Below are 72,089 nucleotides of genomic sequence, written 5' to 3'. Positions count from 1 at the left end.
GATCCTTTACCTCTTTGGTGAGGTCTATTCCGAGGTATCTTATGGTTCTTGGTGCTATAGTAAATGGAATCAGTTCTTTAATTTCCCTTTCTATATTTTCATTGTCAGTGTATAAGAAATAAACTAATTTTGTAGATTGATTTTGTATCCTGCTACATTACTGAATTGCTGTATAAGTTCTAGTAGTTTGGGGATGAAGTCTTTTGGGTTTTCCTTATAAGATATCATGCCATCCAGAAAGAGAGAGAGTATTTGACTTCTTCTTTGCCAATTTGATTACCTTTTATTTCTTTTTGTTGTCTGATTGCTGTTGCTAGGTGTCCTAAAGGTAGAAAGAACAGTCCCCCCACCCCACCACCAAGATCAATGAATCTAGAAATACCTCGAGGCACTTGATTGTAAGACTGAAGAATCATAATTTTAGACAAGAGCCTTTGAGAGCAGCTAGGGGGAAGAGATTCCTTATATATAGAGGAAGATCCATCAGAATAACATCAGACCTGTCCACAGAAACCTGGCAAGCCAGAAAGGGCTGGCAAGACATAATCAGGGCACTAAATGAGAAAAACGGGCAGCCAAGAATACTTTATCCAACAGGGTTGACATTTAAAATGGATGGAGAGATAAAGAGCTTCCATGACTGGCAAGATTTAAAAGAGTGTGTGATCACCAAGGTGGCACTACAAGAAATATTAAGGGGGTTTCTATAAAAGAAGAAAGAACCCAAGAGTGTCATAGAACAGAAATGTATAGAGACAATCTATAGAAACAAAGACTACACAGCCAACATGATGTCAATAAAAATGTATCTTTCAATAATCACTCTCAATGTGAATGGCCTAAATGTTCCCACAAAATGGCACAGGGTTGTAGATTGGATAAAATGACAGGACCCGTCCATATGTTGTCTACAACAGATCCTTTTGGAACCCAAGGATACATCCAGACTGAAAGTGAGAGGATAGAGAAGCATCTTTTATGTCAACAAACCTCAAAAGAAAGCTGGAGTAGCGAGTCTCATATCAGAAAAATTGGATTTTAAGCTAAAGACTATAGTCAGAGATGTAGGAGGTAACTACATCATTCTTAAAGGATCTATCCACCAAGAAGGTCTGACAATTTTAAATATTTATGCCCCCAATGTGAGAGCAGCCAACTACATTAGATAACTGTTAATCACGATAAAGAGTCATATTGATATGAAAACATTAATAGTAGGCACGCCACTCCCAGTAATAAGCGGATCATCCAAACTGAAAATCAGTAAAGAAATGAGAGCATTGAATGACACATTGGATCAGATGGACCTCATAGATATATAGAGAACATTCCATCCTAAAACAACAGAATACTCATTGTTCTCAAGTGCCATGGATTTTTCTCCAGAATAGACCATGTACTGCATCAGAAATCTGGGCTCAATGGATACCAAAAGATTGAGATTATTCCCTGCATATTCTCAGACCACAGTGCTTTGAAACTGGAACTCAACCACAAGAAAAAGATTGGAAGGAATTAAAACACCTGGAAGCTAAAGTTCACCTTGCTTAGACTAGATTTTTCTATTATTTGATTCTTAGCAGTCAATGTACGCTTTTCTGTGGAATGCTATCTCATAGTTAAGAGCAAAGATTACAAAATTCCAGTGGACTACAATTTAAGGGTATTGTACCCCAAGGCAGTAGAAACATTGCTAGATGAACAGATCTACAGATTACACTGTCTGTGCCTAAAACCTCTCTCCACCATATAGTAATCATGTGACCTTAAATAAAAAGTGCACTATATAATGTTTCTGTTTCCTCATCTGTACTATAGGCTTAATCATAGTACCTAACACATTTTTATGAAGACAAAATGAGTTAATATATGTAGAGCAGTTAGAACCGTGCCTGATAGATTGCACTATGCATGTGTTAGCTGTTTTTCCTAGAGGTGGTAGTTGTGAAGCTGTTGTTGGCATTTTTCACAGGTGATCCCTATTCATGCCCCACATCAACATTGATGAAGCAGAAATAGGCTTTCAGCTTTGCAATGGAAAGATACTTGTTATGCACTGAATGTTTGTATGTCCCTCAAATTCATGTGTTGAAATTCTAACCCATAATGAGGTGGGATTTGGAGGTGGGGTTTTGGGAGGTGATTGGGTCATGAAAGTGGAAGCCCTCATGAATGGGATTAGTGACCTTATATAAAGAGAGCTCTGTTACCCCTTCTGCCATGTGAGGACACAGTGAGAAGTCAGCTGTCTGTGAATGAGGAAGCAGGTTCTCACCAGACACTGAAACTGCTGATGATTTGATCTTGGACTTCTGAGCTGCCAGACTGTGAGAAATAAATGTTTGTTAATTAAACCACCCTGTCTGTGATATTTTTGCTATAGCAGCCCAAATGAACTAAGACAAGATGTTCAAGAGGTTTGAAATTATAAAGAAGAGAGTGTTTTTGGAAAAAGATGTGTACTGGGGTGAGACAAGGCATCCACACAAGGCTACACTGAAATTTGTGAATGATTCTGAATATAGAAGAAAAGCCTTTCTTTCTTATTCATGCATACATTCAAATTTGTTTTCTGTATCCCATATATAACAGGTACTATTCTGGATAGTGAGGATAGAGCAGTTAACAAAATAAAATCCTTGTCCCCACCAACTTTATATTCTAGAGAAGAAATCCACATTAAACAAATAAGAAAAACATTAGAAAGTCTGTGAGAATATGATAAATGTTAAGTACCATGGAAAAAAATAAAGCAGGGTATAGTGGACATGGTGAGCTAATGATAGAGTGGGCTGCTATTTTATAGAGTGTTGGAGCAAATTTAATTTATTTTATTTCTTAGCAGGACTTTGTATACAATTAATGAAAGAGCTATAATCACTATCTGGGAAAGGGCATTTTAGGTCGAGAGAAAATAAGAGCAGCAGTCCTAATGTTGGATTAAGTTCCATGACTACAGATGAGACTGGGCCAAAGCAGAGTGAGGGAAATGGGAAGAGACAGAGGAGTTGGTGCAGGGGTGAGGAGGGGCGGGGGGGAACTTGAGAAGTTCAGGTTTAGTACAGTTTAGTACATACAAGTTTAGTAGAGGAGATGGTAGGTTTCTGTCTTTTCCTTTGAGTAGGAAGCTGTTGGAGCCTTTTAAGAAGAGGAATGTCATGGGCAGATTTATATGTATAAACAGAGGTAGGGAATCAAAGGTAGAAGAAGGAAAGGCATTTAGAAATGTCTTGCAGTAATGCAGCTAACCTTAGCAGGAGGTTCCTAAAAAACAAAAATTGCAGAGTCTTCTGGTATTGTGAAATCATGGAAGAAGGACCATGGAGAGATTATGCAGTGGCAAGTGAGGATTTGTAAAGGGAATGAATTGCAGCATAATATTAAAGAGAACTGTGTTTTTGCCCTTATCTGATCTATTATATTCTTCCCTACAGTGAATCTTGACAGTCTACCTGACTTTCTGTAATCTATACATCTGTTTGAGAGACTATCACTAGGAGAGTATAGAAGATATAAGCCAAAACTTAGATCCTTCCCTCAAGGAGTTCACAGTACAGTGAGGGGAAAGTGAAACATCCACAGGTTATCACAATACAGAACGGTAGCCGCCACAAGAGTGTTATGGATGAAATGCTTCCTTGAGTTATTTATAGACTTCTTAATATAACCTTGGCACAGTCTCCTAGTAGAATTTTTGTAATTCCTCTCAACTATCACATGTTTGTCATCTCCATGAGTTCCTAAATATACAACTATAAAAAGAAGCCACAAGCAAAATTCTACTTAATGTATATTATTAAATATATTTAATAGAATTTGCTAGAAATCTTCTTAGAGTCTTTATTTAAGTGGTCAATTAACTATTTCTTAGTTGTACACACCATTTGTTCTGAGGTAGGTTGTTTTTCCCAGATACGTGTCTAAGAAAATCTCAGTTTGTGCATATATATGTTATGTAAGTGTATATATATAATTTATTTTGTATTAGTTTTTTTAATTATGTGTTTCTTTAATAAAAATAGTTTTTGTAGTGATTTTTCTTTTAATATTTCTTCTAGAAAAGTTTACTTTTAATTCATCATTATACTTGTTTATAGTTACAGTTTCTTCTCCAAAATTATACCTATAAATTCCTGTCTCCAAAATATTTCCATTTGCTTCTGCACAGATTGTTGTATGCAAACTAACAACTGCACAAAATAATTTGTCTGTGGTTGTGTTTTCCCCCAGAACTTAAGCTTTTCCTTTTTTCCTTTTGTCTCTTTTTTTCAAATATAGTTGAAACACAATATTACATTAGTTCAAGGTGTACAACAAAGCAATTCCACAAGTTGTAGGTATGCTATGTTCAACACAAGTGTAGTCAGTAGTACAGTACTACTACAATACCACTGACTATATTCCCTATGCTATGCTATACCTTTTATCCTCAGGACTTATTCATTTCATCTCTGGAAGCCTGATGTCCCACTCCCTTTTATCTATTTGTTCATCCTCCTACTTCCCTTCTTTCTGGCAACTATAACTTTGCTCTCCATATTTGTGGGTCTATTTCTTTTTTTTTTTCCAATTTATTTATTTTCAGAAAAACAGTATTCATTATTTTTTCACCACACCCAGTGCTCCATGCAAGCCGTGCCCTCTATAATACCCACCACCTGGTATCCCAACCTCCCACCCCCCCGCCACTTCAAACCCCTCAGACTGTTTCTGTTTTTTGTTTGTTTATTTTTTTGTTTGCTCTGTTTTTTATAGTCCACATATAAGTGAAACTGTATGGTATTTGTCTTTCTCTGATTTATTTCACTTAACATAATATTCTCTCTGTTTGTCCATGTTGTCACAAATGGCCAGATCTCCTTCTTTCATGACTATTACTCTGGGATTCTTGAAGGAAGGAAAAATAACTCTGGGACTTTTGGATGCCTGATTTAATCATGAATTTATAATTTTGCTGAATTAAATGATCAAATTATCAAATACTATAAAATTTTAATAAATTAATATTACTAACCACTTCACCTTTTTCTATTATGTGATATATTTATAACTTTTCATTTTATTTATAAAATGAATTTTATAAATAATTTTTTAAATAATTTAAATAATTTTATAAATAAATTTTTCATTTTATTTTTAGTCTTTAATTAATAGAATGGTGCCGTATATGAATAGATCCACAAAATTTTAATGTTTACTATATCCAGAGGAATTACAATACAGACATAACCTTAATTGGCATATGCTACCCTATTAAAAAATTATCATTTGCTCTAATGTTTAATTATTCTGTTCCATGAAAATATAAATTTTGTATTTATAAAAGAGATTCTAGCCTTTCTAAGTCACTTGACTTTTTGGAGCACATTTTTAGTATAGAGGGGCTTTTTTTTTTTTTTAACATTTTTCCAATAATATGTATCTTTTAATATGGAGATAATCTAGTCTTCTTTAAAGGAATCATGGTAAAATACTAAACCCCCCAAATTACAGGAAGATAAAAAAAGTTGTGAGCAGATAATCCACAAATCAAGAAATACAAAATTTTATAAATATGGAAAAGTCATAATAGCTAGTGAATGAAATTAAAACACAATTTACTTCACAATGATTGTTTTAAAATGTTAATACTGGCAAGAACATATTGAAAGAAAGACTTGTGAATTGTTGCTACAATACAAATTGATACAACCCTTTGTGGGAAACACTTTGATACTATAACTCAAAAATCTCAAAATATTCTTATACTTGCTGGCCCTAGTAAACCTATGAGCTAGGTATTTTAAGCAATATCTTGATTATAGAAAATAATTTTATCAGTTTAGGTTGTATGATTATTTCATCTAAAAGGAATAAATAGACTAAATTATTAGAAATTAGAGAAGACCAAAAAAAACACAAGTCCTCCCAAAAATGCGTACACAGTGCTTTTTAATAAAAGCTGCTTCTCTCTTTAGTGTTCTCTTAAGTTCTTGGTAACTGCAACCATGTAAGTGTATGATTACTAAATAGAGTTATACCAAATCCACAGGATTAAGTAATTTTTAGGTATTAAAATGATATTCATAAAATAATTGCAAAAAAGTATTTTGAATTATTTAAAGCTATGTATATTCACCATTAAAATAAAATACAAATGTTCCTAAAATACTCTAAATAATGATTGAACTCTACATATGGAACTAATAATGTACCATATGTTGTCTAATTGAACTTAATTAAAAAAGTAAACTGTTGGGGCACCTGGGTGGCTCAGTGGGTTAAAGCCTCTGCCTTCAGCTCAGGTCATGATCAGCGGGGAGCCTGTTTCCCTTCCTCTCTCTGCCTGTCTCTCTGCCTACTTGTGATCTCTGTCTGTCAAATAAATAAATACAAATCTTTAAAAATATAAAAAAATTAAACTGTTAAATGCCAATAAATAAATAAATAAATAAATAAAATACACAAGTAATTATATGTCAATATCTTAATAATGTTGTATACTCAGATGTGGAATTATACATGATCTTTTCTTCTTTTGCATTTTTTATTTCCAAATGAATAAAAAGGAAATAATGCCAGTAGGACAGGGAAACATGTCTAAGATGTTAAGTATTAAAAAAAAAAAAAGATTAATAGCTAGTGTTGGTTCCATCTGACTCTGCAGTATAGCTTCCCAGTGAGAGAGGGGACCCTTCCTAGTTTTTATTTTGACACAAAGTACTAAGCAATTAATGTAAGCATGCACCTGAAATATCTTTTACCAGTTTTGAAATTGCTGATATTTTATTGTATTTTTGAGTGTTCAATATTCATTATTGTTTTAATAAATCTGTTTTGATTTATTTACATATTAATTATAATATTACTTACTCACTTATTCATGGAAGAGGAAGGGGAACTTTTTGTTGTACTCCTTGAGAAAGTGGTGTATATTTTGCAGTACACTTCAAATTCCTTCAGAATCAACAGCCTGAGATAAACTGCCAAAACAGGGGCACCTGGGTGACTCAGTTGTTTGTCTGCCTACAGCTCAGGTTCTGATCTTGGGGTCCTGGGTTCTAGTTCCTTCTTGGGCTCCTTGCTCAGCAGGGAGTCTGTTTCTCCCTCTATTCCTCCCCACCCATGCTCAGGCTTTCTCTCTCTCTCAAATAAATAAATAAAATCTTTTTAAAAAGCTTGCCTTAATAGCTGTTTTTTTTTTTTTTCTTCTGATTCATTGGTGATGCCTTCAAGAGTCATTTCTCCTTTTTCCTTTGTTACTCACTTGTATTAGCATTTCAACCTAAATCCTGTGCAGAACTACAATTCCCTTTTGTAATAAATATTTTATCCAATACTTTACATTATATTCAGTATTTCTATTGTATTCATTTCCTTTAACACTTGGAAAGATCATGTTAATGTTAATCCATCAATGACCCATGACTGACCTGATGAAGTAGGGCTTTGGTCAAACAATCCTTTGCAATGATGTGAAAGAAGCCATGGGAGATGATGTTTGTACTAAAACTTGACTCCTCTGGGACAAGCTTCCAGAATCTCCGCAGGTGTTTTCTACCCAACATTATTCACTCCATGGACAATGTTAGCAGAATTTTTGCATAAAAAATCTTAGTATACCTATATCTGTAGTGGATGTGTGAAACTAAAGCTCTTAATAACAATTCAGAAGTAGAATGTTGATGAGGTACAAACATCAGGGTTCTGAAATTTTGTTTCTGACTTGGTTCTCTCCCTTCCTTAGAAAGTCATGAGTTATAAAAATCATTTCCCAGAAGCACTGAGCAGAAGAGGAAAAAAAAAAAAAGAGAGAGATCTTAATAGTAAGAAGTAAAATGAGAAGTCGAATACCAGTTTGTGGCTTCCTGGGTATACAGTCATCTCTTCAACTCTGACTGTCTGTCTCCCATAAAAATCTAAAGCTGAATTAAGCGCTTTCTCATAGAACCCCAGTGGCCCCCACATTCTTACCCCCATATTTTCTAATGTTAATTTCTAACCTGGACACAAGAATTGACTGTTCTAGCCATAGCTGTCACAGGAATAAGGCTTGTGTTCAATGACCATTCTAACTTCTTCCTGCAGCACTGTGAACCTCAGGAGCAGACAGTTTATGATGCATTCTTGATCCCAACATGATTCAGTGTTAACACATTTTGTGGTGGCTATGTACAGGCCAAGAATCTGGGAAGGATCTGAGACAAATATGTAAAACGATCAAGCAAAACAAAACAACAAAAAACAGGATATTGGTATGATAGTATCCCAGCACACACAAAATTTTGTGTGAACCAGGGGAAAGAGAGAGCTTTACAAGGAGTCACTGACAGTTTATTTCTACAGAGTTAGTCTTGAGGCAGAAGACACAGTAAAAAGTGAACCTGAGGGACACTTGCATTGCTCAGTTAGCCATCTGTGTTTGGCTCAACTCATGATCCCAGGGTCCTGGGATGGAGGCTCATGTCAGGTTCTCTGCTCAGCGAGGAGTCTGCTTCTCCCTCTCCCACTGCCACTCCCTCTGCTCTCTCTCTAAAATAAAGGAATAAAATCTTAAAAAAAAAAAAAAAAGTGAGCCTTATCTCTCCTCTTACCAAAGACTTAGGGAAGATCCAAAAGAGGTTGGGTGGCAGGGGGAGTAGGCTTTTGCAAATGTGCACAGTCTCAATAGGTATTCACAAAAGATTGTACCAGTTGGGAATGGAATTTAGTCGTGCTTGATAGTTAACACATCAGTGAATGAAGTGAAGAGTCATCTGGATATCAATAGAGCAGAAAGAAAGAAAAAAAGATTATAGATTTCATGTTGAAGCAGAGTTATCATTTCATCTGGTTTGCATAAGTAATTACTCTATTCCTATTCCCAGCCAAGTCTCTTATTAATTTGTATTAGAATGAGTTAGAGTTACTTGTTAGAAGTTCTTTGATATATTTAGAATGCTAACATTTGTGGCAATTGGAGAATAATTTAATTCCTCTGTTTCATCAGTACATTTTTAGTGACTCCTTAGACTTAGGATCCCTGAGCTATCATAGCAGAGATTTTTACTCTTTTTTATTTTACAGCTGAAGAAACTGTGTAGGGAATATAGCATACCTTTGGGTAATAAATCAAAGAACAAGAATAGTACCCAGTTTTCTTTTGAGGTCAGGTTTCTTCTCATAGCACTGTGACTTTTGCAATTATAAAGCCATTATCAACTTCATAGGGGAGTTAGTTATTTCTTAGCCAGTTTGGGGAATAAACTTAGAAGATATAAAAGCTATAAATCTGTTTTAAAAAATAAACCTACTAGGGACGCCTGGGTGGCTCAGTTGGTTAAGCAGCTGCCTTCAGCTCAGGTCATGATCCCAGCGTCCTGGGATCGAGTCCCACATCAGACTACTTGCTTGGTGGGGAGCCTGTTTCTCCCTTTGCCTCTGCTGCCAGTCTGCCTGCCTGTGCTCGCTCTCTCTCTCTCTCCGACAAATAAATAAATAAAATATTAAAAAAAAATAAACCTACTATATTTCTCTGCATTATATGATGTGCAGACAGATAATGTATGTCTATACATGGCTTTCCATCATCTTTCAAAAGCAGCCTGGAATTAGAACAGCAGGATCTGGTGTTAGACTCCATCATCTGGTTTCATCATTAATCTTACTCTCTTCACCCATCACAGTACCCCGTTCTTCCATTTCTTCCCACTTTTTCAGTCAATTCTATACCTCCATTCTTCCCCCACCTCTAAATTCTACTTATTCATGAAGCATTGCCGGATAGCTTAGCCAGAAGGACTCTTCCTGTCCTTTGAATTTCCATAGGAATTTAGTCTTTTATGGTATATCTTTTCTATTTTGTTTGGCATGAAAATATATATGTGTAAAGTATTAAGTGTTAATACTAATCTTATGCCTTACCCCTGAGAATGGTAGAAAATTCATGAAAAATTGGGTCCACAAATCCTGGATATCTAAAATGTATCCATTTATTTAAAACATGTTTTTAATTTTCCTTGCCCACTCTTAATAATTAACTTAGCTGAGTATATCATTCTGTATTAATATTTATTTATACTTAACACTTTGAAAATAGTCTTATATCATTTAGTCTCTAATTTTGACTCCAAGATTTTGGTTTTTAGGCTAGAGATTCTAGTTTTTCACCTCTGAGATTGGCTAACTGCTTTTGATACCCTAAGCACACTGATATTTCTATTTGTGGTTTTATTTTTATTTTATTACTCAGAATGTGCCATCCTTCTTGATTTCAAGAATATTATTTTTGCTTAATTACTCTTATTTTTTCATTTATTTATTTCCCTGGATTTCCTTATAAAATAGTTTCCAATATCCATCTTGCAGTATATAGACACTTTTTTCAAGGTATGATTAATCTTTTTATGTTTTTATTGCTAACTTTTTAAAATTTAAATTGTAGAAATTCTGCACTATTAATTTGCCAATATGCTTGTTCTTTTTATAAATGTATTTTTTTCATTTCTTATAAGTGATTTTAATACCTTCTTTTATTTATATACTTATTATAGATATAATTTTTTTATAATCTACTCACATATGAGTTATTTTAATTAATTTCTAATACTACTTTTATTTTATCTGCTGATTCTCAGGGATAGTATACTGATTCTTTCTGTTTTAAAATGTTTTGTTATAAGCTTATCTTTGGAATTATTTTTATTTATTTTTCTAATTGAGAAGCCCTTGTGTTGGGATTGTAGAAGTATTCTTTAGAATGTTTTCATATTTGATTCATTGGAAAGCCAAGACCAAATAAAATAATAATAACTTTATGGATTGAGACTCAAGAATATGAGGAGGATCTAAACTTCAAATGAAAAACTATATTTTTAAAAACTAGCTTAGAATTTATCAATAATGCATATTGTGCAACTGTGGGATATGAATGGCAACATCAATGGTAGAATGAAATAAGGATAGTGCTAAACACTTCATACACTGCATATTTAAATTAGACACTGAGTCCTTATTAATGAGATGGGTATACATGCATGTGTATGGTTTCATTCTGTGTGTAAGTGCAGGTACATAATGGGATTTGCAAAATTTAAAAGGCTAGAGGGAGTTGATACTTCTATAATAGTGTGTATACAACAAGTTAGAGACTTGGACTTTTTTCCTTTATAAAAATAGAAACTCAGGAATAACTCTAATGCATAGAGAAGCACATTGAAAAGTGGCAAGCATTTACAATGAAGTGGATGGAACTAGAGGATATGGAGCCAAAAGAAATAAGTCAATCAGAGAAAGACAATTATCATATGATCTCTCTGATATGAGGAATTTGAGAGGCAGAACTGGGGGTCGTCGGGGGAAGGGAGGGAAAAAAAATGAAACAAGATGGGGCCAGGGAAGGAGACAAACCTTAAATTGTAGAAATTCTGCACTATTAATTCACTATTAATCCTGAGACTCTAAATCTCAGGAAACAAAACTGAGGGTTACTGGGAAGATGGTAGGGGGAGGGATAGGGTGCCTGGGTTATGGACAGTAGTGAGGGTATGTGCTATGGTGAGTGCTGTGAATTGTGTTAAGACTAATGATTAACAGACCTGACCCCTGAAGCAATCAATATATTATATGTTAAAAGAAAAGTGGCATGTACATATTAGTTATTTGATACCTGACTGCATTTTTAGCATGGGGAAAGCAAGAGGAATTTTTTTTAATATTTAAACTATTTTTAAGTGTTAAAGATTAAGTCAAAAAATGTACAAAAGGAAAAGTTAAACTATGACTATAATTTTCCAGGCAAAAGATTCACTAAGCTGCTAGTAGTGGGGATAAATATTCAGTTATATCATCAGGAAATTTTACAGAGGGAGAACTAAGAAGATGACATAAACCTTGGATATGAGATTATAGAAAGAAAAAGAGCTTAAAGTACTGATTTTGTTTGCCGACTGTGACAAGATGGGATATAAAAGATATTTTAGGGGAGAAAATTAGAGTTCAGCTGGGAGTTTAGAAATTCAAAGTTTGTCCAAGAATTTAATCGCATGGGGGACCATAACTTGATGGAAATGTATATGAGGGAATCTTCATCATTCAGCAAATGTTAATTCTTTATAAATGGGTCACACTTCCAGGATAGTATATGAGTGGGAGATGGAAATATGAAGACTTAGGAATCAAGTGCAATTTTGCATGATTTAAAGAAGAGTAGTCAACTAAGGAGAAACTGTCAAAAATAGAAGAGTTTAGAAAGTGTTATATAACAAAAAATAAGATAGAGTTTTAAGATACAGGGATATTGCTGAAAGTGATGCAACATTTAGGTAGATTGAGTAGGAAAAGGAAAGTTAACACAAATCTTTGCTTTAAGTAAAAAGATGTTTTTTCATATTAACAGGAAGAGTTTCTTTGTGGGTAGAGGGGATGGTGCTCACTCAACTAATCTGAAGCAGAGAAGCTCCAGAATTTCTAGGAATAATAACTCTCTTGCTGCAATGCCTCTGGAGCAATTGGCAGCTTGGGATTTCATTTCCACAGCACCTTAAATAAGATTGGAAATAAAACATCAATGTCCTTATCTAATGAATGTGTGAGAGGTGTGTATAGGATATACTACTGGCAGGGTGGTAAAGTCAACCTTCTTATTTACAAGCTGTAGACATGGAGGCAGTATGTAACGTCAGAAGTTATGGTTAAGATAAAAGAAAAGGTTAATGAGGACATAAGTTAGAAATAGCAAAGTGAAACTTACTTGCAGTCTTCAGGAAAGGAGGCAGAACATCAGGTTCTAAGACCTGCAAGGTACCACATTACATTAACTCCACAAAATGCACAAACCAACTACAGGAAGTCATTTTGGAGAACTGACTCAACTTTAAAAAGAGGATTAAAAATAAAACTACCAGATATATCTAAAATTTTTCACTTAATATGCACTACAGGCATGCACAGCCACATATGCTTCTTTGGGGTAGAGGTAGGTCATGGTACTGAAACTTCTAGGTGAATTATCAGTGATGGTCCATTGGTCATCTGAAATGCTTACCTTGATCTTTTTGGCACCTGACTCAGCTGTCAGTGTGCAGCTGTCACCGTTCATAAGGTCTCCTCAAAGTGAGATGCAGACCTTCTGGACAGATACCTAACCTTGCAGTATTAAGAGAGTGGAGGCACAGCATGATCCTGATAGTCTAGAGCTCTGCCCTGATCTGGGAAGACTCCTGGGCTTTTATATTACATGAACTAAAATATAGTGGTGCTAGATATGAGTGTATATACTGCCTCAGCTACTTCCACGAATTTCTGTAGGTTTTATACATATGTAAATTAGATTAAAAATGTGTTGGTCAGTGTAAGATGATTCTTCATTGGGTGCAAGCTGCTTACTGAGGTATAATTCATACACACTGTACCAACTACAGTATCCATACACACAATCATATACACACCACCAAACAGAGAAAAATTAATATTAGAACTAAAGGAAAGAGAGGGGATAACTGGAGAAACAAATTTCCAGAAGAACAGGATAGAAAATGAGATCTAATGTGTAGATTGAGAACTAAATTTTAGAGTCTTTTTCTATGATTTGAAAGTGTGGATGTTTTATTAAGTGTCAACTCCAGATGAGACTATGTGAACCCAAGAAGTGTCATGTGTGCAAGTTTCAACTTTCTTGAAGAAGCAGATATGATGTCACCACAAAGAGGGAGAATAAGATCAATGGAGAGAAGAGTAGAAAAGACGGCAGAACAAAGAACATGAGAAAAAAAACTGAAGAGCAGAAAATAAATGATGTCCTTATGAGGTAGGAAGCTCTGAAGTTGTACTGATATCTGTAGACATGGTAATAATATTTTTCTATCACAACTTAGTAGTAGAAGGTTAAGAATTAAACTGAAAAGTTATCAGAAGCTAAAGTTCAATCTTTATATGCAGATGGAATTCCTTTAATTGGATCAAATACCAGTTTCACCTGATAAACTGCCCAGGTTAATGCAATTTTCACTTCTCTCATGAAATATCAATTATTTATCTAATGTGCAATGGAATTGTGTGTGTGTGTGTGTGTGTGTGTGTGTGTTCATGTAGGGCTCTGAACTATTGTCTTCTCTACTCAAAGCAGAAAGAATATCAGAGACTGGTTTTGTGTCTAATTGTACTAGTTCAAAAATTGTAAACACATCAATTCATCCAGTTAATAGGCACTTATTTAAAAGCTTCATTTAATTCTAAATATGCATTCTAAAATTTGTACATGATTTCTGTTGCTAGGACTTCTAGTATTATGTTGAATAACAGTGGTGAGAGTGGACATTCTTGTTGCGTTCCTGATCTCAAAGGGAAGGCTGTCAGCTTTTCTCTATTGAGGATGATATTCACTGTGGTTTTTCATAGATAGATTTTATGAAGTTGAGGAATGTTCCCTCTATCCTTATAATTTGAATAGTTTTAAACAGGAATGGATGCTGTATCTTTTCAAATGCTTTTTCTGTATCAATTGAAAGGACCATATGGTTCTTCTCTCTTCTCTTACTGATTTGTTCTATCACATGATTTGCAATTTTTTTTTAAGATTTTACTTATTTATTTGACAAAGATCACAAGTAGGCAGAGAAGCAGGCAGAGAGGGAGGAGGAAGCAGGCTCCCTGCTGAGCAGAGAGCCCGATGCAATGTGGGGCTCCATCCCAGAACCCTGGAATCATGACCTGAGCCTAAGGCAGAGGCCTTAACCCACTGAGCCACACAGGCGCCCCTTGATTTGCAAATGTTGAACCACCCTTGAATCCCATGGATAATTCCCACTTGGTCATGGTGGATAAACTTTTTAATGTGCTGTTGGATTCTATTAGCTAGGATCTTGTTTAGAATCTTGGCATCTGTATTCATCAGGGATATTGGTCTGAAATTCTCCTTTTTGGTGCAGTCTTTGCCTGGTTTGGAGATCATTGTAATGCTGGCTTTATAAAAAGAGTCTGGAAGTTTTCATTCTGTTTCTATTTCGGAAACAGCTTCAGAAGAATAAGTATTATTTCTTCTTTGAATGTTTGGTAGAATTCTCCAGGGAATCCATCAGGTCCTAGGCCCTTGTTTTGGGGGGAGGTTTTGATCATTTCTTTAATCTCATTACTATATATTTGTCTATTCAGGTTGTCAGTTTCTTCCTGATTCAGTTTTGGATGTTTATAGGTTTCCAGGAATGCATCCATTCTGTCTAGGTTGCTTAACATATTGGCATATAATTGTTGATAATAATTTCTGATGATTGTTTCTATTTTCTTGGCATTAGTCGTGATCTATCCATTTTCATTAATAATTTTATTAATTTGGGTCCTCTCTCTTTTCTTTTGGGTTAGTTTGGCCAGTGGTTTATTGATTTTATTGATTCTTTCAAAAACCCAGCTTCCAGTTTTGTTGATGTGTTTGCCTGTATCTCTAGTTTCTACCTCATTGACCTTTGCTCTAATCTTGATTATTTTCCTTCTTGTGTATGGGGTTAGCTTAATTTGTTATTGATTCTCCAGTTCTTCAAGGTGTAAAGAGAGATGGTATTCTGGATTTTTCAGGGTTTTTGTTGTTGTTGTTGTTGTTGTTTGAGCGAGGCTTCGATGGCTATGTATTTCCCCGATAGGACTGTCTTTGCCATATCCCACAGGTTTTGGACAAAGTGTCTTCATTCTCATTGGTTTTCAAGAATTCTTTAGTTCTTCTTTTTATTTCCTGGTTGATCCAAACATTCTTAAGCAAGGTGGTCTTTGGCTTCCAAGTGTTTGAATTCTTTCCAAACTTTTTCTTGTAGTTGAGTTCCAGTTTCAAAGCACTGTGGTCTGAGAATATGCAAGGATAATCTCAATCTTTTGTTATCCACTGAGCCCAGATTTCTGATGCAGTACATGGTCCATTCTGGAGAAAAATCCATGTGCACTTGAGAACAATGAGTATTCTGTTGTTTTAGGGTGGAATATTCTCTATATATCTATGAGGTCCATCTGATCCAATGTGTCATTCAATGCTCTCCTTTCTTTATGATTTTCAGTTTGGATGATCTGCCTATTACTGAGAGTGGCATGCCTACTATTAATATATTCATATCAATTGACTCTTTATCTTGATTAGCAGTTATCTAATGTAGTTGGCTGCTCTCACATTGGGGGCACAAATATTTAAAATTGTTAGACCTTCTTGGTGGATAGACCCTTTAAGAATGATGTAGTGTCCTCCTACATCTCTGACTATAATCTTTAGCTTAAAATCTAATTTTTCTGATATGAGACTCGCTACCCAAGCTTTCTTTTGAGGTTTGTTGACATAAAAGATGCTTCTCCATCCTCTCACTTTCAGTCTGGATGTATCCTTGGGTTCCAAAAGGATCTGTTGTAGACAACATATGGACGGGTCCTGTCATTTTATCCAATCTACAACCCTGTGCCCCTTTGTGGGAACATTAAGGCCATTCACATTGAGAGTGATTATTGAAAGATACATTTTTATTGACATCATGTTGGCTGTGTAGTCTTTGTTTCTATAGATTGTCTCTATACATTTCTGTTCTATGACACTCTTGGGTTCTTTCTTCTTTTATAGAAACCCCCTTAATATTTCTTGTAGTGCCACCTTGGTGGTCACACACTCTTTTAAATCTTGCCAGTCATGGAAGCTCTTTATCTCTCCATCCATTTTAAATGTCAACCCTGTTGGATAAAGTATTCTTGGCTGCCCGTTTTTCTCATTTAGTGCCCTGATTATGTCTTGCCAGCCCTTTCTGGCTTGCCAGGTTTCTGTGGACAGGTCTGATGTTATTCTGATGGATCTTCCTCTATATATAAGGAATCTCTTCCCCCTAGCTGCTCTCAAAGGCTCTTGTCTAAAATTATGATTCTTCAGTCTTACAATCAAGTGCCTCGAGGTATTTCTAGATTCATTGATCTTGGTGGTGGGGGGGGGGACTGTTCTTTCTACCTTTAGGACACCTAGCAACAGCAATCAGACAACAAAAAGAAATAAAAGGTAATCAAATTGGCAAAGAAGAAGTCAAATACTCTCTCTCTTTCTGGATGGCATGATATCTTATATGGAAAACCCAAAAGACTTCATCCCCAAACTACTAGACCTCACACAGCAATTCAGTAATGTAGCAGGATACAAAATCAATGTACATAAATCAGTTGCTTTCTTATACACTAACAATGAAAATATAGAAAAGGAAATTAGAGCACTGATTCCATTTGCTAGCACCAAGAACCATAAGATACCTTGGAATAGACCTCACCAAAGAGGTAAAGGATCTCTATTCAAGGAACCACAGAACACTTATGAAAGAAATTGAAGACACAAAAAGATGGAAGACCATTCCATGCTCATGGATCAGAAGAATGAGCATTGTTAAAATGTCTATACTGCCTTCTATACTTTGAATGCTGTTCCAATCAAAATTCCACCAGCATTTTTCAAAGAGCTAGAGCAAACAGTCCTAAAATTTGGATGGAACCATAAGAGACCCCAACTTGCTAAGGAAATGTTGAAAAAGAAAAACAAAACTGGGGGCATCACGTTGCCTGATTTCAAGCTTTACTCAAAGCTGTGATCACCAAGGCAGCATGGCACTGACACAGAAACAGACACATAGACCAGTGGAACAGAGTAGAGAGCCCAGATAGTAGAGAGCTTCCACTCTATGGTTAAATAATCTTTGACAAAGCAGGGAAAAATGTAGAAGGGAAAAAAGACAGTCTCTTCAATAAATGGTGCTGGGAAAATTGGACGGCTATGTGTAGAAGAATGAAACTCAACCATTCTCTTACACCATAGGCAAAGATAAACTCAAAATGGATGAAAGACCTCAATGTGAGACAGGAATCCATCAGAATCCTAGAGGGGAATATAGGCAATAACCTCTTCAACATCGGCCACAACAACTTCTTTCAAGACATGTCTCCAAAGGCAAAGGAAACAGGAGTGAAAATGAACTTTTGGGACTCCACCAAGATCAAAAGCTTCAAGATCAAAAGGAAATAGTCAACAAAACAAAGAGACAACTCATGGAATGGGAGAAGATATTCACAAATGACACTACAGACAGAGGGCTGATATCCAAGAACTATAAAGAACTCCTTGAACTCAACATGCACAAAAAAGATAACCACATCAAAAAAATCGGCAGAAGACATGAACAGACACTTCTCCAAAGAAGACATACAAATAGGTAACAGACACATGAAAAAATGTTCTTCATCAGCAGCAACAATCAGGGAGATTCAAATCGAAAGCACATTGAGATGCCACCTTACACAAGTTAGAATGCCCTATTTAACAAGACAGTAAACAACAAGTGTTAGAGAGGATGTGGAGAAAGGGGAATCCTCTTACGCTATTGGTGGGAATGCAAGTTGGTGCAGCTATTCTGGAAAACAGTGTGGAGATTTCTTAAGAAATTAAAAATAGAGCTTCCTGGGCGCCTGGGTGGCTCAGTGGGTTAAAGCCTCTGCCTTCGGCTCAGGTCATGATCCCAGGGTCCTGGGATCAAGGCCCGCATCGGGCTCTCTGCTCAGCTGGGAGCCTGCTTCCTCCTCTCTCTCTGCCTGCTTCTCTGCCTACTTGTGATCTCTGTCTGTTAAATAAATATTAAAAATCTTTATAAAAAAAAATAGAGCTTCCTTATGGGCCTACAGTTGCACTACTGTGTATTTACCCCAAAGATATAGACATAGTGAAAAAAGGGCCAACTGTACCCCAATGTTCATAGCAGCAATGGCCATAGTCGCCAAACTGTGGAAAGAACCAAGATGCCCTTCAACAGACGAATGAATAAAAAAGATATGGTCCATGTATACAACAGAGTATTATGCCTCCCTCAGAAAGGATGAATACCCAACTTTTGTATCAACATGGATGGGACTGGAAGAGATTACACTGGCTGAAATAAATCAAGCAGAGATAGTCAATTAACATATGGTTTCACTTACTTGTGGAGAATAAGGAAAACATGGAAGACATTGGGAGTGAGGGGGAAAAAGTGAGTGGGGACACATCAGAGGGGGAGACAAAAATGAGAGACTGTAGACTCTGAGAAACAAACTGAGGGTTTTGGAGTGGTTGGAATAGGGGTTGGGTGAGCCTGCTGGTGGGTATTATGGAGGGTACGTTTTGCATGGAGCAATGGGTGTGATGCATAAACAATGAATTTTGGAACACTGAAAAAATAAAATAAAAATAAAATTAAATAAAATTAAAAATATAATTTGTACATGATTAGAACAACTCAAGATTAACTCCTGAAGCTTCATATGACTTAATATAGTATTAAAAGGAAAAACAAAGTACATTGAGAGTAGAAGGGCATCTAGTCTCAAGTGATATGTGACTTATTTCTGGATAGAAATTTGGAAAGCCTATGGACATTTTAAGTGGGTTTATACTCATATCAAGAAGTTTGATGTCTAAATTTTATATATTTATTTATTTATATTTGAGAGAGTGCACATGGAGGGAGGGGCAGAGGAAAAGGGGAAGGGAGAGAAGGAGATTTCCCATTGAGTGCAGAGCTTGTCCACAGAGGCTGATCCCAGGACCCTAAGATCACGTCCTGAGCAGAAATCAAGAGTTGGGCACTTAAATAACTGAGCTACCCAGACAACCCAAGATTTTTTTTTTACCACAAAAATACAAAATTTACACAATTTTTTAATTTGTTCTTCTGTTGATTGACATCATTGGTATCTAAATTTTAGCCATCATGAATAAATTTACAAAAACATTTCTCTACTAGTTTTTTGAATAGACATAGCTTTTCATTTCTGAGTAATTACCATGTAACATTGCTGATCAAAGGTATGTAGTTTAACCTTGTAAGAATCTGCCAAAGATTTTTCCAACTAGTTTTATTATCTTACATTCTCATCAAGAGTGAATGCAGGTGTTCTGCATTCTTTCCAAGACTTAGATCTGTAATCTTTTTAATTTTATTCATTGTACTGGATGTGCAGTGGAATCTCATTTTTTATTTTAATTTACATTTTTCTATTAACTAGTGGTTTTGAACACATTTTCATGCTTTTTCTTTTTCATAAAATATCTGTCCAAGACTTCTGCCCATTTGTGTTGGATTGTTTGCAATTTTTTTATTGTTGTGTAGGAGTAATTTATGTATTCCACATACAAGTTGTCATTTGGATATATGTATTGTGAGTATTTCTCAGTTTTGGATATTTTTTTCATTTTCACAATACTGTTTTGGTGAGAATTTCTAATTTTGATGTAATACATGGGTTTTTTTGGACTGAATATTTGAAAAACTCTAACTATCCTTCAACATAGCAATATGCACAAAGCTGTATTACATCCATAATATAGAAAATATGCATCAATTTAAAATGATTGGATAGCTTTAAAGTATGGAAATGGAAATGTGTTCAAGTTATAGGATAAGCATAAAATAATCAAGTTGATGGACCATAGGTAGCATTTTTATGTGAAAATATATACATCTGTAGGTATACACTCAGATATACATAAATATAAATGCATGAGGAAATGGCCTTTCAAGACACATATTAATTCATTAATGGTTATCTCTGCCAAAAGGAATAATATGTGGGTGGTATTGTAGAACCTCATTTACTTGTTCCTTTTTTTAACTGAAAACTGTTAGAGAATATTGTATATATTTTCTTTTTTCTTTGTTTTTTAAAGATTTTATTTATTTGACAGACAGAGATCACAAGTAGGCAGAGAAGCAGGCAGAGAGAGAGGAGGAAGCAGGCTCGCTACTGAGCAAAGAGCCCGATGCAGGGCTCAATCCCAGGACCCTGGGATCATGACCTGAGCTGAAGGCAGAGGCCTTAACCCACTGAGCCACCCAGGTGCCCCTATTTTATATATTTTCAATAAGGATCTATGAAATTATTATAAAATAGCTTAAGTAAAATTCAGTGACAGAAATCTATAAGTACATGATGACGGTTTAAATGTCATTTACATAGATTTAGTCACTATTTTTAGATAAATTTCAAGAAGAAAAGTTAAGTATATGCAAGTAAAAGTTTACAGCACAGTTTGAGAAACTGTAATTGTTTCCAATGAATAAACAGGCAGCAAAAGTTGGAAGGTCATTTGAAGTCACATGTTTTTAATATCAGAAGTGATTTAACATTTAATGTAGTTTAAGAATCAGGTAACCCCCAGTCAGAGGAAACCACACAACAACCTGAGCTGTGTACCATAAAGATGATTGTGACATTAGAATGCCTAATAGAATATCAACATTTATAGTCTAGAGAGGAGTTCAAATTATGGTGGGAACATGGAAAACAAAAAGCAAATTAATTCAACTGAGTGGGTAGTAATCCCATGTACAGTAATAGACAAGAGAAATAGATTCAAAGACCTAGCAGCAACTTATAAAATACTTTATGCTCATATGCAGAGTTTCTGATAATAAACATGTTTTCTCAAAAGGTGCCAAATTCTGTTTATCTTAGTGTATAGTGGGTGGTCACTCTCTTGATCAAAGCAGAAATCATTGAAGTCATACTAGATGCTTCTTCATTAATCTCACATCTAATCATTGATAAATTATGTATGTTATAGTCTACCCATGTCTTAAATCTGTCTTCTACTCTCTATGATCACTGCGCCTGCTTAAAAGTATGTTTTCACCACTTTCTGCTTCCCTAACTGAATACCATCCCCATTGCTTCCCCATCTCCATTCCTATCCTCTCTAATCTGCCACCCACTGACAGCTAACCATTCTCTCCAAAATGCCAATCTCATCCCGTCACTCTGCAGATTACATAATCACAATGTTCCCATCAGCCTTCTGAATAACGTTCAATCTGCTTACAAGACCCTTTTTGTTAGAATCTCCAGCTCAAATTTCAAATCTCTCAGCATATTTTCTCTTCAAAATATCATAACATATTGACAGTTGTTCAGCAGAATCCTCTGTATCCACTTCTCTTTATGTTTGCATGGGATGTGCAATGTGTGTTGGAATGTGTGTTCTCTGTCTCCACCAGTTTCTTTATCAGGATGCACTTTAGACATCACATCACCTCTTCCAAGAAAGTTTCCTTATACTACTCACACATCTGTCTGAGCCTTCTACAGAGGATCATGTATGTTCTCCAAATCCATATTATATTTGAACAATAAGTTTTCTGAGGATGTAGCTAGGTATTTTTCCTGTCTAGTTCTCCATGCCTTGGAATATAACAGTTGTATTTTAAATAACTGATAAATAATTTAAATTACATGACAACTTTGAAAGGATTTCTCCATTAAGCATTAGAGGGAATATTAAGCATATCTTCCAGAGATATTTCTAGAAATAAGTATTTAAATTGGATTATTTTATATTGCAATCATCCACCTCCAGGCACACTGACATCTTTGCTGTTATGAGAATGCACTGAATGTACACCCCCAGTTGATGTTTCTATCAGGAATGATTCCCCCAGATTGCCTCTTAGCTTCTTTTCCCACTTTCCTTAAGTTTTGCTTAAATTTCCTCTTTTCAATGAGGCCCACTATGACTCCTGTTCAAACATTCAACCACCACTATTCCCCATCCCAACACCCTATACTCCTTAAAATTGCTCATCATATTGGTTTTTTTTCATAACTTATTACCATATGATAAAATCCAATTTCTTTATTTTTGTTATTTTTGTGGCTGTTAAATCCTGTTTCCTTATTAGTAAGTAAACAATCCCCCCCCCTTTTTTTTTTAACTTTACTGACTGATCTGAATTTCTAGAATGGGGTTTGACATACAATGCATGCTCAATAAATATTTATTGATTAGAACTGTGGAAGAACAACGAACATTTTAACCACACTGGACTTCATTTAGACCAAATAATTATTTATTGTCTTCTTTACATTTAGACACTCTGCACAGAAAGCTAATGAGGAAAGTGACATGCATTACATTCAAGATAGAACCTCACTCAGTTGGCTAATTCAGGAAGAACAACTTTGGTTTTCGTGCTTCTTTACGTCTTCATTTACCTGTTTCTTTCAGACACATCTGAATAGAAAATATTTGCTTGAATTCTTTCCTTTCTACACTGCATTATACTTAAGATTCTGCAACCAGAGCTTCAAAAGTAAAGGTTGATTACTACCATTCCCCCAAAATGATTAATCAAGTGTGATTAATACACTTATTAGGGAACCTAATACAAAACACGTATTTAAGAACGGGGGCTTTATTCTCATACATATTGGGAATTTTGTGAGATTCTGAATAATGTTATGAACTGTGCTGAAAATAACCATTTTAGATTTTGTAAGTGAGGCTGGAGTCTGTGAAAGCCCATAGAGATTTTAGGAAATGTTAACCACCTTGTTTACTATTCAAGTCTTTCAAAAAAGCTAGCTTGAAATCAGCTCAAAGAGGAAGAGGCATTAACTCAGAGAAAATATTTCACTGATAGTTAGCACAGGCATCATTTTTAGTGCATATTTGTGGAATTTAACTTTCTCTTATTTGTGATTGTGGAAATCACATGTAATGACTTTCATTAAAATTTAGCATAAAGCCCTAGTTTCAAACTACTATTTTCTATTCATCCCTGTCACTTTACTTTTCATTTTGAAAGCCAGGTAGACATAAATTGAATTTGGCAGCTGGTAAAGAAATGTTTTTAAATCATAAGAAGAAGCCTAATCAAAATTTAACTCAATATACCTATATCTCCAAAGTAATAAAACTAGTGCATGATATATATTTCATAACACAAAAGAGCCACATTAAAGCAACTGTGGTTAAAATGTGAGCCACTTTTCATGTTACTCCTTTTTCCTATGATTGGAGGAAAAAAAAAGATTTGTTTCCTCTAAAAAATGAGAAATTTTTAGAATATGTCATAATTACTTTATGACATATTTGCATATGTCAACAATGAATCCAAATTTGCATTAAAGTTGCACAGAGTATTCTTCAAACTAAAAAAACAAAACAAAACTGTTAAAAAAATTTTTGAGAAAGAATGCAATACAAAGCAAAACTTGGTCTTGATGGTAGGAGTTGGGGGTATTATCTTGTTAAAGACAAATATCTTAGTTATCCTACATCATATGGACAATGGATTGAGCTAATGTAATTAATCAGTCTTGCACAATAAAAACCAGAGGTTACAAGGTAAACTTTACCAAGGCTTGTAGCCTCAAAGATAGTTTTTGATTAAGAATCATCACATGTAGTAGAGCTTGAAGTCCGGAATTGTGTAGGATCTTGGTTATCGCAACAATATTTCAAAAGTTCTACTTGGAATCCTATTCCAGAAAGTACAATGAAGAAGTTTATGGGAGGGAGGGAAGTCAACTGTTTTCAATTCTCTCACTCTAGGTTATCTATCAGAAATCCAAAAGTGACTGTTTCTTGATAACTAGTTGTCATCTAGAATCAGACCAAAATGGGTTCACATTCTTGTTCCTGCAATTTAGTATCTCTTCTTGAGCAAGCCACTTTGGGTCTAAGTTTATTCATCTGAGATGTGGAAAAAGCAACAATACCTAACTTTTAGGGGTGCTTGGCAACTTAATGAGGTAACATTTACAAAGCACTTGGTGCAGTCCAGCTTTTGGTAAGCAAATCAATATGGTAAACATTTCTTTGATTATGGTGATGATGACCACAGCAAGCCTCCCCTACCCCTCCACCTCCCGTTATCAAAGAGAGAGCTCCAGGACTCAGAATGACATTTTTTTTTTAAATGAACTGTGTCAAACTCAAACCTTTTTAAAAGCTTCGTTTAAAAAAAATCTAATTTGTCTGAGGATTGTTACCCCCGCTTTCTTTTGAGGTCTATTAGCGTGGTAAATGGTTCTCTATCCCCTCACTTTCAATCTGTTGGTACTTACCCCATGATACAGATGTAGTGAAAAGAAGGGGTACATGCATCCCCATGTTCATAACAGCAATGTCCACAGTAGCCAAACTGTGGATGAAGCCGGGATGTCTTTCAACGGATGAATGAATAAAGAAGATATGGTGCATATATACAATGGAATATTGCTCAGCCATCAGAAAGGATGCAACCCATTTGCATCAACATGGACGTAACCAGAGGGGATTATTCTAAGCGAAATAAGTGGAGCAGAGACAAACAATTATCATCTGCTTTCACTCATATGTAGAATATAAGGAATAGTGCGGAGGCCCATAGAGGAAGGGAGGGAAAACTGAATGGGAAGAAATCAGAGAAGGAGACAAACCATGAGAGACTCTGGACTCCAGGAAACAATCTTAGGGTTACAAAGGGAGGGTGGGTGGGATAGCCTAGTGTTATGTATTAATGAGGGCACATGTTGTGGCAAGCATTAGATGCTATACATAACTAAAGAATCATTGAACAGTTCATCAAAAACTAATGATATTCTATATGTTGGCTAATTGAACATAATAAAAAAATACATAAATAAAGGTTCCCCATTGTAAGAAGAAAAAAGGGGGGGTGGAAATCAGGCAATGCAAAGTTGACTCAACTTTCATTCTAGGGAATGTATTTAGCGTAGCTCATTTAAACTTCTTTGGTTATGTTCTTCATGGTATTTGGCCAAGCTACTGTCTTGGTCTTTCCACAGTGTATTTATTGCTTTTAACACAGAGTTATAATAATAACTGTTTTAGAGATGGTGCTGTCATACCATGTGCCTCTGAAGAGTTTGTACTAGTACACATTCTTTAGATTTTCTATGGTTGTTGAGATTTTTTTTTCCCACTGCAGATACCACCATATTCTGCCCCCCAAGAAAATTATCTACTATGGTTGAGCATAATTTAATTTTTCTTTCAAGCACCATACACCCCACTAACATACCATATCATCTTTTTTGACATCCTAATATAGCATATAAACACCTGTTTTTTACTTCATCACATCAGGAGCAAATAGTCAAGAAAGAATTTTTGAGAAATCTTCAGTGCAAGAAAAGTGGTTTTATTAAAGCACAGGTCCAGGACAGATGCAGGAAAGATGCACTGGGATTGTGAGGAGTATCTAATTATATATTTTCGAGTCAGGAGGAGGTTAGGGATAGTGTAAGTCTTTAAGGAATATGGAAACAAAGTTTCCAGGACCTAAACAGATCATTTACTATTGTCTAGTAAACATAAGACCCTTCAGATGTGTATCAGTTGGTGATATGTTTGGTGGATGATTGTTAACATGTTTTGAGGCGGTAAAGATAAAGGGAATTTCCAAAGGGATTTTTATACATTAAAGAAAACTTACAAGATCCTGGAGGTCAGTCTAATGTCAAGTTAAGGTTGCCTTTGCCCTTAACAAAATATTAACATGGAGACAATTGAGTCCCTTGAAGAAGGTCACTCTGTTTGTCTCAAGTACTTGTCAACTGGCTATAATTTGTAAGGAAGTTATTTTAAAATTTTTTTCTCTATACTTTTTTTTTTTTTACCATTGTTCCCTTCATTCTTCTCTTTCACCTCCTTCCTCTCCTTCTTCTACTTCTTCTCCTTCTTTTTCAAATACACCTCTCTTTAACTGTCGTCTACAATGAGTAAAGGCAATTCTCCCCAACACTTTCCAGTTCCTATATGCAGGGCCTGAATTAATCATCTTTGATTCCCCAGCAAACATTCGGAGGTTGTCTTAGATATTAACGCTGGGTGAAATTATATTTGCATACTAGTAATGATTGTCCATGTTGCATGATTGATTTATGGACACAAGGGACTAATGTCAAGGACTTATGCATGTATAGATTAATGAAAATAATATAGTTTTAAATTCTGTGTTGTGTCCATTAAATGCATCCCTACTAAAGCATTTGTCAAGACAGTGCCACTGGTCACAAAGGGGATTGGATGGGTGGGATCTGTACTTGGATGTCCTACTGTATAGTTGATATGATGGAAGGAATGACTTCATCATTGTAGGAAACTCTGGAGATTTGGGGCAACAAAATAGTTTTGGGATGGACAAATGGCCTAAGCAGATGCAGTGAAAAGCCACAGGTCATTTGAAAGCTATAACATCATCAGGGATATTCCCAACTGAAGCTAAATCTAAGGATATGAAATCAAGTGTTGCCATGAATATCTTGCTTTCTCAAGGGAAATTTTATTTAGACTAGAACCAACTCAAAGAAAGTAAACACAAGAGATACAGAAAGGAGATAAAAGGTAAAAAGCCTGTGACATTTTTGAAGCCTTGAATCAAGCCTTGACTAAAGGTGGACTTGTTGCTGAACTATTCAGATATTGCAATGGAATGAATATCCATGTCCTTCATCTGTTGAATTCATCTGTTGAAACTCTAATTCCAGTGGGATGGTATTTGAAGATGGGGCATTTGGGAGATAATTAAGTCATGACAGTGAAGTCCTCATGAAGGGGATCAGTGCCCTTATAAGCAGCCATATACCTAGCTACCTCTCTTTCCCCCATGTGAGGACACAACAAGAAGACAGCCTCTGTAAACCAGGAAGAGGGCATTCACCAAGAACCTCATTATGCTGGTACCCTGATCTCTGACCTCCAGCCTGGGTTGTAAAACTGGCAAAAAGCTTTGTAAGGGATAGGGGGGCAAGATGGCGGGGTAGTAGGAAGAGGCGTCTTTTCAGCTGGTACCCCAAAGTGAGCTGAATACCTACCAAAGAACTCTGATCACCCATGAAATCAGCCTGAGATCAGAATTATACACGTCTGGATCTCTACAGGGGCAGAAGACACCAGTGAGCAGGTAAAGCGGAATGGGAACTGCGGACTGATATCGGAAGATAAACAAAAGGGGGAGGGAGCCACCAGTGGCGACCGGTGGGAAAGTAATACCCCAATACGAGCGAGAGTGCCCTGCGTCTGGGGACCAGCAGTAACTCGGAGACTGGTTGAAAGCACTCCAAAAGAGCAAAGGATCGCGGGGGGAAATTGTGGGAATTGGGGCGGCTAGGGAGAGGCGCTTAAGTCCCCGGTCCCAGACGGTCTCCCCGGAGCTGAGGCAGAGAGAGTGCGGCGGGGAAACAGCTCCTGGTCCCTAAGCCACCAGTGCGCCTCAGAGCGCGTGGTTTCCGGCTCCTGTGAGGGGATGGGAGCCACGCCGGTCTGCGGAACGCGCACTAGCCTTACCACAAAGCTTGAGATACGCGCGCACGTCCCTCACTCTCCCCTGAATTGCTGAGGCCCGGCGGGTGCTCCTTGACCCGCGCCATTGTTTCAAAGCCTAGGCGCGTGAAACTCTTCCCAGGACAGAGGCGCGCAAAAGCCCAGCCTGGGGCTCACGGACCCGCGCCCCGTTCTCAGTGCCCCAGACGCGCGCCCGACCCACAGCCGCCTCTGAAAAGAGGTGCGCACAAGCTGGGCACTCCCAGCCCGGGCTGGCGGCAAAATCTCAGTGTGCGTTCGCTGCTTGGAATCTTTCTGGCGGTCGGGAGCTCCCAGACAGCCGCCACTGCCTTGGCTTTGGGGACAAGCAAAAAATCCTGCGCCCCCAGGGTCTGCACCTTGGAACCTGCGCTGCCAGCAGCCAAGGGGGAATTTATTCAGCTTCTGCACCCAGACTGAGGCTTCTCTCTGAGACGGAGATCAGGGTGCGGTTTGATTTCTTCTAATACTACAAAAACCATCAAAGGCGGTCAAGGTGTGAGGGAAAAAAGTGAACAAGCAAAAAAACCGCCAGAGAACAAAAGCCTGAAAAAAACCAGTTTCCCCAGAGCCCACCCCCGCGGGGGGACTCAACTCAGGAAACATCATTGACTGACAACCCACGTGGCAGGCCCCTCCCCCAGAAAACAAACCAAGAAAGAAAAAAAAAAAAAAAAGGACTACAAGAGAACCACCACTACTTCATAGGAAAACTTGTATTGTTCACTCGTTTCCACTATTCCGGTTCATATTTTTTTATTTTCTTTTATTTTATTTTTTTTTACACATAGGTAATTTTTTTAACCTATTTACCAGCACAGCAAGCTGTACAGTACATCAAATTCCATAATACCTTTCTAACCTGACTTTTTGATGCATACACCTATGTTTCTCTTTTGCATTTTTATTTTTTGAATTCCCTTTTTAAAAAAAAAATTAGTTTAGTTTAGTCTAGTATATTCCTTTTTATTTTTATCCTCTAATATTCATATAGAGTTAACTTCAAAGTAATCCCCTTTTCCCAATCAATACTACCCCTATAGGTAAACCAATTTTTAATCCCCTTTATCTTAGGAAAGTTGAGTCCTTTAACAAAGACATCAAGATACATCCAGGAAGAATCAAAACAACCTTCCTCGCACACACTGAGAATTTATAAGAACTCTCCAATCTTCTTCCACCAGTGTTTCTGTGTTTTTTGTGTTTGTCCTGATAGCATATAAATTTTACACTTGGGGTTCTTTTTGACGAGGTTCTTTCTTTATTTGCATATATATATTTTTTTCTTTTTTTCTCTTGCCATATAATTGTATCAGTCTTTTTATCTCTTTTTGTTTGTCTACTTCATAAATCTTACCTTGGGGCCCATCTGGGCTGAACCTTCTCTTTCATTTCCCTTTCTTTCCTGTCTCTCTCTCTCTCTCTCTCTTTTCTTTTTTGTTTTGCTTTTTCTTCTTTTCCTCTTTTTCTTTTCTTTTGTCTCTCATTTGGGTGGGGAATCCTGATTGCTCAGAAGTGTTCCAGGGTGCACCTTGACTGCACCAGAGTTGATACATCCAGCTACATCTGTTCAGTCTTCTCCCACCAAAATGACTCGGAGGAGGAATGCCCAACAGAAGAAAAATACAGAGGATGGACCTTCTGCAACAGAGCTAACGGCTATCAACATAGACAATATGTCGGAAAGAGAATTCAGGCTAACAATTATCCAGGCAATAGCAAGGTTGGAGAAAGCCATGGATGACCAAACAGAATTGATTAGGGCCGAACTGAAAGCTACCAGACAGGATGTTCACAATGTTAGGGCAGAGCTTAAAGCTACCAGGGAGGAGGTCCACAATGCTGTCAATGAGTTCCAATCTAATCTAAACTCTCTCAAAGCAAGGGTAACTGAGACAGAAGATAAAATTAGTGATCTGGAAGACAAACAGATAGAGAGAAAGGATCAGGAGGAAGCCTGGAACAAAAAGCTTAGATCCCACGAAAGCAGAATCAGGGAAATAAATGATGCCATGAAGCGTTCCAACGTCAGAATTATTGGAATCCCTGAAGGGGAGGAGAAAGAAAGAAGTCTAGAAGATATCGTGGAACAAGTCCTTCATAAAAACTTTCCGAATCTCGCGAATGAAACCAGCGTTCATGTACTAGAGGCTGAACGGTCTCCACCCAAGATTATACATTCCAAAAAAACACCACGACACCTGATAGTCAAATTGAGGAATTATAATTGTAGGTATAATCTCTTGAAAGCCGCCAGGGCAAAGAGGCTCCTTACTTACAGAGGGAAGCCCATCAGAATAACGTCAGACCTGTCCACAGAGACCTGGCAAGCCAGAAGAGGCTGGCAAGATATATTCAGGGCACTAAATGAGAAGAACATGCAGCCAAGAATACTTTATCCAGCAAGACTGACGTTCAAAATGGATGGAGAGATAAAGAGTTTCCAAGACCGGCAAGGCTTAAAAGACTATGCAACCACCAAGCCGACACTGCAGGAAATATTAAGGGGGGTTCTATAAAAGAGGAAAAATCCCAAAAATAGCATTGAACAGAAATATAGAGACAGTCTACAGAAAGAAAGACTTCAAAGGTAACTCGATGTCAATAAAAACGTATCTATCAATAATCACTCTCAATGTGAATGGCCTAAATGCACCCATAAAATGGCACAGGGTTGCAGATTGGATAAAATGGCAGGACCCATCCATATGCTGTCTACAAGAAACCCATTTGAACCTAAAGATACACGCAGACTGAAAGTGAAGGGGCGGAGAAGCATCTTTCATGCCAATGGGACTCAAAAGAAGGCTGGGGTAGCGATTCTCATATCAGATAAATTAGACTTCAACCTAAAGACTGTAGTCAGAGATACAGAAGGACACTACATAATCTTTAAAGGGACTATCCACCAAGATGATCTAACAATTGTAAATATCTATGCTCCCAATATGGGAGCAGCCAATTACTTAAGAAAACTGTTAATCAAGATAAAGAGTCATATTGATATGAATACACTAATCGTAGGAGATCTTAACACGCCTCTTTCAGAATTAGACAGATCATTGAAGCAGAAAATCAATAAAGAAACAAGAGCATTGAATGACACATTGGACCAGATGGACCTCATAGATATATACAGAACATTCCACCCTAAAACAATAGAATACTCATTCTTCTCAGTGCACATGGAACCTTCTCCAGAATAGACCACATACTGGGTCACAAGTCAGGACTCAACTGATACCAAAAGACTGAGATTATTCCCTGCATATTCTCAGATCACAATGCTTTAAAACTGGAGCTCAAACACAAGGAAAAGTTCAGAAGGAACTCAAACACCTGGAAGCTAAAGACCACCTTGCTTAAGAATGCTTGGATCAACAAGGAGATCAAAGAAGAACTGAAACAATTCATGGAAACCAATGAGAATGAAGACACTTCGGTCCAAAACCTATGGGATACAGCAAAGGCGGTCCTAAGGGGAAAATATATAGCCATCCAAGCCTCGCTCAAAAGAATTGAAAAATCCAGAACACACCAGCTGTCTCTACACCTTAAAGAACTGGAGGATCAACAACAAATCAAACCAACTCCACTCATAAGAAGGGAAATCATCAAGATTAGAGCTGAGATCAATGAGGGAGAAACCAGAGATACAGTAGAACGTATCAATGAAACTAGAAGCTGGTTTTTTGAAAGAATCAATAAGATCATAAGCCACTGGCTACACTAATCCAAAAGAAAAGAGAGAAAGCCCAAATTCATAAAATTATGAATGAAAAGGGAGAGATCACAACTAACACCAAGGAAGTAGAAACAATCATCAGAAGTTATTACGAACAGTTATATGCCAATAAGCTTAGCAACCTAGATGAAATGGATGCATTCCTGGAAAAATATAAACTACCAAAATTGAACCAGGAAGAAATCGACAACCTGAATAGACCGATATCTAATAACGAGATTGAATCAGTGATCAAAAACCTCCCAAAAAACAAGAGCCCAGGACCTGACGGATTCCCTGGGGAATTCTACCAAACCTTCAAAGAAAAAATAACACCTATTCTCCTGAAGCTGTTTCAAAAAATTGAAGCAGAAGTAAAACTTCCAGACTCTTTCTATGAAGCCAGCATTACCCTGATCCCCAAACCAGGCAAGGACCCTACCAAAAAGGAGAATTTCAGACCAATATCACTGATGAATATGGATGCTAAGATTCTCAACAAGATCCTAGCCAACAGGATCCAACAGCACATTAAAAAGATTATTCACCATGATCAGGTGGGATTCATCCCTGGGCTACAAGGATGGTTCAACATTCGCAAATCAATCAATGTGATACAACAAATTAATATGAGAAGAGAGAAGAACCACATGGTCCTCTCAATTGATGCAGAAAAAGCATTTGACAAAATCCAACATCCGTTCCTGATTAAAACGCTTCAAAGTATAGGGATAGAGGGAACATTCCTGAACCTCATCAAATCTATCTATGAAAGACCCACAGCGAATATCATCCTCAATGGGAAAAAGCTTGCAGCCTTCCCGTTGAGATCAGGAACAAGACAAGGATGCCCACTTTCACCACTCTTGTTCAACATAGTATTAGAAGTCCTAGCAACAGCTATCAGACAACAAAGAGAAATAAAAGGTATCCAAATTAGTAATGAAGAAGTCAAACTCTCTCTCTTCGTAGATGACATGATTCTTTATATGGAAAACCCAAAAGACTCCACCCCCAAACTACTAAAACTCATACAGCAATTCAGCAACGTGGCAGGATACAAAGTCAATGTGCAGAAATAAGTGGCTTTCTTTTATACTAACAATGAAAATACAGAAAGGGAAATTAGAGAATCGATTCCATTTACTATAGCACCAAGAACCATAAGATACCTGGGAATAAACCTAACTAAAGAGGTAAAGGATCTGTACTTGAGGAACTACAGAACACTCATGAAAGAAATTGAAGAAGACACAAATAGATGGAAGACCATTCCATGCTCTTGGATTGGAAGAATAAACATTGTTAAAATGTCTATACTGCCTAGAGCAATCTATACTTTTAATGCCATTCCGATCAAAATTCCACCGGCATTCTTCAAAGAGCTGGAGCAAATAATCCTAAAATTTGTATGGAATCAGAAGAGACCCCGAATCGCTAAGGAAATGTTGAAAAACAAAAATAAAGCTGGCGGCATCACCTTACCTGATTTCAAGCTTTATTACAAAGCTGTGATCACCAAGACAGCATGGTACTGGCATAAAAACAGACACATAGACCAGTGGAACAGAGTAGAGAGCCCAGATATGGACCCTCAACTCTATGGTCAATTAACCTTTGACAAAGCAGGAAAATATATACAGTGGATAAAAGACAGTCTCTTCAATAAATGGTGCTGGGAAAACTGGACATCTATATGTAGAAGAATGAAACTCGACCATTCTCTTACACCGTACACAAAGATAAACTCAAAATGGATAAAAGACCTCAACGTGAGACAGGAATCCATCAGAATCTTAGAGGAGAACATAGGCAGAAATCTCTTTGATATCAGCCACAGCAACTTCTTTCAAGATACGTCTCCAAAGGCAAAGGAAACAAAAGTGAAAATAAACTTCTGGGACTTCATCAAAATCAAAAGCTTCTGCACAGCAAAGGAAACAGTCAAAAAAACAAAGAGGCAACCCACGGAATGGGAGAAGATATTTGCAAATGACAGTACAGACAAAAGGTTGATATCCAGGATCTATAATGAACTCCTCAAACTCAACCCACATGAAACAGACAAACACATCAAAAAATGGGCAGAAGATATGAACATACACTTCTCCAATCAAGACATACAAATGGCTATCAGACACATGAAAAAATGCTCATCATCATTAGCCCGCAGGGAGATTCAAATTAAAACCACATTGAGATATCACCTTACACCAGTTAGAACGGCCAAAATTAACAACAACGGGAAACAACATGTGTTGGAGAGGATGTGGAGAAAGGGGAACCCTCTTACACTGTTGGTGGGAATGCAAGTTGGTGCAGCCTCTTTGGAGAACAGTGTGGAGATTCCTCAAGAAATTAAAAATAGAGCTTCCCTATGACCCTGCAATTGCACTCCTAGGTATTTACCCCAAAGACACAGATGTCGTGAAAAGAAGGGCCATCTGTACCCCAATGTTTATAGCAGCAATGGCCACAGTCGCCAAACTATGGAAAGAACCAAGATGCCCTTCAACGGATGAATGGATAAGGAAGATGTGGTCCATATACACTATGGAGTATTATGCCTCCATCAGAAAGGATGAATACCCAACTTTTGTAGCAATATGGACGGGACTGGAAGAGATTATGCTGAGTGAAATAAGTCAAGCAGAGAGAGTCAATTATCATATGGTTTCACTTATTTGTGGAGCATAACAAATAGCATGGGGGACATGGGGTGTTAGAGAGGAGTAGGGAATTTGGGTAAATTGGAAGGGGAGGTGAACCATGAGAGACTATGGACTCTGAAAAACAATCTGAGGGGTTTGAAGTGGCGGGGGGGTGGGAGGTTGGGGTACCAGGGGGTGGGTATTATAGAGGGCACGGCTTGCATGGAGCACTGGATGTGGTAAAAAAATAATGAATACTGTTTTTCTGAAAATAAATAAATAAATAATAATTTAAAAAAAAAAAAAAAAAGCTTTGTAAGATATTCATACCCCAAAGAGCAGGGAACAGAGTTTACAGTTACAATTTTTCCAAAGTAATGACCTTAAGGAAAAAGGGACCAAGAACTTAGAGTCAGCAAGTACTCTGTTGAAAGTTTAGTCCCACTGAGGGGAACATTAAGGCCATCTTGGTCAATATTAAATAATAATTCAGAGACCTTATAATTAAAACAATTTGTGATTGCTATATGCATACACAGATAATTCTCAGCCCAGGTTCCCAAACAAATAGAGCCTGATACAAAAGCTTATAGCTAAGGGTTTGAGAATGAAAACTGAACAAACAGAAGAGAAGGGGGAAAAAAGTGAGGCAGAAGAGTTGGAAGACCCTATTTGAGAGTGTTCTCCACTGAATTATCAGGGCTTCAAACTGATTGCTCAGACTAATGGTATTTGCTTAGCAAAACCAAATGAAATACTCCATTTGGAAATAGTTCTTCTGAGACAAAAGAGAGGAAATGATTAATTGTCAGTTCCTTTCATCCCCAATTTTTCATTCATTCCCCTGCCCTTCTTTGTTGCAACACCTGGCCTCCTCTGGCAGATGGAGGTGCATCACAGAAAGACGGAGTCTCTAAAAGTCCCCTAATGCAAAAGCATGCAGGTAGCAATCTGTCTCAGCCAGTTAGTGCTATGTATTGCCTCAATTTGTAGTGGTGTGAACAGCAGCCAAAACAAATTCTATCTCCTTCACTGCAAATACATCATACATCATTGCTTGGACAGCCCCAGGTGGCATCTGAAATAGAAGGACAAAAGATGAAGTTGTAATAAGTGGGGTATGAACAATTGGATAATTATATGGAGAAGTATAAAAATGGATTTGATGTGGGAAACAAAGGCAAAAAAAAATAAATACATTTCCTTACTGCCTACAGCCCATTGACAAGTCCTTGAAATAGGCAGAGTGACTTCCTCTAGGAACTCAGCTGCTTTGCAAACACCAAAAGACAAATTTAGCTTGACATTAGCTCAACCAGGATCCTATAAGTTTTGGAAACTTTTATCTCTTACCCCTTGGCCCCAAGATATATTTCAGCAGTCATTCCCCAAGCACCTGACCCACAGATATACATCTGTAGTGTCTCATGACTAAGATTTTACTAGACAGTAGTAAATGACCTTTTCCTAGCAATAAGTAGCCCCTCAAGGTCCTGGACACCTTACTTCCAAAATCCTTTAGAGACTTATGCTATCCATAACTCCCACCCAACTTGAAATTATATAATCAGCCACTCCTCATGAACCCATTGCAGCTCTTTCTGCCCAAGGGTCATTTCCTGTGCTTTAATAAAAGCACCTTTTGCATCAAAGATATCTCAAGAATTCTTTTTCAGCTGTTGGCTCCAAAGTGCGACATTTTCTACATCAGACTCGTTTTTACACCATGAAATAGAATTAGTTCTAAATAGAGTAAAAAATCTAAATGAAAAAACTGGTAACATGTAATTAATGGAATAAGACATGAATAGATTCTTTATAGTCAGAAAAGGGAGAAAGTTATTTACTATGACTGTAATCCAGAAAAAAAATGAGAAAAGATTAATAAATCTGACTGTATTAAAAAGATTTTCACATGACAAAAAAATAAGCAAAATCAAAAGATAAGTAACAAACTAATCTTTGTCCCCAAGATACATTGGCAAAACTAAAGTGATTTTGACACAAAGTAATTCACTGATGCATATTAATAATGGGCAAAGACAGAAGGCACCTGGAAGGTTCTGTAATAGAGTGCTTATAGAAACATTGTGAAGCATCCAAATAATGAGACAGCCTGCTGTCATATAAAGACATCATCTCTACATACTATTTTGTATATATTCTTCAGTAAGCTGCTGAAGAGAAAATATGGAATTTTTTTTTTAAAGATTTTATTTATTTATTTGACAGAGAGAGATCACAAGCAGGCAGAGAGGCAGGCAGAGAGAGAGAGAGGAGGAAGCAGGCTCCCTGCTGAGCAGAGAGCCCGATGCGGGCCTCGATCCCAGGACCCTGAGATCATGACCTGAGCCGAAGGCAGCGGCTTAACCCACTGAGCCACCCAGGCTCCCAAAAATATGGAATTTGATGATTTGTAGTGACAAAGTTAATTTCTAATTGGGAGCCATGAAATGGAGGCCAGCTCAGTTACCCAGTCCAAGCCACAAATCTAAAGTTATTTTGCCCTACACTGATGGGAAACATTGTCAAGGGGTCCAAACACACACCAATCAAAATTTTCCAACTCACCTTTAACTGACTTACCTTACTAGACAACAGAACCTGCTTGCCTTATAAGGAAATTCCTAATCTCCTTGGTAATCATATGTTGCTTCTTCATTACTTCATCTAACATTCTAGAAAACTCACTGCTGCCTCAGAACCCTCAAGAACAGTGCTCCCCTGCTTGTGAGACCCTGTATTCCCTCAATCTATGGGTTGTTTTACTTTGAATGAATGTCAAACTCACCACTAAATTTTGCTTTACCATAGGGAATATGTAGGAAACTGCATGGTATACATATTTTTGTATTTATATTTTTAAAAATATGAGAAAACAACAAGAAAAATTGAATAATAATGGCTACCCTGTGTCAAAGGGAGAGAACAGAACATACGAAATAGATATAGAGGCTAGATCACACTAAAGATAATGTAAATATTTTCATATAACTAAAACCCAAATTTAACAATTTTTAAAATGCAATCAGCAAAATTGTTTAAAGAATTAAAATTTGAGTTTAACTGCTATATCATTTTGGTGGTTAAGTCAAATAGAGAAGAGCTGAAGCAGTATTTTGCTTGTTCACATATAGTGGTATATATACTTGCAAATAATGATAACAATAATAAATGGTACATTTATACAACAATAAATGGTAGTAACAATGTTATTTAGCAATAATGATAATGGCATTTATTGCATTCATGAATCATATTGTTACTAATACTGGTATGCAATATCTACCTATGTATTTATCACATGCTCATGTATGTGTGTTTTGTGTGTGTCTATGTAAAGATTTTCAGCATAAAGTAAAGATATAAAGATATAGAACCAAAAAATATTTAAAAATTATATAATCTTAGTGTACTGAAAATACCAGCACGAACATGGGATTATTTTATTTTCTTTCTAGAAACTGCATAGTTCCTAAGTAGACCAAAAAAAAAGACATCAATAAAACCTAGTAGTAGTGAACAACACCATCATCAGATCGTAGTCTATAAATACCAGTTCTCACTAAAAGGAACTAATACTCCTTAGAGAATGAGCTGATTTTTGTTTGTTTGTTTGTTTGTTATGATCAGGATGTGCACAATATGAGGCAGGAACATTTTGTCTGGCTTCAAAGCCAGTGGCACTAATGAGGTCATGTCTACAGGGATAAGGATGCAATTTGAAAAGACTTCCACTGGGAAAAGATGAGACAACAAGAGTATCAAAAGTGAAAATGATCTCTAGAACATATTCAACCATCATAACAAAACTGTATTGAGACAGCATTGTGCACTTCCAAATTTATTAAAAGGGTAAATCTATGTTAACTGTCCATATCACACAAACAGAAACAAAACAAACAAAATGATAACAACAAAACTCTGAAGGATACAAGAGAATTCTAGGGTGTGTTGGTGTATCCATTATCTTAATTGTGGTGATGACATCACAGGTGTTTGCTTATTGCTGATTTTTAAACTCATCAAATTAAACACATTAATTATATGTAAATACTTGGTATACAAATGTGACTAAATATAACTATTAAAATTATAATGACTATAATGGATATAACATGTCAAATAAATAAAAATCTGAATTTATAATAGTGGTTCAAAAGCATATTTTAAAAGATGTATTGGTGATTTTTGAAATTAATTTGATTACCAACTCAGTATTCTAAATATATAAAAGTGAAGTGAAAGAGTAAAGCATTTATATGTCTGTCACATACTGATTACATTTCCAAAATAAACAAATATTTAATAAGGGGGAAAACTATTTTTTTTCTAAAACAGTCATAGCTAGTAAATGTAAGACATATCAGAATTAGAAAAGCAAGCATTTTGCAATCTATCAAGGGTTTCTAAAACCAGTAGGTAAATGTTGACAGCAAACTTTGTAATGGATGGATCAGGCTGACAATGTTTTAATCAATCCTAACATCATTTAAATTGGAATGGCCAGAGTCCATGTGCCTTATGATTTCATGTGATAGAATAGATAGCAAAACCTATACAATATGCTTACCCCCCCCAAAAAAAAGAGAAGAAAAGAAAAGGAAAAAGAAAAATGATAGAAAGTAATAAAGAAGGGAAGCAGAAAATGTTAATCTAATAATAAACCCTCTAGAGCTAAGTACTGGTTTGTAGAAATATATGGGATAAAGTCATGTGTTAAAAGTCTTATGACCCACTAAATGAAGAATGTAGAAATGGTTTCTGGAGTAGAAAAACAGGTGTATATTAAAAGATTTTTCCAAACAATTGTTAGAACTAAGAAGCCATTATAACAAGGTTGCAGGATACAAGGTTATTATACAAAAGTCAAACACTTTTCTATGTACCATTAAGGAAAAAGTGGAGTTTGAAATGAAAAACACAATACCATTTACATGAGCAACTCTTAAAGTGAAATGCTTAGATATAAGTCTAACTGAATATGTATAAGATCTATATGAGAAAACCTCCCAAATCTGTTCAACAAAGTGAAAGAACTAAATAAATGGAAAAGTATTACATGTTTATAGATAGGGAGACTCAATATTGTTAAGACATCCATTCTTCCTGGGATGCCTGGGTGGCACAGTCGGTCAAGCATCTGCCTTTGGCTCAGGTCATGATCCCAGGTCCTGGGATCAAGTTCTGCATTGAGCTCCCTGCTCAGTGGGGAGCCTGCTTCTCCTTCTACCTGCATCTCCCCCTGGCTCCCCTTGCTTGTGTTCTTACTCCCTCTCTTTCTCTCTGAAAAATAAATACATAACTCTTAAAAAAAAAAAAAAGGCATCCATTCTTCTGATGTAGAATCTGCAGATCTACAGAGTCAATGCAATATCCATCAAAAATCATCAAGTTATTTTGTGATATTGACAAACTGATTCGAAAGTTAATATGGAGAGGCAAAATACCAAGAATAGCTAATACAATATTGAAAGAGAACAAAGTTGTCGGACTGATACTACTTGATTTGAAAACTTACTATAAAACTGCAGTAAGACTGTGTAGCATCGATGAAAAAATAGACAAATAGATCAGGGGAAAAGAATAAAGAGCCCAGAAATAGACCATCGTAAATATAGTCAATTGATCTTTGACAAAAGAACAAAGTAATTCAATGGAACTGAAATAGTCTTCAACAAATGGTGCTGGAAAAGCTGGACATCCACGTGCAAGACAATGCACTGAGACATAGGACTTAATTTACAAAAATCAACTCAAAATGGGTCACAGGTCTAAACGCAAAATATGAAACTGTAAAACTTCTTTTTTTTTTTTAAAGATTTTATTTATTTATTTGACAGACAGAGATCACAAGTAGGCAGAGAGGCAGGCAGAGGGAGAGGGAGAAGCAGGCTCCCCACTGAGCAGAGAGCTCGATGCGGGGCTCAGTCCCAGGACGCTGAGATCATGACCTGAGCCAAAGGCAGAGGCTTTAACCCTCTGAGCCACCCAGGCACCCCAAAACTGTAAAACTTCTAAAAGATAGCATGGGAGAAAATCTAGACGACCTTGAGTATGGTGATGACATTTTAGATACCATACCAAAGACAAGGCATGGATCCATGAAAAAAAAAAAAAATTGATGCGCTGAACATCATTAAAATTAAAAACTTCTGCTCTTCCAAGGGTAATATTGGGGATAAGAAGATAAGCTATAGACTGCAATAAAATATTTGGAAAAGACATATCTGATACAGTTTTATATAAAATTTACAATAAACATTTAAACTCAACAATAAGAAAATAAACAACTTGATTAAAAAATGGACCAAAGACCTTAGCAGTCACCTCACCAATGATCTACAATTAACAAATAAGCATATGAAAAGATGCCCCACATTATAAAACATCAGGAAAATGCATATTAGTACAACAATGAGATATCACCTCACCCCTGTTAGAGTAGCCCAAATCTGGACTACTGGCAACATCAAATGTTGGAAAGGGTGTGAAGCAATAGAACCACGTTCATTGCTGGTGAAAATGAAAATAGTACAGCTAGTTTGAAAGACTGCTTGGTAGTTTCTTACAAAACTAAACATACTTTTACCATACTATCCAAAAATCCCGCTCGTTAGTATTTACCCACAAGAACAGAGAACTTATATGCACACAAAATTGTGCATACAGATGTTTACAGCAGATTACTCATAAATGTCAAAACTTGGAAGCAATCAAGATGTCCCACAGCAGGTGAATGGATAAATCAACAATTACATCAAGACAAAGCGAGATTTTTCAGCACTAAAAGGCAGTGAGCTATTCAGCCATGAAAAGTAGGAATGTTTAATGCATATTACTAAGTGAAAGAAAGCAGAGTAGTATTTTTATATGGATGTGAAGATGTGTGTTTGTTTTTTTTGTTTTTTTGTTTTTTTTTTCCCTAAAGGAGGAAGAATATTCTGGTCATTGGGAGCCAAATTTCAAGTGAATAGTAGGAAGTATGTTTCTTCTATTGAATAGGGGTGAGGCAGTGCTTAAAAGTTGGCTATCTGAGATTCTGTTATTCCCTCACTGACAATGCAGGGTTCTCTGTACTCTGCCCATTCTTCTAGAGGGAGTGGGTGGACACCAGTTGGGTAACACGTGGAAGCACATTGTAGAAGGAGTAGTCATCCTTGGCTTTGGTTTAAAGAGGCACAGGAACACACTGAAGTTTAGAAATAAGAGTTGGCTGGTCAATTTGAGCGTGGTACTGAAAAAGGGTTATTGGGATTCTTTTCTTTTCTTTTTTTTTTAAGATTTTTATTTATTTATTTGACAGAGAGAGATCACAAGCAGACAGAGAGGCAGGCAGAGAGGGAGATAGAGGGAAGCAGGCTCCCCACTGAGTAGAGAGCCCGATGCGGGACTCGATCCCAGGACCCCGAGATCATGACCTGAGCCGAAGGCAGCGGCTTAACCCACTGAGCCACCCAGGCACCCCTGGGATTATTTTCTGATGGGACTTGCATGTAACTAAAGCAGGCCTTTTGATACTTTTTTTTTTTTTTTTTTTAAAGGCAAAAAAAAAAAAAAAAAAAGAAAAGGCAATCCGAGAAGGCTACATAGTATGTGATTTCAACTACATGACATTTTGGAAAAAGCAAAATTATAGAGACAGTGAAAAGGTCAGTGGTTGCCATGGGTTGGGGGAAAAAGGGTGGTGAAAGATAACTAGGCAGAACATAAGACTTTTAGGACAGTGAAAATATTCCATAAGATACTGTAACATGGATGAACATGTCATTATTCATTTGTCTAAACTCATAGAATGCACAATCCCAAGAGAACAAAATGTAAACTATGGACTTCAGGTGCTTATGATATGTAAATGTAAGCCCATCAGTCGTAACTAATATATCACTCTGATGAATGGTGTTGATAAGGGGCAGGATCCACATGTGTATGGAGAGGACTATATGTGAAATACTTATACTTTCCTCTCAATTTTTCTGTGAATCTAAAATTGTTCTAGAAAATAAAGCCAATAAAAAGGATTATTAAAGGACCTATCAACCAAATGAGTACGTTTTGGATAGTGATTTTAGCTCACCAACACAAAAGAAGCATTTTATGATAACCAGGGAAAATTGGACACACATTGAGGATTAGGTAATATTAGGGATTATGATTTATTTTATTTTGTATTATGTTTCAAAGTCTTGACTTATTAGACATATAAAATATTTACAGAAGAAACAGTAAAGTGTCATAGATTTTTTTCAAGCTTCAACAGAAATATTATGTGATAGCTATAACAAGAAGGGCAGACATTGGTATTTGTTGATGTTGAAAATTTAATTGAGGTGGATTTCTCTCTTTCTTTATATTCTAAATTTTTGTCATAAATTGTTAAACTAAAAAAAAGTAAATAGAATTTAAATACCTGTAAAGTAGACAACTGAAAAGACTGAATATCCGTTTGTAATTGTTAATTTACTTAAGTTACTTGGGAAGTTTCTGTGAATTCAGGCTATAAAAGCCTTGTACTGGCAGAGAGAGTAAGGCTAGTTATAGTTGTCTATTAATTTTTATGTCCTGTTGTCATTCATGTTTGAAAGAAAGTCTTTTCAATTTAACCCTTATTCTAAGGAGACAAGAGACATTTCATTTTTTATTTTATTAATTTTTTTTAAATTTAGCTCAGCCCACATACTTTTAACCACTGTAATATAACAAGGTAATAGTGTATGTTTCTTTTATAAGTTTTTGCATTTAAGAGTGAGAGAAAAAATTAATTTAATATGATTTATTAATAAAATATTTTTATCTCTAAAGATATTGTAGTCATAAAAATAGGCACAAAAGTAATAACTTTCTTCTTCATAACAAGTAATAGAATTTGAAAAATCACAAGGAGCAATGATTGCCCATAATTCCAGGAAATCTGTCCATAACTTGGACTCTTATTGATTCCAAATGAAAGTAAAACCTTGTTTAATAAAGTATGAAAATTTTTGCTTAAATCAATAATAGACAATTCTTTGATTACCACTGCTAAATAAAAGAAACATTCTTTCAAAATCAAACAAGATTATAGGGTATATTTATCCTCCTTAAAATAGTTTCTGTTTTCTGGTTGAATCTTTCTGGACACATCTAACATTACATACTTCATAAATCTGTTGTCCCAAAGACTAACCATGGATCTATTTAAACTCTTTATACTTATCTTTTGTGCTTATTATATTACCTAACACTTTATTTTTTTTTTCCTGGTTTCATAACCATGGAAAATGGTAATGAGGAAAAATTCATACTTCAAATGTTAACAAATGAGTCACTAAATACAACACACTAAGTACACTCCATATTAAATTCATATCTAATTAGAAGATTGCTACCATCTAAATGAGATCGTCTTTCATGCAGACTTACTTTTTCCAAGAAAAGCCAGTAGGAATATATGTTTTATTTAACATAAATATTCCTACATTAACATTGTCACTCCCTTGAGCTTTGTATCTCAATATCCATTTGCCTGATTTTTCCTCTTGGATATACTCACATCCAATCCAGAGTTGTACTCCCTTATCAACCTGTTTGTCTTCCAAATTCTTATCTCTCTGAATGTACCATAATGCTTCTGAATGCCTAAATAAACAAACAAATAAAAAGGTAACCAACCTGAATCATTCTCTTATTTCCCATTCAAAATTAATGCCTCAGTCAGGTTAATTCAGCTCCTTGATCTATTTGTATCCTATTTCACTTTCATAATTTAATTATGGCATTCACAATTTCATGCCTACATCCCTGGCAAAAAGTGGTGTCTCATTGCCAAATCATCATGCAGTCATCGTGCTTTCACTAAACAAATATTTATTAAATGAAAACTGCATGACAGGCATTAGCCTAGGTGCAGGCATACAGCAGTTAAAAAATAGATGAAAATTCTTGCTATAATGGACTTTATATTCTGTGGCAATGTCCTCTAAATGTGTCCACAATTGTGCTGCCAAAATATTTACAATACCAGATTTAACAGTCACTCCTTTTCATTGTTGTATCCTCCACAAGCTCTTCATTTTCTAAGGGGCGGGGGGGAGCATTGTTTAACATGACAAACCCTTTATATTATTTCTTATATTTTGTCTTTGTCTTGCACTGTATAGTTCAACCCTCTGACACCACTTGTACATTTTTAGTAATGTATGCTTTGTTTATTCCAGTCAACATGTTTTCTTTTTCTGTGGAAAGCCTAATAGCTATTTGTAGAAGATAGAATAATACCTATCAAATATTATCCAAATCTTAATTTCTGGAAAACAGAAGGGACCTAGCTGAAGTAGTTAAGATAGGAATAGGGAGATTATCTTGAGTTGTCCAGATGAGTTCAGTCTAATCACAAATCCTTAAAAGACAGAAGTGTAAAAGAGAAAATCAGAATAAAATGCATTTAACCCCACTGTTGTTGGCAACGATAGGCAAAATAATGACCTTTTGAATATGACTTCCTGATCCCCAAACCTGCAAATATGTATACTGAACTGGTAAAAAGGATTTTGCAGTTGTGATTACATTAATCATCAGAAGATGGGGAGAATATCCTGGCTAATCCAGGTGGGCCCAAACTAATCCCAGGGGTCCTTGTAAGAGGGAGGCAGGAGGATGAAAGTGACAAAAACATGTGACAAGACATTGGAGTGATGTACTTTAAAGATGAAGGAAGGAGCTACAAGCCAAGGAATGCAAATAGCTTCTAGAAGCTGACAAAGGCAAAGAAATAGATTCTCCCATGAAGCCCCTAGAAAAAATGCAACCATGCTAAAACTTTGATTTTAGGAAATAAGTTTGTATTGCATTAAATCATGAGTTTATGGTAATATATTACAGTATCAGTAAGAAGCTAATAACTGACTTTGAAGATGGAAGAAAATATCCATGAAACAAATATGTCAGGCTCTAGAAGCTGAAAATGACCTTCATTGACAGCTGGTTAATAAAAGGGGGGGGAGTGGTCCTTTATCTTCAAGGGACAGAATTCTGCTAAAATCCCAGATTCCAAGGAAATTTATTTTTCTCCAGAAGAAAGGAACACGATCCTGCAGACTCTTTTATTTAACCCAATAAGACCCATTCCATACTTCTGACCTTCTGACCTTCAATACTGTAAGACAGAAATTTGTATTATTTTAGGCCAATAATATACTCTTAATCTGTACCCTAACCCCAACACACACACACACACACACAATCACACCCCTCTTTACTGGGTAAATTTCTATTCCCGTCTTAGGACTCAGCCATATATCCCAACCTTCAAGAGTATCCCTGTGGTCTCTTACCTTCCTACCTAGAATATAAGCTACTTATATTCCTCAATAACAATCCGTGAATAGATCTAAAATAGCATTTCATTTACAGAATTGCAAATCCTTCTTTGTCCCTCTCACTCTACTTAAAATCCTCTGGGAACAGAGGAAATGTGTTTTCTTCACTGTTGCTTGCAACATTTCTATCCCAGCACTCATCCATTTTCATCAAGTAAAAAACAAATGTATATAGAGAATAATCAGCTTGTTTCTTCTGACAGTTTCCCAAATCATTCCCTAGCGTGTTGTTATTAATTATGTCAATATTTGATCTAAATATAAATGTTTAAAAAATGATTAGTGCTACTGCAAGCTAAGGTAATTTTATTATTTACATTATTGGTCAACTTCAACAATTACTTTCTATTTATATTACATCAATTTAAATATCTTTGCTAGGCTTTCAAGTTTATCCATAATTGTTCTCTAGCCTCATTATGCAAATGTAGTCCTCACAATTTTTGACATATTCTCTAGTCCTATCTTTATGTATATACTTATATTTTCCCTCAGAAAAAAATAGTTCAATGGTGCTCTCTCGTCAAGCCTTTTAACCCCTTTTGCTATAATTTATAACAAAGTCTTAGTCAATTCATAACATACCGAGTATTATATTCCTAATTTCAAATGTTTTAATTTTGTCATCTCCACCAAAGGGTGGGGCATTGATTGGCTTCCATAATGCTTTTGATAATGTTTGATTTGAATATGTGTTATATTTTCAGCCTCATTCTCATAAATAAATTAAATGTCTATAACCATTTCACTGCCTAAGACAAAGTAGCAGGAAACCATTTTATAATACACTCAAAATTCTTGACTAATACTACACAGACTTTTTATTTTTTTGGAAAAGTATTTTTGTTACAATTTCAAGGCTAAAGAAACTTTGCATGAATTATATCAGTGTGTACCATGTGTGACAAATACATTTTTCAGTTTTGGAAATAAATTTAAAAACTTAAGATCAAACTCATTCAACATTGAAAGAACTAGATTAAGTGTGTATAGAGCCTCCTTTACAAAAACAGTAACATCATGACTGCTCAAATACATTTTGGAAGCATATATCTCAAATTGGCACAGGAAACAGAGAGAGGGAGGGAGCAAAATGGTGAGGAGGTGCAGAGGGAGAGAGAGAAGCAGACTCCCCGCCAAGCAGAGATCCTGACTTGGGGCTCCATTCCAGGTCCCTGCAATCATGACCTGAGTTGAAGGCAGATGCTTAACCAACTGAGCCATCCAGGTGCCCCATGAAAACAACTATTTTAAATGATTTTGTAGCTTTAAGGATATTCCATGTTTTAGAACAGTTTCAAATGCCCTCTTCCCCAAACTCCAGGTTTTTGGAATGTGTGCTTTTAACCCACTCCTACGTTATGTCTGTATTAGTCTGAAGGAGCAATAGAATACAACGGAAGTGATGATATATGCCTTCCACAATTTGATTATAAAGGAAATTATGAAGATTCCATCTTGATCGCTTTTTCCTTTTTTCTCTTTAGAAGTCTTGAGTAACAGTTTCCTGGTGCTGCTGTAAAAAATTACCACAAACTTAGTGGCTTAACCAACACACAGTTATTCTCTTAAAGTTCTGGAGGTTAAAATTCCAAAATGAATCTTAAGGAGATAAAATAAAAAGTCAACAGAACTGATTCCTTCTGGAGGCTCCAGGGGAGAATCTTTTCTAGCTTGCCTTGTCTGAGTTCTAGAAATGTCCCTCATTTTCTGACGCATGGGCACTTCACAACCTTTGCTTCAGTGGTCACATTGCCTTCTCTCTCGAACTCTATAGCCTCTCTTTTTTATTTTTTATTATAGCCTCTCTTTTACCCATAATGACATTCGTCCACCTGAAATATTTTAAAAAATCTCCCCATCTCAGAATTCTTAGCTTAATTATATGTACGAAATTTCTTTTACTATGTAAAAGAAATTCATAGTTGGCAGTGATTTAGGTGCAGACATCTTTGTGAGAGTATTATTCTGTCAATTGTATCACATCATGTGCAATCTTACAGAGGGGCCGATGTGACAAAGAACTGACGCTTCCTGCTGGTAACCACATATGTGAACTTGGAATCAGGTCCTGCAGCCCCAGTCAAGATTTCAGAGATCACAGCGCCTCCTAAAGTTCAAATGATCCTCATGAGACATTTGAACAAGAAACAACTAGCTAAGATATTTCTTAGGACTTTTTTTTTTTTTTAAGATTTTATTTACTTACTTGACAGAGAGAGAAACCACAAGTAGGCAGAGAGGCAAGCAGAGAGAGGAGGGGGAAGCACGCCCCCTGCTGAGCAGCGAGCCTGATGGAGGGCCCCATTCCAGGATCCTGAGATCATGATCTGAGCCAGAGGTAGAGGCTTAACCCACTGAGCCACCCAGGTGTCCAATATTTCTGAATTCTTAACCCCCAGAAACTGTTAGATAATAAATGTTGGTTGTTTTTAGCTACTAAGTTTTGTGGTAATTTGTTGTAGTGATAACTAATAAACCCCCAGAATGCCAAAAGAGATAGTTGATACCTGGTTAAATTCATCAGCTATTGAAATTTTCTAGAGTAAAAAATATGTAGGTGAATTTTCAATGAGATGATATTTCATTACAACTCACCATTTTGTTCAGCATTTTCTGAACTCTTTAATCAAATTAAGATATAAAATATCATGGAATTCACTTACTATTATGTCCTTATATTATCCTAATTGAATCCAAAAGCAAAGTTCAAACTATCAAAATGTGAAATTAAAAAAAAAAATCAGGACTTTAAATTATATACATAAGTAATTCTACCTTATGCCAAATCACCTTTTTTGTTTCCTTGATGATAAAAACATAAAATTTTCTTGTAAAATCCTAAAACATTCATCAACATATGAAGAGTGAAGGCAAAGTCTAATACAATCTAATAACCAGGAAATAATCTGTGAAAGCACATTGTCCTTCCCAAGGTGAGTGGGCCTTATCTAATCTTTAAGGTCATGAGTAGAATAAAAGACTGAGTAGGAATTCTTTCTCTCTGCCTAAGTGTCTTCAATCTGTGATACTAGTCTACTGCTGTCTTTGGACTCAAATTGGAATTTATATCATCAACTCTTCTGAGACTCCAGCTTATTGCCTACAGATCTTGAACTTCTCAGCCTCCATAATCACAAGGGCCGATTCCTCACAGAAAATCTCTTTGTGTGTGTATATGTCCCATTAGTTCTGTTTTTCTGGAGATTAAGACTGATATAAGACTGCTTTTGTGTAAATATCTGCAAAGCTTTTCCAATGGTACAAAAGCCTTAATAAGTATTACTTCATTTTTGTAAGAGGATAAGCAAAATTGAGACTGACAATAAGTAAAATTAGGGGCATCTGAGTGGTTCAGTCAACTGAGCATCTGACTCTTGGTTTCAGCTGGCGTTATAATCTTAGGGTTGTGGGATTGGCCCTATATCAGGCTCCACACTCTACTTGGAGACTCCTTGAGATTCTCTCCCTCTGCCTCTGCCCCTTCCTCCAATGATGCATGTTCTCTCTTCCTTTTTCTCTCAAATATATAAATAAATCTTTTTAAAAAAGAAAAGAAGTCAAATTAATTTGGAGTAACAGTCATTTGATCTAAGTGAAAAATCTAATAAAACAGGGAAATTCAGTGCTTTTTCATTAGAGCATAAAGTTTCATCTTTTAATTAATTGCAGGCAAAACACACTATGACAAAAACTACATATAATAATTACCTAACAAAAAAACAAATAAAATAATAGTTGAACTTGGTCATTTCATATTTCATAAGAACATAACATAATTTTCCACATTTCCTACTAATACTGCCAGGTAGCAACCAGCAGCAACCTGGGTCTTGTAGTTTCCAACAAAGACAATGGCACAATTGGTTGTTACACCAAATGGCCAGCAGGGGCAACAGTATTGAATAGGGATCCCTGGTAACTCCACTGAAACAAAAGTGTTAAGTTACCTTGAAACTGTGTTTACATAGATCAGAAATTTAAATTGAAGTCCATCAAACTTATCTTGGCTTTTTAAAATGACACTTTTAAACAATGATTAAAAATTAATAATAATAATAACCAATTAAATAATTTTGATACTATTTTTTCTTTTCTCAACAAATTTATTTCTTGAACTGTTAAATAGCTGAATTTCATTCTTTTAAACTGATTGAGAACATTTTTATCATATGAACTTTTGTTTATCTTTATTACAGATCATTTATTCTCAACAGATCATCCTTTCAGAGCTTACATAATCACTGATGAAATATTAGAAGTTTTGGAGTTGGACAAAAATAGATTTAAAGTTCAGTTTCTAACACTTTCTGGCTTTTGGTTCTTGGAAACATTTAGTATTAAAGCCTTAATTTTATCAGTATAAATAAGTAATGTAATCTTATTTATGTCGTGAATTGATATGGTTAAGTAAAATATTGCTTACAGTACACTTAGCAAAATACCAATAATAGCACCTTTTTATACAAAGTCATGTGCAGTGTTACAGTGGTTAGGGTATTGGAGCAGTAAACATTAACCAAGACTCGTCACAGTTTAATGGTCATCTTATACAACTTGAGCAACTGCCAGGATAAAGAGAGAAATTGTAGTAAAAAGATACCAAAGTGGCACCTTTAAAATGCACCTGCAGATACACATCTGAAACTGGAGTTGGGAGTAGGAAGGATTCCAGGCGCACTTAAACTTATTACATACTTCTTGCTTTTTTTCTCTATACATCTGCATGATTTTTTTTCTAGTTGAAGATACGTGTTTTCTATTTTCAAACTACATCATATGAATTAGACATCTAGTATGTTAGAAATTGTAATATTTAAGCTTTAGTCATGTAGCTAGATTTACTGGCTGTTTTTCAATCCTTATTCTATATCCCTGGCAGAGCATTTCTGATCGTCACAGTTTGGTTTGTGTGTCCATCATTTCTCAGCTACCAGTACCCACATCAGGAGGCTGGAATCATACTTTGCATGTGTGACCATTGCCTGAGGATCCAGACGTATTTTTGAGAGAATGTGATGCAGGCAGGTAGATCTGAGGACCCAGAATGGGGGGAAAGGTGGTCCCACAAGAGGAGTCAAGAGGGTCCTTGTTTTCACACAATATAGAAATCAAACTCAAACCTGAGAAAGTGAAAACAGTTTATTGAATAGTGTGAGTAAAAGGTAGGGAACAGTGCTGCTGGCTTCCTGCCTTGCAAATCCAAGAATGAATCTCGTGGGCACAAAAGGGTAATATGATAGTTTATTCAGTGTAGGTTAAAATAGAAAGCTAGCTCTCTAGTGTGAGAACCCCAATGCGTTGCCAAATGATGAAATTTTGGAACGCTGGTGAGGTCCCAAGCCGACGGCCAGGAAAGAATTCTTCAGACATCTTTGGTGCAAAAAGGTGATTTTATTAAAGCACCAGGACAGGACCCTTGGGTAGAAAGAGCTTCATGGAGGGATCATGAGGAGTGACCCATTATATCCTTTCAAGTTGGGAGGTGATCAGGGATCGTGTAAGTCCTAAGGAATTTTGGAAGCAAGGTCTCCAGGACCTTGAGGGGGGTTAGTTGTTGTTAGGAAAATGTCATTTATTACTGGCTGAAAAACCTTACTCATGCAGCACCTGGGTGGTTCAGTGGGTTATCCTCCAACTTCCACTCAGGTCATGATCTCAGGGTCCTGGGATCAAGCTCTGCATTGGGCTCTCTGCTCAGCAGGGAGCCTGCTTCACCCTCTCTCTCTCTGCCTGCCTTTCTGCCTATTTGTGATTTCCCTCTCTGTGTCAAATAAATAAATAAAATCTAAAAAAAACTTAGTAGTGAGACCCTTCAGATGTATATCAGTGGGTCATGTGCGTGGGGGTTGATTGCCAACATGTATCTTGTGGGGGTAGAGATAAAGGAAGTTTCCAAAGGACTTTTTATGTGCTAAAGTAGACTTACAGGATCCTGGGGCCTGTCCAAGATCTACATTTTGCCCTTAGTAGTATCATAATTGAGGCAGTTGAGTCCCTAGAGGAATGTCACTCTGCATGTTTCAAGGACTTCTAAATGGGCTGTAAGTAATAAGGGTATTTTATATATATATACATATATAAATATATTTGTATATATATATATATATTTTTTTTTTTCTTCTGTCTGTTTCCCACATCGATAGCAGACTAGGAAAGGAAGGAGAATGAGTTGCCACTTTGGGTTAGGGATTTATGCTGGAAAGGGGTTTCAGGTATGTTCTCCTTCAGAAACCCAGGGTAGGATCCAATTAAAAAGGTCAGGTGAACAATAGGTATTATACCATAAATCACTGAAGGTAAGGGATATTGATGCCAGCTTCACCTGAGGTTTTTTCTAAGCTAACATCCTGAACATGTTTGGGATCTGGCTGTTCTTAAATGTTATTAGGTGTTTAGGACCTAAGATAAAACGATTAACTTTTTTGCTTCCCCCTTGAAGTGGGAACGTAACTTCTTTGGCTTATTCAGAGATTAAATATACAACTTAAGTAAATGGGACCTAACAGAAAAACAGCAGAGACTGAGCCTTTCTAGAATGGAGTCTCATCAGCCTCCCTACCTCAAAGGGATATTTTGTGGACTGGATCCACACTGAAAATAGTGCTTCCTATAAATACAAGCACATTTGGGGAATTTTGAAGCACACTATATTAATTGAATAGACCTTTCAAAATTTTATTGGTCATTTTTTTAGAACTGAGTATATCATTAAAATGTTTATGAATTGCATAGGTATGATTTTATATTGAACCTTTAAACTCATGAAATGTGAGCCTTTACTAAAATAAAGATGTTTATTACAGTCAATATGCTTTCAGAAAGAAAAATTTCCTAAATTAATTTTGCTGCTTTCTTTGATAGAATGAATATGACATTAGGAATGATACTGTAGACTGGTTATACAGTAAGGATTTGATACTGCTGTCTTAGATGATTTGGTAGCTAACATAAAGACATGCAGAATGTATGAATAAAAGAAAATTTTAACATATGCACATATATATATATATATAGTTGTTGTTATTTTGTTTTGTTTTCTTGTCATTTCTTTAGGTGCCTGGTGGAGATCTCTGTCTATTTGTAAAAATGACGAGTCTTTCTTTTTTCATCACTTATTGATGAGTTATAGTTATAACTTGAATTTTACAGTTAAAATTATGAAGAAAATCAATGTTTTTTATATTTTGGAATAAATCCTGAAAGAACTTTGAGGATTAAAAAAAAAATAGTGGTATCTACTAAATGGCCAATAATGAGTATAAATATAGTTGTTACGCCACAACAAAAGCAAAATATGTAATCTTTTTGTTCATTAAAAATCCATTCATGCTAATATTCTTTCATTTTTTTTCAAAAGCAGACACAGAGACTGAAAAAGAAAGAGCAGCACTAAGTTTATCAACATTTTTTTCACCTTCTTGCAGTTTCTTTATTTCTCTTCCAAAATTTTTATGGAAATTAGCTTCTCTTGAGAGAGGACATTTGTCCACCAATAGTTCCTGTCAAGAATTTCACCTAACTCCATGTCAAATAATAATAGATAGCAAAAACTCTCTTTCCTAAATGTATTCCTCTACCAGGTGTGGTGAATGTGTGACTAATGATTACTGCTTCCTGCTGTGTCTTGCTTAGTTTGGTAATTAGCTCTCTCAGCTGCTCTCATTGTAAATGAAGGGGTCCTAGTGAGTCATTTAAAGAGGCTGAATGAATGGATAATCCATCATGTAGTCTTTTTGAAAAAGCCCATTTAAAGGGGAAAGCACACTAGGTGGTAAGTAAGTTTCAGCAGGAGAACTTGTCAAAACATAATCTAGTTTTATTTGCGTGGGATATTTCCAAAGTCAAATCTCAGGGTCTGTTATTTGAGTTTTTAATGTTCATTACTTGTTCCACCTTAAGACTGATAACAATAGAGAAGGAAAGCATGGAGATTAAAATACATATGTGCCAAACTTTTGAATATGTCCTTAATTATCGCAGATATTAGGCAAAGAAGAAATTTTGAGTATGTTGAAAAAAATCTTGCAATCTGAGCAATATGTTAGAAATAATGACTGAAAATTTGCAACCCTGCTTTGAAAGACAGATGATTATACTTGTCTTTGAGAAAACTATCAATTCATTTACTGTATTGTTAGAAGCCTCTGCTTGTTTTATTTGTTTTTAACTATTTATAGTATTTTTTTTCAGTTTCTGGATTTTTGTGCAAATACTGCAAATTTTCTCAATGGAATGGGGGGGAGGGAAGATAATACACATCACAGCAAAAATTGCACAGCAATCTTAAACAGATGAGGAGGACTTTGTGAGATTATTGGAAGAGGAGAGAGGGACAGAACTAAGTCTGAATTTAACCCACTAAAGCAGGGTTGTGATAGTAGGGTTTAGAGGGTGGCATAAGCTGGTAGGAAAGTACTGTAGGATATTAGTCCATCTGAATTTGCCAATTGGCTTTTTCTTTAAGATGGAAGGTAATTTTACAACTTGGAGCAACGCATTCATCAAAGTTAGGCTTCTACTCTCTCAGAAATCATGAAATCTCCTTTCATGATTACATTCCCAGGTTGTGAAACTGTCAAGAAGATTTAAAAGAATGTATAGACATCTCACAGAAACAGAGAAAAGAGTTGCAAATTTTCTAAAGTAAATGTTCTGAGGTGAGGGAAATTAGGACCTAGTGTCAGAAGCAAAACTGTCGAAAATGTAGTCAAGTTATGGGGAACATTAAGGCTTTCTTTGTCATGAGTGAGCCTAAAGAATGTACACTAGGGACTTCATCTTTATTTTTGACTTTTAATAAAAAATGTAACAAAAGAAAAATATGAAAATATTTTCAGATTTATGAAGACTTCAAGATGTTGAATATATTATTCACTTATGGTCATTATAATATTAACTATTCCATATGTTAGCAATATTATAAAATTTAATATTATATTTCCCTTGTTACCTTTAGTGACTAATCCTATTTTGATAAATAGTTTATACTTATAAACAATCTATATATACATTTATATTATATAATTAATTTGGTCAAGTAATATCTGGGGAAATTAATTTGGCTATTTGACATTTGGAAATGATGATTAAAGGCAATTATTATATTTTAAGTACTTTCTGTGGTCAGCTTCTATAAGAGTTTAGCAGGACTGTCTCACCAAATCATTATAATAAGTATTATTCCAGATTTATAATTGAGAAAGAAAATGAAAGCTTGTCCAAGGATACAGAGTTAATACAAAGAAATATCCTGCTCATCTTCAGCTCTTTTGACTCCACATACCCTGGTTGTAACAACTGGCTTCTCTGTTGAGATCTTGAACCTGTATCTCACCCTAGACCATGACAATGCAAATCTATGCAATTAAATTCTCTAAATTCTCTGCAATTAAATTATTGCTATGCTTCTTAAGATTCTGAATGCATTATCTGCCACAAAGAATAAAGCTGATGTTTATAATGCTTAAAAATAATTAAATTCTACTTTTTCTTAACCAACCAAAAAAAAGACTCAGTGCACACCATAAGAAAAATTGAGTACAAATTGAAAACGACACCTGAATCTTACTGCTTTATTAAGGTAGGGCGGTAGGACCTGGTATTATCTAGTGTACATGAAAACTCTAAATATTAAATTCAAAGCACTCTAATATTTGGAAGATTTCAGAAACACATGCAAAATGGTGGGGCAATTAGCATATGATCCAGACACCTTAACCTTTTTACATTAATGCTGTGGACATAGTCCAGGTGAAACTCACAGCTGCTGTCGATACTCTTCTCTTACTGCTATAGCAATAATAATTATGTTTAAAACTATTTTCAGAGCCAATTATTCATTTCACAAACAAACAAACAAACAAATCTTCATTCTCAATTAAATGAATGGCAAATATTTGTCCTCTGGTTTGCTGATACAGAAATTGAAAAGGTGTGTGAGTCAAAAGCACTGAGTAATCTCTTAGAGATCAGTAGGTATTGTGAAATGAGTTGTCTGATGTAACCATCAATATTCAGCAATGTACCTATTTTAATGTTGCTAATGACTGAATGAGGATGAGAAGCAGTGTATCCCAGCATTTAGTAACCAGCAAGGTGGTGTTTACTGATGAACAAATAGATTCCACACCCTCTGAAATAAAAAGTCAGATAGAAGCAGGCTGTGTGTGTGCTGCAGAAGGCATTACATAAAGAAGTGGTTTGTGAAATGGAAATAAAATTTGTTTGATAAGCACTTAGAAATTTGGATTCTACGTCTGACTTAGCTACCTAATACTAGCTGTTGGGTTTTCTCATTCAGGAGGCAGCCACATGTAGTGATTAAGAACATTCCCGTGGTCCTGAGTCTTAGTACCTGCTCTGCCATTTACCTTTAAGACTAACTGACTGTATCTTTTAAATTGTAAAACAGTAGTCATTTTCTTCTAGGATGGCTTTGAGGATAAAATGAGGTATGTGTTTAAAATACCGGACTCGGTACCTCCTATCCTGCTGTCCATAAATATTAGCCATTGCTTTTGCAATAGAGATGGCAATTTTTGTTCCAGTATCCACTATTATTTTGCAAAGATTCAAAAATAAAATGGATTTGAGCTTAGTTTGTAATGTTAGGGGAATGTTACAATGTACATTTTTTTCTTAATTTATTGAGAGAGAGAGAGAGTGAAAGAGAGATCATGAGCAGGCGTAGAGGCAGAGGGAGAAGCAGGCTCCCTGCTGAGCAGGGACTCCTGCTACTGCAGGACTTGATCTCAGAATCCTGGGATCATGACCTGAGCTGAAGGTAGATGCTTAACTGACTAAGCCACCCAGGCCACCCAGGTGTCCCTACAATGTACATTTTCTAAATCATCATCCTTATTAAACTCTCTATTTACTTAAAAATCCAGTATAGCACAAATTATTCAACTTTCTATGGGGCAGACCATGTATTTTTGTGTTTTTTTTTTTAAGATTTTATTTATTTATTTGACAGACAGAGATCACAAATAGGCAGAGAGGCAGGCAGAGAGACAGGGGGAAGCAGGCTCCCTGCTGAGCAGAGAGCCCATGCGGGGCTCCATCCCAGGACCCTGAGATCCTCACCTGAGCTGAAGGCAGAGGCTTTAACCCACTGAGCCACCTAGGCGCTCCTGACCAAGTATTTTCTTTAGGCAATCTCTCATGATTTATGTCAGAATGGAATGGAATGTATACTAAGTTGGAACTTAAAAATGCACTTGAATATAATGACTATACCATAATTAGCCCAGTTTCAGAAATAAAAATCTGTTGCTGTTGGCATGTTCTGGTCAGTTTAGTTCTAATTAAATGATATTTTCTCTCTCGCTGTTTATTGAAGCGATAGTTTGTGGTGTTCAGCAGTAGCAACTTTAACTAGGACAGTTAAATAGAATATTTAGCTATCTTTTTGATACCCCTTTGAGTTTAAATAGCTAATATACCTCATATGGAGACAAAAATTCTTTACAATGAGAATAAGTACTTTCACTAATAGTTTCATATGAAATATTAATAAGGAAAGTAGACAAAAGAAGAAAATAAAATGAAAACAGTAAAAACCTATTTGTTTTCTTATAGATATGATGATTTAAAAAAAAATGGCTTGATTACAAATGGAGTACCTGTGTAGACGAATTTAGACTTGATTGCAAAAGTAGTGCTAAACCACTAAAAGATTTTCTCAGAAGTGTAACATAATCTGGGAACTTTACCTGTCATAATCAAGTGCCTATCTACACAGTTGCTGTGGATGAAGAAAGGCACAAAAATGATACCTGATCTTCTAAATATTTTGTGAGACCCAATATACCCCATTGAAAAAAATCATTATCTTGTTCTTGGTGTCACTGAAAGTGAGGGAAATAACTTTATTTTGAGTTTTCCTCATATCCAGAATATCTTAATAAGGATTAATTAATTTAATTAAGTATTAAGAAATAAAGCCATGTGCAAAGAATCACTAGAATTATTAAACAATGTCATGAAAAAGATATTTCGCTTCATTCCACTGATAAAAATGAGTAAATTTGTTGAGAACATCCAATGTATTTGTATGTTCATTCATAAGACTAATGAAATTAAGAAATATGTGAAGGCATTACAATTTTTAGCATTATAAACATCTTATTTTATATAAAGTAGGACAGTTTTGCCATCTCGTTAGATGTGCCCATTCTCCTTTCTTCTTGTATAGTTGTTATGTGTAAAATATGATCCTGCAAACACAAACATTTGTCCCTGGGCCAAACATCTGATGGAGAGAGGTACCAAAAAGGAGAAAAGACATTTGCAATACATTTATGCCCATCTTTCAGGGATGGCTATAATTTGTAACACACTGACTTAACTGTTTTGCAAACTGATAACATTTAAAAAACATTAGTAACATTTTGGATTCCTTCTATATTCTAAGTTGTAAATTTTTCAATATATATACTATAAAATTTGCACTATGTGATACATTATTCTGTGGATTTTGAATTTAATGCATAAAGCCTTATATCTACCACAAGAATCTTGATATAGAACAGTTCAATCACTCTAAAAACTTTTCCACACTGACCCTTTATAGTTAAAACAGTTTTCTACCCAGCATCCTAGAAAACAGTTTGCCATCTCTGTAAAGAGGTGTACCTTTTTACAGAATATCATATAAACAGCATCATAAAAGATCCAGTTTGGGGGGGTTGGCTTCTTTCTCTTAGCAAAATACACTTAGGTTTCATCCATGTTGTTATATGACTCAATAGTTTTTTTCTTCTTATTGCTGCATAATATTCTATTTATTGACTCTAGAAAAGGACATACATATTGTCCTCACTTTTTGGCATTTATATGTAAAATTTCCATAAATATTTATGTACAGGTTTTTGTGTGATCATAAGTCTTCACTTTCCTTTGGCAAATAGGAAAGCATGGCATTGTGCGGTCATTGGACAATGCGTATTTAACTTTATAAAAATACCATAAAGTAACTACCAATTTTCTTTCCCACCAAAATGTATGGAAGTAGTTATTATTGCCAGAATAGGTATGTAGCAACATCTTATTTTAATTTGTAATTTTTAGTTGATTACTAATGTTGATTGTATTTTTGAATGCTTATTTACCATTATTTGATGAGGTGTTAAGGTATTTTGCCAAATTTTTTATTGTTTTCTGATTTTTTAACTGAGTATTGAGTTTGAGAGTTCCTAATTCTGTGTTTGTTATCATAAAAGCAATCTGCAAATAACTTCCCTGAGTTCATGGTCTGTTTCTTCATTTTCTTAATAGTGTCACATATCAGAAATGTTTAATTTTTCATTTTTAATGAATATCTGGAATCTTTAGTGAACATGGTACCATAGGTATTTTTCTAGAAGTTGTATAGTTACATTTTTGCATTTATGTTCATATTCCATTCTGAGTTAACTTTTGTATAATTTACAAAATACAAGTGAGTTCTCTTAGATTTATGTGTTTATAATCAACAGTTCTAGCACAATTTGTTAAAATTGTTACCTGTTCTTTACTTAATTGGCTTTGATCTTAATAAAATTCATTAGGCTGTGTTGGTGTGTCTGTTTCCGAGCTCTGTGTTCCATCCCATTGTGCTGTGTGTCTATACTTTAACCAAAACCAAGTTGTTTATATTACTGTAACTTTAGAGTTATTCATTCACTTCCTTTATATCGATTTCTTTTCCACATCATTGCATTCTTTATACTTGCTTTTGATTTAATTTGTCCATCTTTTTTCTAGTTTCTCAAGGTATAACAACCAATTAGAAAATACAGTAGAAAATATATTCACAGTAATAATAAGCATTATAAATTTTGTAATTTAGAAAAAAGGAAATATATTGGTTTAAAAAAAACGACAAGGTCCAAACTCTAATGGAGAAATCAAAATTGTTTTATTGTTGCATATATACAAAATAGAATTTCATAGGTGGACAAAACATATTGAATTGTGGTTAAATATATCAACAGGAAAAAAATAAAATTATTGTGGAATAAAGCAAATTAAAATACTGGTATAAATGGGAGAGCTACACTCAGGAAACTGATATCTGGTGTTTTGGAAAATCAGTAAAACCCTATAGAGAGCTGTTGGTAAAACACAGAAGCTGCCACACCAATTTTTGAGTTATAGATCCACAGATTTGCAACCTTTCTCTACCTCTGATTACTAGCCATCAAATCAACAAATTAAACAAAGAACAGCATCAGATAAAGACAATTATAGGTGGGTAGTGTAAAGTTGGAAGGGGCTTTTATTTTTTAATGAAGGAAACCATGAGAGAAATAGAACTGGTGAGTTCTATAATAATGTAACAATGACTGTTATAAGACTACTTCATTCTTTTCAAAATGTTGGCACGTTACATTTTGTCACTTAGTTTCAAAGAATATGGGCGCCTGGGTGGCTCAGTGGGTTAAGCCACTGCCTTCGGCTCAGGTCATGATCTCAGGGTCCTGGAATCGAGTCCCACATCGGGCTCTCTGCTCAGCAAGAAGCCTGCTTCTCTCTCTCTCTCTCTGCCTGCCTCTCCATGTACTAGTGATCTCTCTCTGTCAAATAAATAAATAAAATCTTTAAAAAAAATAATAATAATAAAAAAGAATATGTCAGGGGTGGAACATTTCAGGCTGGTGGTGTTACATAATTTTTTTAAACAATGTCATATGATCTGTTTCCTAATTTAGGTATTTACAAAACTGTGACTAAAACTCAGGTCCAATTAACTTGTGGTGTTGTGAATTTATTTCACTTTATCATGAAATTCAAAATTTCTCAACCTAAATCTGTCAGAATCTGACAAAGTTACATGTCAACATTTGCCTTTTAAATATGCAGCATAGTGTATTTGGATTTTTAATTAGAAATGTGTTGCTTCAAAAACAAACAAAAGTTTATCCAAGAAATTCTGAAAAAGCTCTTACTCAATCTACTGTTTGGCATTACTCCTAAAAGATTAAAATTTAACTGTTAGCAATCACATTTTCTCTGGATTATTTATCCCTTTAGTTTCCACCATATGCAGTTTGTTGCTATTACCTATTTCTTCTAGTTCTTTCTATAGAAGCTGAATGGCAAACTCCAAACACAGATGTCCAGAAAGTGACATGTGGGGGCATTCAGCATTTTCATTTTAGGAGATGATACTTAAGTTTTGGTTTTTGTTACTAAAAGTGTTCAGATGAAATAACCTCATTATTCCAGGAGATACTAATTTGTTGTTGTGTTTTTTTTTAAGATTTTATTTATTTATTTGACAGAGCACAAGTAGGCAGAGAGGCATGAAGAGAGAGAGAGAGAGGAGGAAGAAGGCTCCCTGTTGAGCAGAGAGCCTGATGCGGGACTCAATCCCAGGACCCTGAGATCATGACCTGAGTGGAAGGCAGTGGCTTAACCCACTAAGCCACCCAGGCGCCCCTTTGTTGGTTTTTGAATGACCATTTGTCTCTCAATAACTAAGGTTACTGTTTTTTTTTTTTTTTTTTAAAGATTTTATTTATTTATTTGACAGAGAGAGATCACAAGTAGGCAAAGAGGCAGGCAGAGAGAGAGAGGAGGAAGCAGGCTCCCTGCTGAGCAGAGAGCCCGATGCGGGACTTGATCCGAGGACCCTGAGATCACGACCCGAGCCGAAGGCAGCGGCTCAACCCACTGAGCCACCCAGGCGCCCCTGAGGTTACTGTTTTTATAAAAATGACACATGCATATTTTGTCATCGAGGGAGACCAAAAAAAAAAAGGGAAACACAAAAGAAAAAATTACAAAAAATCTAATAACATCACATAATATTTTTCGAGATGTAACTGTGAGTGTATAAATAAATCAAATCAATAATAGTTGGTTAGATGGATGGACAGATGGATGAATGAATGAGGGATGGATGATGGATGGAATCAAAAGCTTCCCTTCACTTTTGCTCCCAGAAGATATTATGTCATCCTGTGACTTTAAATGGCATTTATTTTCTACCAACTCCAAAATGTATATATTTCAGTAAAAGAAACCATAGTTTTTCTTGATTTTGACCACTTTACCAGCAGGACCACTAATAACACTAAGTTCCTACTAATGCTTTTCCTTGACCGTTTCAATAGGCTTCTAGTCTCCCTGCTTTACAAACTCTTTCTTTCATGGGATTTCGGCACCACAATAGTGAGAATTACCCATGAAACATAAAAATCAGACTATCTTATCCCCTCACTGAAAACCATAAAAGGGAGTCCTGTCACATTTACCAATAAAATGCAACTCCTTACTGTCCCCTATATGACCCTCCCTGTCCTTGTCCTGTCTTTCTGAGACAATCTCCTTTTGCCCCACTCAGGTCCCGTCATATGAACATCCTAGGAGGATCTTAGGTCATTTCTTCTCAGGGCCTTGGTGCTGGTTCTTTCCTCCATCAAGACTATACTTCCCCAAGGTTTTTGCATGTATTGTTCCTGTATTGTATCAGATCTCTGCTAAAATATGACTGCAGAGAGGAATCACCTGGCTATCCTAAAATAGCCAATTCCATGTCCTATCTCTTACCCCACTGTATTTCTCTTCATAACACTTATATTTACTGAAAATTATATTGTATGATTATTTGGGTAACTTCATTGAATGTGTCCCCTGCAGAATGCAAACTCTATAGGGGAGGGGAATAAGCTTCTCGTATTTATAGTTTTATCTGAAACAATAGAGTGGCACCTAGTAAGCATAAAATAAATATAAGTAGTGAGCATATAATAAAATATATAAAACAAAAATAAAAATAAAAAATAAAAATGAAAATAAAAAATAAAAAATAGTGAGCATAAAAATAAACATTTATCAAATGTTATGAATTTAAAGACTGGTTAAATCAGAACCTGCTATATGTTATGTTATTTTTTAAATAAAAATATTGAATTGAATCTTAATTTAACTAAAATGTAAGTAGATTAATATTGAAAGAGTGGCTAAAATAAAGCCATAATTCCTTGTCAAAAGATGCTAATTTTGAGATTCCTCTGCAATTTAAAAAATGTAATGGTTTTAGGCATTAATTTTTTTTAAAATCTCTATTAATTCTATCAAGCAATACCTACTGATTTCAAAATAAAATATGATGGGATCACTACACATATCTTTAGTTCTTTTTTTTTAAAAAATTATTTATTTATTTGATAGAGAGAAAGAGAGATCACAAGTAGGCAGAGAGGCAGGCAGAGAGAAAGGGGGAAGCAGGCTCCCCGCTGAGCAGAGAGCCCCATTCAGGGCTTGAGCCTAGGACTCTGAGATCATGACCTGAGCTGAAGGTGGAGGTTTAACCCTCTGAGCCACCCAGGGGCCCCACGTATCTTCAGCTCTAATTCTCCTTCTTCCTCTAAATAACTTATTTGTGTTATATTACTTTTATAAAATTAATTTCTTTAAAAATTACATTTTCCTTTATATGCAAAATGGTTGTAGATGTCTGGGCATTGTTTCTATATGAATAGATTTATTTCTTAAATCATGGTTTATCTCTTTTTAAACTGCTTATTCTCATTTTTATTAGATTGATGGGTTCTGTCTGCCTTTTTGCAGGATTTCTTATGAATGTTATAATTATGCTCTATATCTCCTCAGTTAGAGGATACTTAAACATATTTGCATACTTGAATATCAAGTGAACTGTATAGAAAAACTGTTAGCTTTTATTTTAGTTCTGCCAGAACTTTCTATCATCACTCAACCATCTTCTGGCTTGTGTTGTTATATAGAACTATGAAGACTATTTAATTTTTCCCCATTTATTATGTTTGTTTCTGTATTGACATTTCAAATACTTGCCAATATTTGCTTTTCCATGTCTTCTGGGAACACTGATGACTATACTTCCCAACTTAATTGCTGAAAAAGAAGACCATTTGAGTAGTTCTAGGTGGTGGGATATGAGAGGAGGCGATAAACAAACCTTGAAGAAAATATAAAAAGTAGATTTTCATATGCTACTATGAAAAGGAGCCATCAAGTTCTAATTGGTGAAGCTAATGGATTGTGATTCAGAGCCCACTGTCAATTTATAGTTGGAACTACATGAAACTGTTTATACTTGACCATTTTGATCCACAAAATAGCAATCACTCTCATGCATTTCCTTGAATATGTAGCATAAATTACAAACAAAACTTTGTTAGACTGTGGCTTTAAAATTTTGGGTTAATTTGTTATCACAGTTATCCATTTGTATAAATCCCACGTGTTTTTACTTACTTATTCTCTCTTCCTCTCTTTTTTTCTCTCTCTGTCTTTATATATACATATATTTTTCTCTCTTAAATAACACATGCTTTTCTCTCTCTTAAATAAGACATGGTTTTTGAATTTTCAAGATCAAGTTTCTTTTCATTGGCACTTATCTTTTATCTTTTATTTTATCCATCAACATGCTTCCTTTTCCATTTGAATTCTATTCTTATTTTGGAATTTCATATTTTTAGGGGAATTTCTTTTGTCTATATTATGTAACAATCACTCCCAATTTTATGTCATTTATATTTTAGTCTTATTTACTATGATTTACTCAGATTATACATTAATTAGAATTTTTAATTATTGCTTTTGTTTTTGTTTATTTTCTGTTAGCTTTTATGTCTTTTACTTTCTATATTTGCTTCTTATTTCTTGAAAATATCTGCTCTTTTCATCATTCTACTCTTTTTTTGTTGAGTTTTCTTCACTTTTTTTTTTCTTCTTTTAAAAGTAATCTCAAGTTTGTAATTCTATTATAACAATGGTAGATGTTCTACTTAATATTTTGTGTTTCCATGAGTAATGATTCTTATGGTGCATAGTACTTCATAGCAGTGTGTTAGCATTTCTCTCCTTAAAAAAAAAAAAAAATCCCATGACTCATGTTTCATTCTGATTCTTATCTTTGAGTTAGACACAGAGTGTATGAAGAGAAGTGGAGTGGAGAAGTAAGCAAGAGTAGTAGTGGAGGGATAGGCAGGCAATAGTGTCAATTTGGTGTCATTGTTTTGAGCAACCTCTAAACAAATCTGTTTTTTGTTTGTTTGTTTTTTTTTTCTTTTTTTTCCCCTTTATCTTAAGCTCTGTTTATATTAGGTTTGGGGAATTGATAAAAATAAAGTAAATCGCCCCTTTAGGTCACAATCTTTCTGTGTTTGACTTTTCATCTTGCTGCTTCCTTTGCCTCATTTTTGCTGTCACATCCAACAAATTCTAAAACTAGGAAAGACTTTGTATATAATAACATTGTTGTTCACATAATTTCTCTAAAATCTCTACTTTGTGGGTCCTTAATGTCAGACTACATCTCTACAATGCACTTCCCATTATTATCCCTACATACTTACTTAACCATATTCTCCTGAAGCATCAATCTCTGATTTTAAAAATCATCATTATATTTAAATGACCATAGGGTTTATCTTTCAGGACAATAGCATCACCATGTTTGGAAAAGATATATCCTATCTGATATATGAGACAGCAGCATCTCCAAGTATTCCTCTTGACATAGGAGTGACAGTTATTAGTACTTTAAACTGTGTAGTATTTGGCTTGACTTTTGTCTTTTAGTCTTTCAGTCTAAATGTCATTGAGGGTGAAAACCAGTTTTGGGTTTTTTTGGTTTTTGTTTGTTTGTTTGTTTTTTTGGGTTTTTTTTTTGCTCACCATAATGTTCATTAAATCAAAACATTGTTGGCATCTGGTATATTTTAGAGTTTGAAAAAGTTATTGAATTAATAACAGTAATTGAAAGGAAAAATAAAAATAAAACATTGTAATCAATTAAGTAGATGGTAATCTGCTCTAAAAACCCAATATTTCAGAGAAAATAGACTTGCATCTAGTAAATACATAATATATTGTTAGCCACTCAGGTTTACAGTTAATATTTATAATTTTCCCTAAGCAATATTTTCTCAATAAATCAAAATTTGAGGAGTAAGCAAGATGGCAGAAGAGTAGAAGACTGAAATATCATTAGGTCCCAGGAATTCAGCTAGATAGTTATCAAACCATTCTGGACACCTACAGACTCAATAGGAGATAGAAGAGAAGAAGACCAGCAATTCTAGGTTCTAGAATTCTAGAAAATTGACCACATTCTGGAAGGTAGGATGTGCAGAGAAGTGAATCTGAAGTGACAGGAAGATAGCCTGTTGTTGGGGGGGGAAGTGTCAGCTCCTGGCAAGTGGTGGAGCAGCAGAGCACAAAATCAGAACTTTTAGAAGTCTGCTCCACTGAAAGACATCATTCCAGAAACTAAGTGGGGGTGGATGCCTTATGGGCACAGTGTGGTCTCAGAACCCATGGGGTGACAGAAAGACTGGGGGTGTCTGAGTCTGGCAGCTGCCAGGTGTTGGAGCAGGGAAGCTGGCTACAGAGACGGAGCTGAAGAGTGAGTTCTCAGATCAGGTTATCTTAAACTGTGATCCAAGGCATATTAAGACCACTGCTTCAAGTAGGAACCCCACAAGTGGCAGATCTGGAGAGAGCACCCTTCTTCTTCCTCCAGAAGGAGTGGTGCAAAAGCACACTGCCAGAATCTGTTGGGTTTGGAAACTCCAAATGGGGCAGTGCACCAGAGATGTAAATGCTTGGTCATGGGCTGGGTGAGCTTGAAGTGAGGCCAGAGACTAGGGAGACAGAAGAGATTGACTGCTTTTCTCTGAAGGCACACCAAGGAGTGGGACCTGGAGCTCTCAACTCCTCTGGGCTGGCTACTGGGAGGTCACTATCATTGTTTCTGTCCTCCAAAACTCTATGGAAAGCATTCAGGAAACAAAACCTCATGAGAGTGAACCCTAGGAGATTACTTGACTGGCCCCTGGCAAGGGTGGTGCAATTCCACCTCAGGAAAAGACATTTGAGAATCACTGCATGAGGCCCCTCTCCCAGAAGATCAGCAAGAACATTCAGCCAAGACCAAGTTCATCTATCAATGAGAACTGTGGAACTCCAGAGCTAGGGGAAAGCAACACATAGATTTCATGGCTTTTTTCCCATGAACCTTTAGGCTTGCAAAATTAATTCTTTTTTAATTTTATTTTTTTAATTCTATTTTTTAAATGTTTCTCTTTCCTCTTTTAACGTTTTTAACTATTTTATCTCAATAATAACTTTTTAAAAAATCCTTTAAAATTTTCATTGTTACAATCATATTTTATCCCTTTATTGTATTTAACCTTATTTTATATATAGATATAGATAGGTTTTACTTTTAATTTTGAGATACACTTTCTTCTAAATAGATCAAAATATACCCTAAATCTAGCACATGGATTTGTTCTAGTCTCTAGTCTGATCACATTCTCTCCTTTTTTTTTTTTTTTTTTCCTTTTCGCAACCATCTTATCAATTCCTTTTTTGGAATCTTTTTCTAATTTTCACCTTACAGTCAAATTCCATCCTTCATCGTGTTTACTCTAATTTTTGTTTATATATGAGTTTTTTCTTTATTTACAATTTTAAAAAATTTAAAAATTTTAGTTTCTTCTAAGAGACCAGAATACACCCAAAATCAAGTGGCTGGCTCTGTTCTATTCACCAGTATTATATATATATATACTTTTCTTTTTTTTCTCCCTTTCCTCTCTCCCCTGTTTTGGGTCTCTTGATTTGGTTAGTGTATTTTTTCTGGAGTCTCTGTCACCTTCTTAGTGTTTTATTCTCTCACTCATATATTCTTCTCTGGATAAAATGACAAGGTAAAAACCTCACCACAAAAAAAAAAAAAATAGGAGAAGAAGAAGAAGAAGAAGAGTCAGTAACAGCAGAATAAGAGTCAGTCTAATCAATACAGACATTGGTAATATGTCAGAACTATAGTTCAGATAATGATTATCAAGGAGCTAACTGGGCTCAAAAAAAGGCATGGAAAATATTAGAGAATCCCTTTCTGGAGAAATAAAATCCCTCTCTGGAGAAATAAAAGAACTAAAATTTAACCAAGTTGAAATTAAAAAAAGAAAAAAGCTGTTAATGTGGTGCAATAAAAAATTGAGGCTCTTACTGCGAGGATAAATGAGGCAGAAAAGAGAATTAGTGAAAAAGAAGACCAAATGATGGTGAACAAAAAAGCTGGGCAAAAGAGAGACAAGCAATGACCAGGGGAGAATTTGAGAGATAAATGATACCATAAGACAAAACAATATTAGAACAATAGAGATCCTAGAAGAAGAGAGAAGGGAGGAAGTTATATTACAGCAAATCATAGTAGAGAATTTCCCCAACATGGCAAAGGGAACAAGCATCAAAATCCAGGAGGCACAGAGAACAACCCTCAAAATCAATAAAAATAGATCTGTGCCCCTGGCTGACTCATTGTGTTGAGCCTCTGCCTGTGGCTCAGGTCATGGTCTCAGGGTCCTGGGATTGAGCCCCGCTTTGGGCTCTCGGCTCAGTGTGGAGCCTGCTTCCCCACTGTCTCCACCCCCTTGTGATCTCTCTCTGTCAAATAAATAAATAAAATTCTATAAATAAATAAATAAAATAGTTAAATAAAATAATAAAAATAGATCGATACCCCATCATCTAATAATAAAACTTACAAGTCTAAGTGACAAAGAGAAAAATCCTGAAAGTGGCTCAGGACAAGAAGTTTTTAACAGGCAATGGTAGAAATATTTGATTGTCAACAGACTTATCCCCAGAGATGTGGCAGGCCAGAAAGAACTGGCATGATATATTCAGAGCACTAAATGAGAAAAATATGCAGTAAAGAATAGTATATCCAGCTAGACTGTCATTGAAAATAGAAGGAATGATAAAAAGTTTCCAGGACAAACAAAAATTAAAAGAAATTGCAAACACCAAACCAGCTCTACAAGAAATACTGAAAGGGGTCCTCTAAACAAAGCAAGAGCCTAAAAGTAGTAGACCAGAATGGAACAGAGACAATATACAATAACAGTCACCTTAGAGGCAATACAATGGCACTAAGTTTATATCTTTTAATAATTACCTTGAATGTAAATGGGCTAAATGTCCCAATCAAAAGACACAGGGTATCAGAATGGATAAAAAAACAAGACCCATTGATATGTTGTCTACAAGAAACTCTTTTTAGACCCAAAGACACCTTCAGATTTAAAGTGAAGGGGTTGAAAAAAAAATGTACCATGATAATGGACATCAAAAGAAAGCTGGGGTGACAATTCTTATATCAGATAATTTGATTTTAAGTCAAAGAGTATAAAAGGAGATGAAGAAGGACACTTAAAGGGTCTATACAACAAAAAGAGCTAATAATTTTAAACATCTATGCCCCTACTATGAGAGCAGCCAGTTATATAAACCAATCAATAACAAAATCAAAGTAACACATTGATAATAAAACAAGAATAGTAGGGAACTTTAACACCCCCCTCACTGAAATGGACAGACCATACAAGCAAAAGATCAACAGGAAATAAAGGCTTTAAATGACACACTGGACCAGATGGACATAACGGATATATTCAGAACATTCCATCCCAAAGCAACAGAATACACATTCTTCTCTAGTACACATGGAATGTTCTCCAGAATAGATCACATCCTAGATCACAAATCAGGTCTCAACTGGTACCAAAAGATTGGGATCATTCCATGCATATTTTCAGACCACAATGCTCTGAAGGTAGAACTCAACCACAAGAAGAAAGTTGAAAAGAACTCAAATAAATGCAAGCTAAAGAGCATCCTATTGAAGATTGAACCAGGAAATTAAAGAATAATTTTTAATAATTCATTAAAATGAAAACACAGCTGTTCAAAATCTTTGGGACACAGAAAAAGTGATCAAGAGAAGAAAGTATATAGCAATACAAGCCTTTCTCAAGAAACAAGAAAGGTCTCAAGTACACAACCTAACCCTACACCTAAAGGAGCTGGAGAAAGAACAGCAAAGAAAGCCTAAACCCATCAGGAGAAGAGAAATAATAAAGATCAGAGCAGAAATCACCAAAATAGAAACAAACAAACAAACAAACCCAATAGAACAAATCAACGAAACTAGGAGCTGGTTCTTTGAAAGAATTAATAAGATTAATAAACCCCTGGCCAGACTTATCAAAAAGAAAAGACAAAGGAACCAAATAAATAAAATCATGAATGAAAGAGGAGAGATCACAACCAACACCAAGGAAATACAAATAATTATAACAACATATTTTGAACAACTATACACCAGCAAATTTGACAATCTGGAATAAATGCATGCATTCCTAGAGACATATAAACTACCACAACTGAATCACGAAGAAATAGAAATCCTGAACAGATCTATAACTAGTTAGGAGATTGAAACAGTCATCAAAAATCTCCAAACAAACAAGAGTGCAGCGCCAGATGGCTTCCCAGGGGAATTCTACCAAACATTTAAAGAAGAATTAATTCCTATTTTCCTGAAACTGTTCTAAAAAATAGATATGGGAGGAAAACGTCCACACTCATTTTATGAGGGCAGCATTACCTTGATCCCAATACCAAAGACTCTATCAAAAAGGAATTACAGACCAATATCCTTGATGAACACAGATGTGAAAATTCTCACCAAATTACTAGCCAATAGGATCCAACAGTACATTAAAAGGATTATTCACTAAGTGGGATTTATTCCTGGGCTACAAGGTTGGTTCAACATCTGCAAATCAATCAGTGTGATGCAATACATTAATAAAAAAAAAGAACAAGAACCATATGATACTCTAAATAGATGCTGAAAAAGCATTTGACAAAGTATAGCATCCTTTCATGATCAGAATTCTTCAAAGTATAGGGAGAGGGCGAATATCTCAATATCATCAAAGCCATCTATGAAAAATCCACAGTGAATATCATTCTCAATGAGGAAAAACTGAGAGCTTTTCCCCTAAGTTCAGGAACATGGCAGGAATGTCCACTGTCACCACTGCTATTCAACATAGTACTAGAAGTCCTAGCCTCAGCAATCAAACAATGAATAGAAATTAAAGGCATCCAACTCAGGAAAGAAGAGGTCAAACTCTCACTCTTTGCAGATGATATGATACCTTATGTGGAAAAACCGAAAGATCCCCATCCACAAACTGCTAGAACTCACACAGGAATTCAGTAAAGTGTCAGAATATAAAATCAATGCACAGAAATCAGTTGCATTTCTATACACCAACAGCAAGACAAAAGAAAGAGAAATTAAGGTGCACCCAAAACCATAAGATACCTAGGAATAAGCCTAACCAAAGACACAAAGAATCTGTACTCAGAAAACTATAAAGTACTCATGAAAGAAATTGAGGAAGACACAAAGAAATGGAAAAACATTTCATACTCATGGATTGAAAGAACAAATACTGTGAAAATGTCTGTGCTACCTAAAGCAATCTACACATTTAATGCAATCTCTATCAAAATCCCATCCATTTTTTCCCAAAGAAATAAAACAAATAATCCTAAAATTAATATGGAACCCAAAAAGACCCTGAATAGACAGAGGAATGTTGAAAAAAAAAATCCAAAGTTGGTGGCATCTCAATTCCAGACTTCAAGCTCTGTTACAAAGTTGTAATCATCAAGACAGGAGGTAGTGGAACAAAAACAGACACATAGATCAATGGAACAGAATAGAGAGCCCAGAAATAGACCCTCAACTCTGTGGTCAGCTCATTTTCAACAAAACAGGTAAGAATGTCCAATGGAAAAAAGTCTCTTCAACAAATGGTGTAGGGAAAATTGGACAGCCACATGCAGAAGAATGAAACTGTACCATTTCTTTATACCACAACAAATATAGACTCAAAATGGATGAAAGACCTCAATGTGAGACAGAAATCCATCAAAATTCTTGAAGAGAACACAGGCAGCAACCTCTTTGACTTCAGGTATAGCAACTTCCTCCTAGAAACATCGCCAAAGGCAAGGGAAGCAAGGGCAAGAATGAACTATTGGGACTTTACCAAGATCAAGATTTTTTGCACAGCACAGGAAACAGTTAACAAAACCAAAAGACAACTGACAGAATGGGAGAAGATATCTGCAAATGATGTGTCAGATAAGGGGCTAATATCCAAAATCTATAAAGAACTTGTCAAATTCAACACCCAAAGAACAAATAATCAATCAAGAAATGGGCAGAGGACATGAACAGACATTTCTGCAAAAAAGACATCCAGATGGCCACAGACACATGAAAAATGTGCTAGACATCCCTCGGCATCAGGGAAATACAAATCAAAACCATAATGATATACCACCTCGCACCAGTCAGAATGGCTAAAATTAACAAGTCAGGAAATGACAGATGCTGGCAAGGTTGCAGAGAAAGGGGAAAGCTCCTACAC

This window comes from Neovison vison, chromosome 2, assembly GCF_020171115.1.
Source record: "Neovison vison isolate M4711 chromosome 2, ASM_NN_V1, whole genome shotgun sequence".
Classification (NCBI taxonomy): domain Eukaryota; kingdom Metazoa; phylum Chordata; class Mammalia; order Carnivora; family Mustelidae; genus Neogale; species Neogale vison.
Note: the sequence above shows the minus strand (reverse complement) of the source record.